Raw genomic sequence first — 72,089 nt, forward strand, 5'->3', positions numbered from 1 at the left:
TATGTTTCTGTTGGCTGATGTTTTCTTTCCACAAGTTAGCCAAGCAGCTAACATTTCAGTGCACTCGAGCGGCTGACAGTGCCTCACGCTGTTGGTGATAGCTGGTGAATTAGTTTGCGGAGGCAAACTTAATCGATGTAAATCAGTCGAGCTCAAAAGTAATTATACATGTTTTTCTTGAAATTCTGTTATCTTATTTCAATGTATCGTTCATTGTATTCCCCCTTTTATAAAAGCTATATGCAGTACACTTTCTTCAGGGAATATTGTGAGATTCAAACACGCATAAAAGCTGTCAATGTGCAGTTTCGGGACTTCCGGAGTCAAGACATGGTCAACGGAGCCGCAGGCAGCTCGACTTTGCTTTTAATGGCAACGGTTCATGCTGCCGTTCAGGGGCCTGGGCCTTTATCTAGTAGCAAAATCAATTTGAAGTAAGCAGCAGATAAACTAGTTACCTGTAGCAATGAACAAGTGCTGCAGGTAAGTGCCATATATGCGCCTTTCAGAAAGGCCGGCAGTGCACATGCAGTTGCATTCCACCATGTCGTGCTAACACCGGTGAAAAATTCTGTTTTGAATGAGATCTCGTGCGGCTCAATCTGCAAGCCAGAAGTCTACAAGCACAGGGCAACGATTTTGGTGCGATCATTACAGTTCTTCTGCCCGATCAAGATAAGGTGTTAGCCGTTATTCAACACAACCCAGAAATTCAAATAGTGTATCAAGCGAAAGGGCTGCCAAAAATTAGCAATGTATAATTACTGGCAGTGATAGCAGTGACGCCAAACAAACACTAGCAGCACCGAATCGGGCGACCATCTGGGTTTCTGCATGGACAAAGTAAACAGTGTTGCCAGACACATTATGTCATGAGGTAACTTAATAGCCGAGCCAACGTCAGTTATGGTGGAAGGATTAAAGCATTACAATTCAAATAAGATACAAGTGCTGACGAGCGATAGTTTTGACTTCATCGGGTTTAACTTCCCAAAGCGACTCAGACTATGAGATGCCGTAGTGCAGGGCTTTCGAAATTTTGACCACCTGGGGTTCTTTAACGTACACTGACATCCCACAGCACACGAGAGCCTTGTCTTCCACCTCTGGAGGCCAGATGCAGTGACAAACTTTTGCTTCCAAGACTCCTCCACCATTAATACTGTGCATCCATTTTCTTTCATTTCACAGCAGCCTTGTAAAGGCAAAAAAATGAATAAATACGTGTGAACAACAACAGCAACAGTGTCTGGGACTCAATAAAACATCTTTGGGCATAGCTAGTAGTCGAATGCCCTAACCACTGCACCACCACGGCGGGAGACGTGTGATAGGTATTCGTCACTCCATCGAAAGAGTTTTGCTATCTTCTTCATACAAGAGATATCAGCAATTAAATATTACGCTCCACCTCGCTCCCCTGAACTCACACTCTGACACAACAGAAAAAAACAAAAACAGCTCGGGGACTGCCCCCCGTCCATGAATACTTCATCGGTTGACGTTTGGTTTGCCAACTTCTGGTTGGCGCGTTCTTCTTGCCAAGCATAGGTTTGCTCACTCTCGCACATTCATCAGTCTTCGCCTTTCTTCCTTATCGCCTGCACTGTCTGCGATATCCAACACGGAGCTGTGTCAGCACTCCATGGTATATTCATCTCGAGTGGAAGCGAAAAAAACGGTGTATAACCCCGGAGCCATTGCCGGAAAGCCGCGACAGCTGTAAATCGGAACCACGCATACGAACCCAAGCAATAAATTTTGCATACAACAGATCGAGGGGCTTGTATACAACATGTGCAGACGATTTCTGCAGCTACCAAGCTGTGACATAGTGGCTGCAGCTAATGGCAGCCTCTGGTGGCCTGTCACTCATCATGACACCATGATAGTCGTGACATGTAACAGTAGAACCTCGCTGATATGAATCTCACAGGGTCACGAAAAAATTCTTATCATCCGAACATTCGTATCATCAAAACGAACGAAAATAAGTATGTTGAAGCATGGGAAAGCGGTTGCGACGTCTGCGAATTGTGGGCCACGCGCCGCTGAAAGCTTTTCACGGTGTGAGCCTGACAGAAAATCGCAACGTCGGCGAGGTGTGGACCATGCGTCACCGCAAACTGCTCGTGATGTGTACATACAGCGCGGCTGGCGATCGCGGAATCAATGATGTGCGGGCGGTGCGTAGTGCTGAAGGTTGCGGTCGCAGTTCGCGCGTTCATATCATCCGTTGTGGTGTGGGAGTGTGTTCGAACCATCCGAAATTTTGCACATTGTAAAAAATGCACTCTGGCCGGGGAATTTCGCGAATTCGTATCATCCCGAAATTTGCATCCCTGAGATTTTACGTATTTTGTTGGAGAATAGTTCCAAAAACAATTATTACATGCTGAGCATTCAGACCACGAAGAAAAAAAAAATAAAGTTTTTAATAACAATAAATCACAGGCTTCGTTTCAAGGAGTTATATAAAAAGCAAATACTCAAAAGCATTTTTTCTACACACTGTGAACACACTTGCCAGCAATCTTTTCAAGCATTTCCTGATCCCTTTAGGACATTCGAAACCCTACAGCCATGTTTTAGCAGCGCTTTCTATTAACTTCAACCGGAAGAAAGGTAACTGCATCTTCCATTGAGCAAAATAATCTCAAAATAACGGCTTGAGGGGCTAGTTGGTGCTGCATCGCATTCAGATATGTGGCGCAACCTTTCAGCATCTTCGCAGTTTCAGCTACTACTGTTTGTTCATGCGGTTTTTAAGTCTTCTAAGATTCAATACCTATTCTTTGCTTAGTACCTTGTTTTCAGTTACTGCTATTCTCTCTTTTTAGCCTTGGCATGGTCACATCATTCTAATTTTGTTGATTTTATTGGCCCTCTGCATCCCGACTCACAATGACTCTACTGGTTTAAGTTCCCTAATTACTATATAATGTGTGCACGCTTTGAAGTTAAACTAGCCAATTCTTTCGCTCTCGCTCTTGGTCATCCAGTCTTTGTGCTATTTCATTCCATTAATTGTTAGTGTAGGGTCAACACGCACAAGCCAAATCCTTCCTGCCAATGAGGAGCCTGTGATTACCAAACAGCACTCAGCATGAGATACTTTCTAGAGTATGAATTCTAACCTTGACTTTTTACTGCCTGCTCGGCTACTTTTCCCTCAGTGACCTAGTTGCCTCTTTTCATCCACCAGCAAAGCAGAAATACACACATGCAGACGAGCTGCCTGTAGAGGAACAGGTGAAGAAAACCCATACAAGGCATGGGCAGGTAGTCAATGCGCCTTACTCAAAAGTCATGAACAGCTCTGGCAGATGACAAGCTGTAATGTCATTAAAAGTTGGCTGTGGTTTAGCTCTGGTTAAATCTGTTAGAGTAGCGAGAGCTAGACACCGCTGGCTATGCTTAGGTTTCGCTTTAAAGTAAGACGCACTGTTTACATAAAGGCTTGAACGGTTTGATGAGCACACCAGCTGCGTGCTCTGATGTCACTCCACGCATGCGCACAACTGACGAGGCGGGCAGCGCCTGCTCCACCGTTGGCACGCACACCAGCTGTGGGCTATGAAATCACTCCACGCATGCTCACAGCTGGCGGAGTGGTGGTGCCACGGCTCGGGACGCAGCCGTGCTGACCTTGCGAAGCGGCTGGTGCAGTGTAGCTCTCGCTACAAAAACTACAGTGCGCTATGGGTAAAATTTGATGAAATTACCAAGGCCAAAAGCACACCATGCATATGGCTTACCAAACTGGAGCGAGCAATTCATATAAATCCAATCAAACTGGAAGTGATGCAGCAACTGACAAAGTATGAGAAGGCTGCAAATTCATAATAATACTGATGCGGCCTGGTCAGCGTTTCCTGAGAATTATCTAGTTCGCTTGCCCCTCTACCTCTTTACCTTCAAGCTGAGTACCTATTTCAATGGCTCTTCTATGAAGTATCTGTGAAAAAGAGAGCCAGCTTATTCATACTGTGTACTAAAGGAAAGTCCTTTCCCCACCACCAAAAGAGGCAAGAAGGCAACATGGAAAAGCCAAGCACAGTTGACACCTGCAGAAAGGAGCCTCTTCACAAAGCTGCGACCACCTTTGTGACGTGGTGTGCAGCGGGCTAAAACTAAAAAAAACAGACGACAATGTTTCATATAAACAAATGTAATAAACAGTATTTATTTACAACAAAAAGTAAGCTTTTCCTAACCCTCATTAGCTCTGCAAGTTTCTTTGTACATATAATTGACATTCATTCAGTTTTGAGTACACTCTCCGCCTGAGCATCAGCTACCAAACCCTCGGGAGCGGCAGGTGAGGCCTCTGTGATAATAGGCTCCACAATGCTGGCTGTCACAGGTGAGGCCTGTGCTGCCTCCTCTTCACTCCCTAGGCTGCTCTTCGACTGCAGCTCTTCTCCTAAGGCAACCTCGGGTAGTTGCTCGTTGACATCATCTGCTTCACCAAGCTCTGTGCTGGCGGGCACAGAGAAGTCTTCTTCAAAATCCGAAACCAAGTGTCCCATGGGCTGCACGATGTCCTCAGATTTCAGGTGGCCCATATTCTCCTAAAATGAGCAGGTTGTTTGCTGTGTTAGTGTTATGCACTCACTCGCTTGCATGCTCTGACTTCAGTGCTAAAATAGCAGCTTGCACAGCATCTTGCTTACTGCACACTAATTACACAATACTACTCACAATACATGATGCAGTGCTTGTAAATGTTTTGAGTAAGCGTACTGACAGAACTGACAGGCCGGTTACCATTGTGCAATGAATTTGAGTGACAGCTGCTGGTGGATGTCATTAAGGGCCCATGACAAGCTATACTAGAAAATGTGCTCGTGCAATAGCTATCCATCAATCATCACCGCAAAGCAAAAGTTTTAAGCCATCTTTATTAGCACTGAAGACATGAGTGATAAAAAATGATACTCCCCTCTCCCCTCTGCCCACGCAGGCACGCAAGAATGAAAAAAGTAAACAAGTCATGACAGCAGCCCATCGCACCTCGTGCCACCTGCGTAACTTGGAAGCATCCAATAAGCAAGTGCACCCAACAATCCCATGTGAGGTCACATGGGAGGTTTGCATAGGGATGTGTCGCCCCAATCATTAGAGAGTGGTCACCGGGAGCACCGGGAGATTGGTCACCGGGGGACGAGATAAGCAGTCAATGTCCTGGTGTAGACATCACATCCAGACTTGTATATGATATTGAAGCAGGGTTCATACAGATTCAAAACAGACAAATTCAAGGATATTCAAGAAATTTCAAGGCCCAGTTGGAGTATATTCAAGGACTCAACACAATGCTACAGGCAGCAGTTTTCAATATCAGGTACCAATTTTACTGAACAAAATCGACAAAGAAACATTTCAAGGAACAGCTTGTATTGCACTAAGCCAACATAATAAAGCCAGTATTGCACTAAGCCAAAATAATTAAAAAATGTTCAATCTTAAAAAACACCCTGCAATGCATTGCACCAATGTCGAAGAGCAATCCATTCTGCAAAACTGCTAATGGCAACTTCAGGGGAGCTCTGCTGCTTTTCCTGAATCTTCTCGTTGAGGCTACATAGTTCGTCTTGTTTCGTACAGCCTTCCTCAGGCTATTGGATCTGACAATTTACTTCAGATCATTAGCTGCCTCTGCCTTTTCACCATACATATCTGCTGAAGCCGGTGTGAAACCGGTGCAACAGCAAGCGGTGCAAGCCGGTGAAACCGGTGTGCAACAAAGTTCAGGGGAAAAGTCTCCTGACCGGTAACTGCTGAGAAGTCTTCCCTCGTAGCAGAAGAATCATTGAAAAGGGCGCTCAGACTGGAGAGCAGACAGTCAACTCCCCACTTACTTGCTATAACACCTGCCCTGTAGGCATTATGCATGGTGTGGAAGCCACAGGTTCCAATGTCCAGACATTGAACTTGGTATGCTTGATGCAGGTGCTCTTGGAAATTCTTGAGTAACTTAAGGTTAACATTGGGACCATCCATTGAAATCAGAAGAATTTTCTCAAGAGGGAAAGGCTCGAGCACATTCAGCAGCTTTCCTTGGATGTCCTCGGATGTCGAGTGCCCTATTAACACCAAGGTATAGTACCTCGTTGCTGCCTTGTGAGACGAATTCCAAAACCAGATGTGAACATCCATTTGTTTACGCTGGAGATAGTCGTTTGTGGACTCGTCGAAGAGTACCACGTAGTAATCACAATCTTTTATCTCCCGTTGCAAAGCAGATAAAAAGAAGGGCCTCAGACTATGGCACGTCACGTAGGCACATTTTTTCTCTCCGCAAGAAAATGCTTTGGCCACGTCACTGTCCGGGAACATACGCTGGAATAGCTGGCCTGCTTCCGATGATGACCGATAAGAGAAATGCGATTTGACAACCTTCAAAGTCCACAGAATCTCTGCGTTCGTCACCAGCTCATGCGCCTTGCAAGCATCATCTAGCTTTCCCAATTGCGAAAGAGGCGGGACGGTTGACTGTTGGCTTGTACTTGGAACTAAATACTTTCACACTGAGCTGTTGACTGCAATCTTCATGACACCAGCATGATTAGCACTCTTCATATGGCTCTTTAACGCCGACTCGCCCATGGTGGTTATATCGAAGGTCTTGCTACAAGGCCTGCATCTTGCGCGGTGCTCACTCGTCGTATCTGGTGCAATCAAGTATTTGTAAGCGTCGTTGTGAAGCCACGTGCCTTGAAATTTGCATTTCCCAGGCATTAGCTTTGCAGTCGGTTGCTGCAGCTGCAACAAGTCAGGCGCAGAACCAACGTAAAAATACAATGCCATCAACCCCCATAACAAAGTGCCAACATCAGATTGGATTGAATCGACTCAAGTTGGCTGCAGAGCAAGTGGCTCCAATGTGGCTAACTGTCGCGCAACGTTGGCTATATTAGCACAAACTCATTTTTTACACCTGAAACGCAGATACTGAAACACATTACTGAAAATACAAATATTTTAACCGCGTTTTTTTCTGATTAATAACCATTTGCATGCAGTACACTAGGAATTCAAGGATTTTCAAGGAGCAGAAAAAATTCCAGGATTTTCAAGGGCCTTGAAAACGAAATTTTCAAATTAAAGAGTTTTCAAGGTTTTCAAGGACCTGTGCACACCCTGTCGAAGGCGCAGGTCCAATGGCCAAAACATTCTGTGATTCCTTGAGAAAAGATAGAAAGCAAATGCCATGGTGGTCGGTATCACGACAGAGAAAGGATATCCGAAGTGGTAAGGGAAGAATTTGGAGACTGCCCAAACCAGAGCCAGCAGGCATGTTTGTGATAAAGTGATTGCGCTCGGTGGTCGAAAGAATGCAGCTGGCACATGCAATGAGGTGATCGTAGCCTCACTTTTGCTGGATTGACACAGCATCATCTCGTGTCCACTTGCGTCTGCGCAAGCTTCGGTTAGTGCCGATGGGTCAAAATGTGCTAAAAGAGGCGGTGTGCTAAGGACGTTGATGAGCACTGAAAACGTTTCCATTTGGATGGGGCCCAAGGTAAAAAGAATGCCACTCTTCAGGAGGTCTGTGAGTGGGTGGACGATAGCTGCGGAATGTTAAATAAAGTGACAGAAGCAGGAACAAAAGTGAAAAAAGGACATGGTTTAGAGACTGGGAAATAAGAGAAACTTTGTAAGCATGAATTCTATTAAGACTGGGTGTACCTCTAATGCACCGACATGATGGCCAATTGGGAATTGGTGGTGGCTGAACTGACAACTTTATGAGTTGAGCTGTAGCACAGCTTCACCAAAGAGAATCAGGATTGCCGATAGCCTTTCAAGGGGAGTGTCAACTGACAGCGAAAAGACTTACGACATTGCCACGTAACAGATGTGTTAACCATTTGAATCCTTGAAAAAGCGAGTCCAACATCCCCTCAAAAGTGGTGGTGCCAATGAGTCATGAACCAAACAGAACCTAATAGTGACCATCGAGAGTAACGAAGGCTCTCTTTCCGCGGCCCATGTCGCCCACAGCAACTTGCCAGTATAACTGCAGCAAAGGTCGATTGATGAGAAATTATTCGGTTTTGTGTAGGCACTCCAGTGCGTTACCTACACGTAGAAGTGGATAGACGTCCTTTTCTGTGATTCAGTTAGGGCTGGAATTTGAGCACTGAAAATGTATGCACTTATCTTATTACAAAACTCTGTCTGAAATTCTTGTCAATCTTAATAACTGCAAGTTATTAGGGGCTCACTGAACATGAGCAATATATGCGTGGCAGCATGTTGTTCTTAAAAAAAGACATGCAAAACAGACATCACAGAAGAAAGAGAGACATGTGCATCCCGTATGTCTCGCTTCTCTTCCTTCTCTGATGCCCCTTTTGCTCATCATATTCTTTTTTAAACTATGCACTAACTAGCCCCCTCCTCCAGAGTGTATTATTAGGTACATAAATTTTGATTTGATTTCATTTGATTTGACATGCATGTGACGAGTGGTCACATATTCTATGCAAATGTGGCCATAGTATGCTAATGTTAAACTTGTTTTCATTTTTTCTCGCGAAATCAGACAGCCGAAACTACAGAAAGGACTGCAGTGACTCTTTGAGAAGTGAACTTCAGCACTGACAATGAACTTTTACGTCTCTGAGACACCCTGGTAGAGCATTTCCGCACTTGAAATTTTTAAGGCTTCTTGAATCCCGTAAACCCCAGCCCCGTGTAAACACGGTACTAACTTAATGTCACCAACATGGGGCAATGCACATATGCAGCGACCAGAACCTCGCTGCTATCTCTTGAAAAAGCAAGCACTGAAAAACAGTAGAGACAGAAGGAGAGAATGCAACGAACCAGCTTGGCTACGTAAGTGGCTGGCACCCCCAGCAGCTTGCCAATCTCAGCCGCAGGGAACAGCAGAGACAGGCACGTGTTCAAAAATGGCACCAGCTCATTGGCAAAGGATCCACAGAAGCGTGAAAATGTTTCTGCCTCCTTCTCTGTCAACGTTGGTTCCTCTGCCCTGCAGGCACGAAGGAAAAAAAAAGAGCCCTTATGCAGGCACGTCTTCGTACAAAAGGTTGGCTGCGACTTGTCCAAAGGTCAAAGGTGATAAAATGCTGTGCAAAAAATGAAAGACGCAATTCTGTTTCAACTGGAAAGAAACTCTCTTCATAGCAGCTTCAACTCACGTTACAGCCTTAAGGACAGCCTTACGCTGGATAACTGTGCAGTATGTAAGGTGAGCAACGCTTCATATCTCACAGCCATTGTGCACCTTTTTTCTACCTTGATGACACTTGAAACAGTTTTGTGTGTGTCAAAGCAGTGAACTAACTTCCTCAAGGAAAAAGCTCGCATAATTAGGTGCGGCTTTCAAAATTCGTAATGGGTTAATGATCATTTTTCTACAATTTTATTTATACTATAGTACCTGCGGCCCATCAAGGTATGCTTTGAATAAACGTGTGACAAAATAAAGCAAAGCAGTAAGGTTAGTTAAAACAGTTATTAAAAGCAAGGAAATACCAAGGAAAAAAAGCTGCCTCCCTAGTAATCGAGAGTAGATGCGAGCATGAAATAGTTACGGGTACCACAGTGGCCTTTATCGCCCTCGTGAGCGGGAATAATCACGACACTGTCGGCAAGAGTGAGCAGTCTTCTGCCGTGGCATATAACTGGCAAAGCGATTGCTTTCCGCAAGACGCTTCCTACCTCCCATTTCACCAGGCTCCATTGCTCACATGTGCGGAGAATGAGTAAGAAAGTAAAATTTTGGGGATATTCCAACTAAATTTGGAAGGCACCACTGAGTTCGGCCATAGTGATTAGGCTAGACACTAGTTTTAGTCAAATTAGGAGCAGGTCAAATTTAGGGGGTTCAAGAGTGGTCTGCATTCAGCACTTGTCAAGGCGATTTGTCGGCATCGATGGCAACGGAGCGTTATTTTGTCGTCGGGGAGGACGATTTTGCCAAACCGTCGGGATCTGGCGGAACAAAAAAAAAAACACCCACAGCGCGCCGACGCCGGGAAAGGGCAGCAGCAGAGGGCCAATGAGAGCCGGGACAGCTGTCATGTGATTCTGGTCGAAGCCACGCCAGTTGAGAGAAACTTGCTCGTGAGCATGTTGTGCGCGAGAGCATCAGTTCAGCGGCTTCAGTTCAGGGATGCAAGAAGAAGGGGGCTTCCCACAAAACGGCATCGCGCTTTTCGGAAAGACGGGGGTTCGGCGCTTCGACTGTGCCGAGGCTTGAGTTTCGGGTTTCTCGGTCGAAACGGCCGAGCAGCGTGTTGTCTTTCGGAGTTGCTCCGTGCACGATGTGACCATAGAAAGGTCCGGGCATCGGGCACCGTGCATTTTCTTTTTTTTTTTTTAGGTTACCAAAGCAGTGTGCCCGGAGGGGGGCGCATGCATCGCACAACTTGCAGGCAAAAAAACGCCGCTCGGCTACTGACCATGCGGGAGTGAAATCGTTGACGCCGGCGCTGGTGTGCGATGCGTTTTTGCGTGCAAAAACCGCTCCATGCGGGCCACATTTCAGAGGGCCAAATTTTGGTAGTAACCCGCCTAAACTTGGGGGTCACCAGTGAATGGACCATACACGAATTAGGTTAGATACCAATTTTGGTCAAATTCAGACGAGGTCAAATTTGGTGGGTTCTTCCATAATAACAGTGGACTTCACAGCACAAACGAAAGGAGGACAAGCGTTGTCAAGTGCGCTCTAACTATGAAAATCTGAAGCCAACTTGCCCAATATATTGTAGTAGAACCTCGTTGATATGTTCCGATTCATGGTTCATATGATTTCCTGTCTGATACGTTCAAAATTGCGGGCAGTAAGCATCTCTTATATACTTACAATATTTTTCTCCCGGTTAATATGTTCCCGGATAACATACGTTCCCTGTTACTATGTTCGAAATTTCGACAAACTGTGGTTTGTCGTGAAAAACAGATCAACGATGCTTCCCCGCCATAGTTCTTTCCTGCAGTGCCTACGTGCAACAGGGCGAAGCATGAAAAAACGCCAGCGAGCCAACATATGAGGCGCCCATTCCTGCGGAAACATGACTTCATGAGGAGAACGCGGTAGCTTCTTTTGCGGTGCCTTAGGGGCATAGCGATAAAGCATTTGTTAACTACAGTGAAATCTCGTTAATTAGAACCTCTATAATTTGAACTACACTACTTGGTCTACTCAAACTCCATACAGGTCTGCGTATAAAAAAGACCTTTAATTTGAATGCGAGTCGGTTCGGCAACGAATAATTCAAACTATGTGCCGCTGCGACTGGGCGGCTTGGCGCCCAGCAATTGGCCAAGGAAATGCCTCCGCGATAGGAAGGCACAGTTAGAGACTGCGCACGTCCAAAATAGCGACGGAAGATGAAACCAGGTAAAACCACGGAAGATAAGATGAAGCCTAAATGGCGCCATGCGGCGGTCGGCGGCACCGGAACATCGGGGTTGGCGGCCGCAGCGGCAGATGCCAGCTTTTAGCACCATCCGCTTCAAAAGCCGTTTGCACTACGTATCACGCGTTCCAGTGATTGTGCGACATTTGACGGCGCCCACTCCAAATGCGACATGATAAAGTGAAAAACGAGCCCTTGGCACTCTGCCGAGACGCCCTCCCCACCGCCTTCTTTTTCCCACTACAGGTGATGTGAAAAGGTAAACACACCGCTGCACAGCATCTTTGCGCACTGCCAAGAAATGCGCAGTGAATGGGATTGTGACGGCGCAAAACAGAGGGACACGCTAACGAACACTTTTGCGTTTCCTTTTGCCAAAAGAAACAAACTAAAGAGGATAATTTGTATCTACGACAAACTACGACATGAATGACTGAAGAAGGACTGAAACTTTGAACACGTATCATCAATGCTCTTGGAAAGCCCATTCCAGTGTGTTTCCAGGTGCATGTGGAGAAAAAGAAATATGGTAGACGTCAGTTCGCCAGCGTGTTTCAAAAACTTTCAGCTTGTGATCACACTGTTTAGAGATGGGGGAAGTAGAATGTAAGAGCTTTAGACGTTTTAGAAAAAAGATGTTTTAAAAAGATGTTTTAGAAAGAAAACTTTTATAGAGGTTTAGATTTTGAGGTTACTTTAAGGTTAAATATTCAACATGTTTGCTTCACATCTACTTTTCTGAAAAATAGACCCTGAAATATTTATAATGTTGAACCTTTTCTGGAAATAGTCCATTCAGATTTATAGACTGACCCAAGTTTATATTGGGATGCTGGGGATATCCTACAAAAATGACTGTCTCTCAATAAACGTCACTCTTTTGAGCATGCTAAGAGCTGCTTGCTTACGTGTGATAGGCGACGATAGTGGCAACAACAGCTCTCAGGGAGGCATCCAGGATCAGTGTTGACTCTCGCACCAGCGACAGGCAGGCGCAAAGCCGCAGCTCGTTAAAAGCACTGAGCACTGCGTTGCAGTACTGAGACAGTGGCTCAAACTCGAGAAGCGAGAAAGGGGGCTGCACGTTCTCCTGTGCAGAAAAAAAAAAAAGCACAATGCTGTCACTCGGGGCAAAGCTGAAACACTAGTCTCTCGGTTGCCAAAAGTGGTTGGACAACACAAATAGAATGAACGTCATGTTGCCTATTAAAGACATAATTAAATGAATATTCTAATAATTAAATGAAAGCTTAAGGTTTGGTACAGCTTCAAAAACCATAAAACAGAGGTAACTGGCAGCTGACTGATCGTAAGACAATAACAATAGATCCCCGTGAGCGGCTGGCCGGACTCCTCCAAGGTACACTAGCTACTCTTATTGGATACCGCCCAACTGCAGTAGGAAATAAGGAAGGAATAAACATTCTTTGAGAGGGAGGAAGAGGGTGGTTAGAGCAAAGCAAATAGGAAGTCTTCAGTCCAAGACTCCAATGACTCTTGCCAATGCTGTGTGGATGATGATCAGCGCGCCTTGTGCTTCCAAGCTGGCATTGGTTGGCTGCACCTCACACTGCTCCGAGAAAACACAGGGCAGCTTTCAAGTAGTGTGCTTTATGCATGCATGTCTATGAGATATTACGAAAAGTATGGGCGTTGCTGCACCATGGGCATGCATTCGTATACAGTCAATCCCAGATATATCAAATTATTGCATATATCAAGCTGCCATAATATCCCCTTTAAATACCCTACGCAAAAGTACAGGAGTGGTGCTCGCGTTTCTCGAATCCTCATTCAGCAGAACATTCAATTTTGAACTGCGTGTTGTGTCCCCGCAAGGTGCAGTTCTAATGACGCCCCCCCCAATCATTTTTTGTGCGTGGAGCCAAGCCACCAGTGTTCAGTCACGTGCAGCGACATCACAAAGTGTGTTTTCATATTTAGTCCGCATCAAAAAGCACCAAGTGTCAATCAGGGACGCTCGGGTCAGCATCGAATTATTTCACAATCCTCTCGAGTTCGATATATCCGGGATCAACTATAAAGTGTTGCATGGAGGCATTGTTGATGGTGTAGGTTTGGAAAAGCGAGTCTAGATTCGGCCGAGCATGCATGCATCTGGTGATGAAAGCTGTTTGTGAGATGTGTCGACTGAGCAATAAGGTTTCAAGGTACACAAAGTAGTGTTTTGAAAGAAGGTACAGTGTAGTCCACTTATAACAATACTGAGAAAACCAGGAAATTCAATAGATACAAACGATTATCAGTATATCTTATCTGGAGCCACGAAAAAGAAAGGAAAAAAGAAAAAGCATGTACCCAAGTATTTTCCTATGCATGTAGACTTTCCTACATACCAGTGGTGAGTGAATCGGGTTTCACAACGCTAATCATCGTAAAGAGCAGTAAACACTTTATTACAGGGTACATCAATAGCCACAATATAACTTATGCATATGTACTTCAAATAGTCGGATATTCCACACTCGCTTGAACAGCAGCTGAAGCTTGACAAACACTACGAGAATCGCTTCCAGTAGCACGTACACTGGCAGCAGTCCTCTTTGCGTGCACAAACCCAATCAGCAACTGGATGAACTGCAGGACATTCCCAGCCTTGATGATTTTTAAAATTGTAGAGTGAATGTCAGCGTTTTTTCGCGAGGATTCCAACCTTGAAACCCTGCCAGAAATCCCAATGAGTCTGCTGTTTCATATCACGAGCTATCGCGACCGTCGTTGTGGTAGGCGCCATCTTCCACGAACACACAATCGGTGATGGTGATGACGACACGGCCGCACCCTTCACACAACAACAGGCAGCAATTGTGATGATGATAAAGTTCATCTTTTAATCGCATGCAATCGCCCTCGAGGATTTCTCCATGCCAGTCCATTTTCACCGCTTACGTAAAGTTTTCACGTCATTCTCTTCTTAGTATTTTATTTTTTTCATCAGACATTCAGAGAAAGTTTTGTGGTAAACATATACTAGGCGGTAATATAAAGCTATCGTTGCATCTGATATACCGCCAATAGTCGATCGTTATACTTGCGAGCTGGAAACCAGCTTTAATGATGCCTTCTACGCCTTTGAGACTGAGGGTGATGACAACCTAGCAGGGCAAGTTTGGAGACTTGGCCACTGGTTAAGTACCGGCACCCAGACTGGGCAACAGAGCATATTTGGGGCTGCACATAATTTTTTGTCTTGCACTTGATGGTAAGTGCGAAGGCAATGGCCTGAAAGGGCGCAGCGAGGTAGGGGGGGAGGAGTGATCAATTGCAACAAAAGCCCATGCATAAAGCCAGAGTAAGGAGACTTTGTCAATCTCCCAACTAACCTGCGTTGTCAGAGTGGACATCAGCATCGCAGCAGGTGCCATGGACGGCAGAGTGGTCAACGTAAACGAGTGCATCATCTCATTAAACCTGTCGGACAAAGTGAAATGTGTGACGTGAAGAAAGCACGCCACATTGGCCTACTAAAATAAGAAAGGTTTTCTATCACCATTATCGCTACACACCACAGTTTTCAAGTTAAAGTTTTGTCAACATTGATAGGTATTCCCTTTGAAACTCAACAAGTCAACAACTCAACAGTGGCTGCGCTTGGGTGGATGCAATGAGTAATTACTCCCTTATTACAAATCTACTCCACCTTGGGGGATTCCCCTAAATATTTGACCAACACCATTCCCACTTCGAGTTATAGATCAATTCGCTCTCGCCCTACCATCTGATCTGCTGACCGTCCTGGTTAGCTCAGTCGGTAGAGCGACTGCCCCGGAAAGGCGGTGGTGCCGGGTTCGATTCCCGGATCAGGACGAATTTTTCTTTAACTACGAAGTTTCTGAGAAAGCTGTATAGCTTTCCTTTGTAGCCGTATGGCTGCGCTTGGGTGGATGCAATGAGTAATTACTCCCTTATTACAAATCTACTCCACCTTGGGGGATTCCCCTAAATATTTGATCAACAAGTGAGATTGCCAGTGCAAGCCAATGTATGTCTAAGCTATGTTGAAGTGACAAATTAATGTTTCAGCTAATAGTAGTTAACCAAATAGTAAAGAACCACCCGGGGTTCTTTATTGCATGCTGATGTTGCGCAGCACAAGAACGTCGTTTGTGTTTCGTCTCAATCAAAATGCAACCTCTGCTGCTGGGACTCAACATGTGCCCTCCAACTCAACTAGCCAAGCACCCTAACCGCTGAGTCATTACTGCAGGTAGTTCACGTACGAGCTACAGTAGGCTTTGCTAACTTGAACTAGTTTAATTTAAACTTCCAAGTATTCAAACTGATGTTTTGGTGCCATCAACTCGAGTGAATCAAAAAGATTCTCTTAATTTGAAAGCCATGCACTTTGAACAATCTTTGATCCCCTTCCCAATATTATAATTTTTTTAAAGTTGCTGGGGAAACATTTAAGCTTTGCCTTTAAGCATATGACACGATAGATTTATTGGGTTCTGTTAGTGGCTCTCATTGCGAATCTTCACGCGTATGTAGTGCATTCGCTTTGCTACTCGTTTAACTTATACATACTCATTAGGATACAGTCATACACTACCCCCATTGCATGAAAGACCACCTAACGCAGATATACGAGGTGTGACACAAAAGAAACGAGACTAGTGTGTAGCTTCAAAAAAGAGTGGAATTTGTAATGATTTAGTGGGTTCTCAGTGGTCAGACTATTAAACAACACTATTACATTGAAACATTGAAGTACTAAAATGACCGTGAAAAAATTGAGAAAAAGAAAAGGTCACAGTTGTGAAGTGATGGACGGCTGTTGCACCAGGACAATGCACCCGCTCACACGGCCTTATCTGTCAAGCAGTTTCTGACCATCAAAAACATTACTGTGATGGAGCATCCTCCTTATTCACCTAATTTGGCTTCGTGTGACTTTCTTTTGTTTCCTAAAGTTAAATCTTGCTTAAAAATGAGCCATTTTACCCCAGTTGAAGAGGTTCAGGCAAAAACGGAGAATCTCCTGTAGGGCCTTCCAAAAACCTCGTTCCAGAACGGTTACCAGCAGTGGCAGCACCGAATGCAGAAGTGCGTGAATGCTGAAGGCGACTACCTTGAAGGTGATAATGTTAGAAAGAACCGATTCTGTAAGTACAATAATTAATTGGACCAGCCTCGTTTCTTTTGTGTCACACCTTGTAAAGCCTTAAACCAAGATGTATGAACATGCCTATGTGGCCTATGAGTGTCTTATTTGGGACCTAAGGACCCAGTGGACCCGATTATCATCTCACCCTTGCATCTCAGAAGAGAAGCCCGAGTTGGTAGCTCCTGCCATGGCATGCAGTGTCATGGTGTCATACAACCCACCAACCGATCATTGCCCAGTCTTGTCACCTGCCAACTACCCCCTGCCAGAGCCTTTATCGCTCGCAGTATCAACAATAGCAGATTTTTTTGCATCGCCTTAAACGCTTACTACAGTGTTAGCAACACCATGCCTGTCCATTAGATGTGGTCACAATGGTCAAAACTGTTTGGATGGACAAGTGCACCTGTCGCCGGCCCGGCCGATGGCGGAGCGGAAGCGGTTGACCGCGGCTGCCTGGAACTTGCGTGCCAGCAGGGGTCGGAAGTCAGCACCAATGCGACTGAAGGAGAGCCCAAAGTACATGCACTGCGACAGCACAGAGTCCAGCCGACCAGACAGCTCTGACGAGAGGTCACGCTCCACAATCTCCAGGAATCGGGTCACCTGGGTTCAGCAGGTGTCGATAACACATCGTCGAGAAATGCACACTTTAACAGGCACAACAAATGGCACTCCTCGAGTATGACTGTTATCTACAACAATGATTTGTTCAAGTCATTTGCATACCATTTGCATTAACAATGAAAAAATACGAGGAAATAAATCTGTGGGTGAGGAATTCTGGTGTCATAAACCTGATGGAGTGCAGTATGCAAAACCACACTGTGATTTAAGGCAAACTTATAACTGCTAAAGCTCTTTTATTAAACAAGAAAGATATTGTTGGTGACAATATCAACTCTTTCATGTTTAGGTCAAACCCTTGCCCTAGTCACACATCTCCCCAACTTCTTCATTTATGGCCAACGTCCCGAAAATGGCTCCTTGACTGACTGTGCCAAGCTACACAAGGAACGAAATGGTACCATCTGTTGTTGATAATGATCAAACTTTTCATGTAGCGGCAGCCTTACCTATATACCGTATAAACGTGTGTAAGGGCCACACCCGTGTATGGGCCGCACCCCTATTTCCTGAAACAAATATATATATAAAAAAAAGAAAAAAACGTGAGGGCCGAACCCAAACTTCTACGACCCATGCGGGAATAGTCTTCACAATGCACGTACACAGGAGCTTCCAGATGCCGCCCAAGCTTGGCACCCGAAGCGCGGGTCATCATCATCATCATACTTTCCCTCTGGCACGAGCTTCCGCAATCCATATCGGCATTGATATTGCCAGCCCTGGCCACCTCGACTGTCAAAGGCATGTGAGTAGTGGTAGCGTGGTTGGCGTGGTCGCACACCGTAGTTGCAGCTCTTGTGTGCTCTCTGCTTTATTTTTTGTGAATTGCCGTTCATGAATTGTCTTGTGCTCGGCTGGGTTTTGTCCACGTAGAACTCCCGTGTCTACGGATAATGTATCCCGTAGTTTCAAAGTGACCGAGATTTCAAACAGTTCAGACGGGATTGAAGACGACGACTTGTGGGGCGAACGTGCACCAGAGCACAGCACCAGCTTGGAGTCTGAAGACTTCGTGATTAGCGACTGAATGGTAAACAAACGCCGCACATTCACTAATTGGTCTGCTTTTACTTGAAAAAATTTTTTTTTCGTATGTTGCATATATGGGCCGCACCCCGAAAATGGGCCCTCAAATCTGGAAAAAAAAGGTGCAGCCCTTACATTCATTTATACGGTATAAAGGTTACTGTGAAAAAAACTTATACTGCATACTCAAAGGTGTTTCTGCAGAAAGGAACTGAATGAAAAGACAAGGAAAGACATAGAACACCTTTCTTATACTTAGAATGTAATTCCTTATTCTTGCATTCAGTAAAAGAACACTAGCCTGGCAGAGTTGGTGTCAAACTTTCTTCTCTCCCTGTCAGCTTGCACACGACTGACCGTGAAGCTTCAATTCAGTCATCGTTTTGCAAGCATCTTTTGAGTGTGAGAGTACTGTGGCTGAGGCAAGCACATTTTCCTGACATGAAAAATACTCGTAATGAGAAAGGTCAAGACATTCACACCGCAGAAATCAACATAGTGGCTCACATCCCCAAAGTGCGAGTTCCAGTGTCCGTTTGCGACGCGGAGTGAGGGTCCTCGGCCCTCATTTATTCGATCTGCGAAAGTCGTGGGATTATTTTTCCACAGCCATTTCACCACAGTGGTCTACATATTACCTGGCTGGTGATCCAGCTGTAGAAGATGGCGGCATCGAGAGTGTCAGGGTCCTTGCTGCCCAGACCAGCCAAGGGGTCATCGTCCGAGAAGATGGCTCTGTACTGGGTCACAATGTCAAACAGGTGCACGCGGCAGGCCTCCACAACTCGGGTCAGGTGCGTGTAAGCTGTGACCACAATGGGAGGAAGAATTCTGATAAGCACCCGCGCATATCACCACAGAAAATGCAAAGCACAAAACTCTTTGAAGATTAATTTCCAGGTGGTGTCACCTGATGCCATTTAACGAAACCTATTTGTAAGGCTAAGCTTTCTGACTGTCTTTACTTCCAATGTACATCATTACAATCAGTTAGAATATACCCATAGCAGGGCGAAGTCCTCCAAATAACCCGATCGTGTGCTAGTTGCATCCACCTGACCTCTGGGAACTAGTACTGAACCCCATCCGCCCACCTAACCTTCTGCCACCCCCTGCATTCTGGAATGCCAATGCACACTTCAGAATGTAAAGCTTCAGCAACATGTTTAGCATGCAAGGTAGATGATAAGTCAACTGCTTCACAAACGATTGGCCTAATGCATTGAGTTTTGTATAGCGCAGCATTACTTGAAGCATCCTTTGCGACAGCTCTGTCAGACCCTCAGGTAAACAGGTTTGCATCCAGAGATATGAATAAAAGGGAACACCTGCCCAGAGTAAAGGCAAGCTGCTTTAAAACACCCAAATATATGAGAAAATATAAACCGTAAAAATATGATTCATGTGCCTGTGTGGAAATTCTAAAGAGACAGACATGTTCTGCTCACTCAAATGCTAAGCCTTCCATTTAGGTGTGCAGTCACAATCCAGACTTCGTGAGGCCCTGTGTTTTAAAAAAAACATCAAAAACATGCCACATGCCCAGCGGATGTCAGTAATAACGGTGGAAGCACTGACGGCACAAAGCAAAGTAGTATAGTGTGTGGTCTTGCAGGTAAAAGCACTACAGGATCACTACTACAGCACTTGTTCTCATAGAAATAAACCTGAAAATATATAATCCTTAGATACCTTTTTCATGCCATATTTTACTGAGCTATGACATAGAGAGAGCTAGGCAGTGAAGTGGGGCATGAGTACACAGGAGGTCGAATAAAAAAGTGGGATCGGTGGTTGATACGCCCGTCCAACACACCAGGTGCTGTTGAGCCCAATTACAATGCAAATATAGAAGTGTGAAGAACAAAAACTCTCACACTTCATGCCCTTCTCTGAGACAAAAAAATGGCAGTGATAAATCTACTGTATCCTTGAAAGCTGTTGAGAAGGCTGCTTAGCTGAAAAATATTGGCAGCTACTCTCGAAAATGCCCTTTCCATACACTGCTTGGATAACATTTTTGTGAGCTCTGATGTGAATGCAGGCCCCCTTAGATACAAGATACTGTGATTACAGCAACGGTTTATTAATGTCACCTTCTCCTGAGGAGTCCCATCATTATCGTCATCAATCTGACTGCACTCACTTCAGGGCAAAGGCTTCTCCCACACCCCTCCATTTATATTTGATATGTCCAATGCCAGCTGCATCCACTTCATAACTGCCCACTTCCTAATCCAGTCCAGCCACCTAACTTTCTGCTGCCTTTTGGTACTATGTAGGCTTGCCTTCCCATGAAATGTGACCTGTGGCTATCTTGCCTTCACATTACATGTCCTACTCAAGTCTCAGATACAGAGCTATGGCAATAAAACATTATGCCAGTTACCGTCTTTTGTGGGAATGCTGTTCAGGACACTGTCGAACCAAGAACCTCTGGCCTGCAAGGAAAGGGGGAGAACAGAACGAATAAGAATCCATATGTCAGTTTTGCCCATTGTACCTTTTCAAAGCATCAAAGCCACGGGTTCCACTGCTGAAGGCTTTGCCTGAGCAACTTATCGCACAACATTAAAGAGCTTTCCTTGCCACACATGAGTGTTTCAAGGGAAAACCAAAGCGCATGCAGGGCATGCGTTCAAGTGCATGTCGAGCAAACAGTAGAGCTGAACACCTTGCTAGATGCTCACAGATCAAAAAAAAAAAAAGCAAGAAGATGGTTCTTCGTAAACCTAGAGTGAAATATGGTAAAGTGTTATTGATACATTTCTCTAAACAAGCGGGGAAAAAAACCTACTACCCGGGAAAATGTATGATCCGAACCGCCTGATTTCAAAAAATTTAACTGTTGAATGAGATACAGAGGCATTTAGAAATGAGACTTTCACTGCATAAAAGTGCAGATTAGGCTTAACAGACATCCAGTAAGCACAGCTTCTGTTTTAGCTCTCGCAGAATTCAGTCCATACTTGCACTACTTGTCCTAAGAGTGGGAGAGGTTTAGTAACAAATCCAGTTTGTGGAAGGCAATGACGAAATAGAATTGCTTCTTTGGTTGCTTCTGGATGCTTTGCCCCCTTACTCCAGTGACGCATGGAGAAGCCATCGCGATGGCTTACAGTCGCCGCATTATTGCTCATACTGCGTCTCGAAGACACGGCCCGCTCGTATGCAAGCGAATAGTTGTAGCTATCAAATCGTTCACCCCTGCACCCCTAAGGCGACGCAAAGAAGCCACCATGTTTCTCCTAATGAAGTCATATTTCCGCAGGAACAAGTGCCTCGTATGTTGGCTCGTCAGCTTTCTTTGATACTTCGCCCCTTTGCACCTAGGCATTGCAGGAATGTAAATTCGGCGGGTAAGCGCCATTGAGCAGTTTCTCGTGTCGCGAGCGCTCATTTGCACATGTTTGGTCGGTCGCAAAGCATATTATACGACCATAATTTGTCGAAATTTCGGACGTAGTAACCAGGAAATCGTGTTATCCGGGAACGTATTGTCACGCAGCCATTTGGGCTCGTACAAAAAGGCTTTAATGGATGTTGGCCCGGACGGCACCGGACAGAGACGGTCAGCCCGAAACTTCAGCTTCTTTGTGCCGAACGTCATGAGGGCACTTCCACTTTTTCATACTGGTGCATGAGACTGAAAAATGAAAAAGAGCAACCACCCAGCGGCTGCTGTAGCACAAGTGGCATTACCCTCTCCCTAAAGAAAAATCATCAGCCCGATATATTTGCAAGAAAGGATCACTCAAGAGAAGCATGTAGTAAGGTGGCGTGTTAAACTTCTAGCAGATTTCTCACGAAAACGAGAGTTTTATGTGCATGACGTGAACCACTTTGGGTTTCAGCCTAAGATTAGTAGTATAGTAAGAAACTTGGGGACGGCTGCAGTTCTCACGGAATCGTGCTGAGCATCTCGATGGCTGATGACGTGGCCCAAGAATAGGAAGACTTGATAATCAAAGTGACACTTTTCAGGCTTTAAGGTGAGGCCAGCAGATCTGATAGCCCATAGCACAGTGGAAAGACGTTGGACGTGCTTGTCAAATGTTGGCAAAAACACAATTAACGTATTAACGGGGAGAAAAAATAGTGTACCTCTATGGGAGATGTTTTCCTGACCGCGAATTTGAGTGTATGAACCGGGAACATATCAATGAGTTTTTACTGTAGCACCTAAACAATGAAACAGTGCGCTTACAAAAGTGCCTTCTCTGCTGTACATGTTGAAATAAAGACATTTTAAAAACCTCTTACTATGTAAAACAACTGGCCAAATCTTGCAATAACTGGAGCCATAAATCACACCCCATCAGTAAGTGCCTGCTCTGTCGAGGTTATAGGGTTATAAGTTTGACTACCACCTAGGCTGATTTAACAGAGTTTGAAGCATGCTTTAAGATAAAAAGGAGCACCAGCACAGCTGTAGCCTGTGTGGCTATTCTTGCTGCAGCTTCGCCACTCAATCCAAGGCACCTGCCAGAAACTTTTTTTTTTTTTCATGCCTCTCGCATTCATTTGTCTTCTTTGCAAGCCCAACTAACTGCTCACACAGCTCCTGCAAAACAGCTGCCAGTGCACAGACTGCCCTCAAAGAGATGGCCAGCAGGACGAGACAGGGCAGCACTATCTAGGAAAGCTTTTTAAAATCACTGTTATTGAGACTACTTTTTTTTTTTTTTTAACTTATAATGAATATTTACAGCACACCATGTTCCAAGAAAATTAACTGCAAGCACGGACTGCATTCCATTGCATAAGAAGAGGAGGTGCGTTCCGACTCCACAGCTTCAGCATCATTACCAGAAAAAAAAATGTTGCAGAGCATGTTAGAGAATTTGTCTCTCTGCGGTACAGAGTTATTAGCCCTCAACAGGTGATGAACTATCTTCTGTGTGCAACTTAGCCACTGCGAAGGAGCACTCTAGTTCAGAAAGCCTGCATGAAACAAACTACAGAAGCATTTTGCACATATAGTATAATCAATTTGGTTCAGATGGCAGCTCTTTCTCCAGGGTGAGTGAACCTTAGCGCTCACCTGCAGGAAGCGGACACGCAGCCTTGCCTCCGAGTACACATCCATACGGCGCAGGTAGCCGATGACCTTGAGGCATGCCGGGAGCTGAATGTTAGAGCGCAGCTGCCCCACCAGTTGGCTCAGCATCAGCTGCTGGGATTCGCGAACCTCGGCACCAAGGCTCTGTAGTGACAAACATTCCCCCATCAAAGTCATCTTCTTTATCAATCACACTCATCATTCCAGGCCAGATCACGTTCCTGCAAGGCAAATGCAAGGTAGTTGGTCTTTGGCAAGTACTTGTCTTGACAAAAGGGCACCAAAGAACTTCCGAGAATGAAGCCCTTCAATGAAAGCTCGCATTTTCAGGTGCCACACCGTGCAGATAGAGAGCTACGTGACCTTTGTCTCGAAGGGCCTTGGACATAAAGGCTGCAATAAGGAACCCTGGTGCCCTCATGAGCAGCCATTTTTAAAAGATGCTGATCTCTGAATCGTGCCTGGTGTTTGTTGAGAAAAGTTTTGAAAACTTCTTGCCTTCATTCAATCCCCTGTGCTGACCTCAATAATTCAATCACTTTGGTGGCCAGTCACTGAAGTAAACGATAGCACCATATGGTATGTAAGGTGTAATGTCACGAGGCAGCCCATTGAATATGAGGGGACCCACAGCAGAGAGGACTTTGGATAAATTTCCATCACCTGGTGTTCTTAAACATGGACTGACAAAACAAAGCACATGGATGTTTTTCACTTCATATCCATTGAAAGTCAGCCACCGTGGTCGGAATCGGTCACAGTGTGCCAGAACAACATGAAAAGAACGACCTCTGCCTAGCAATGACACTAACCGCAATAAGAGGAATGGCAGCGGCATGCTTCTTCTCAAGTCGTCGCACATAGGCTGACAGTTCGAGGGCTTCGTCGTAACAGCCATTGCGTACGCATGTTTCCATCAACTGTGACAGCTCTAGCACCTCCAGCAGCTGTGGGTGCTTGGAGAGCATTTGCGACATCTGCCGCCACCTGCAAGAAAAAAAAATGAGGATGAGAACACAGAATACGGGGGACACTTAAGCTTCACGTTTAAGGGTATGATGCAATAGCATAGGTGACCATCAGACATATAAAGTCCCACTTTAACTAAGCCGTATGAATGTGCCTGTGTAGCCTATAGGTGTAGTGTGCCCGACTCCTCATCCAAGAGCATTGGAGGATTTTCTTATTCCACCTTGCCACCTCAAATCAGCAACCCGAGTTGGCAGCTCCTCACAATTTTTTAATTTTCAGCACAGTAACAAAGGGTTGCAGCATCTTTGCTCAAACCCCCTCCAAGCATCTACCTTACAAATTTAAGTCCTCAGGCCTACGAGCCTAACAAAATACAGCAAGAAGTCATCCCAGAGGGTATTGTCATCGACGAGTTCAACAAGTCAACCCAGTGGACAATCACCATATTACCATCACAAAACCTCCGCATCATTTCACAACGACACATGTATATCTCTAATATCTGCGTACTTCAGCCAGGAGGGCTCAGAAAACAGGGAGTGGGAACGCATTGCTTTCCCAAATGTGTGATTATTAACAACAGATACGATTTCCACCATTTTATAAATTCAATGCTCAATGTGCAATGATGCCGTGCAACAAAATTTCAAGCTCATAACAGCGAAAACCATGATTTTACAGAAAAGCCTTGCTAAAATTAGAGTTTAGTCAGAAACTGAACACCTCACTTCATTATTCACAGCAGTCTTCCAAAAATTTCAAGCAAGAAAAAAAAATATATGACAGCTTAAATTCTAGTGCCGAGTTCCTCTGGGCTATTCAAGACATGCCACTGAGTGACAGTGCCAGCAAGAGAACAAAATAGTAACAACAAATGTTACCATTTGTTGTTACCAATGCCCACCTTGTAGTAATCAGCTGCGACTGCTGGCTAAACTGTTGGCACTTCTTGGCGAATTCCGGCAGCTTCTCTTGAAGAGCATCAAGCCTCCCCTCCACAACGCTGAACTACATAGAAAGTTGGAGACAAAATAAATAAATAAGAACAGTAGTAATAAAATCACCAATGTCAGCTGAGCTTTTAAGCAAGCATTGTGTAAGTTTTCAAAGCACTAATGTCAATATGGAGAACAACCAAAAACTTTTCCACACTCAAATTGAGTATAGAACTGCTACATCGAAAAGACCCACAGTGTCCGCCTTAACTCGAGAACTAAATTGGAAAGCTAAATATAGAGGTGGCTAGCGAAGGTCTTTACAACTACCACATTTCATTACATACTGATGTATGAAATTCTAAGTTAAGACAGCCTTGGTGCTTCTCAGTATCAAAAGAGCAAATCTAGGTGAAACCCAAGAAAGCTTTGAAGGAAAATTAAAAAAAAATCCATATCCAAGGCTGCCAAATTTGTAAAAGGCAAGATCAAGAGCCATCCTGTTAAACTAGTGGCATATGAATACAGACACTGGGCACAATAAATTGTTGAACCTCGGGAAAATGCCGCTACAAACACTCTAATAGCAGCAATGCGATACAAAAGGTGATTGAATTTAATCTGAACCTGAGCACATCACTACAAATCTAACACCAACTCACCTCCTTGAAGATGTCCTTGGAGCACTGTGCTGTCTTTATAAAGGTTTTGTAGTTCTCAAAAGCCAACTTCTGCGTCTGCTCCAGGACAAGTGCTCTCTCTTCAGCTAATCTCTCTGGTTCCTGCGCTGCTCAAAGCAAAATAGTTTTGAAAGAAGAAATTTAGCAATGCAATGAAAACAGGAAGGAGCAATATTTATGACGCACTTGCAATTGAGATGCTCCTAATCTCTGACACCAAGGAGAGCAAACGAAAAAGAACAGCCAATATGTGATAAGGAAGTAACTTTTTCTGATTTCGTTACAGGACTGAATAAAAGTGGAAGCAAACACAAAGCACAACTGGTGAAAAGTGAACCGATAGCATTAGCATGACATGTGCACATACTGTTCTCCTAAGTGGGCTACACTTGTGGCTGTTGTACAGACTATAACTATGTCGGCTGGTTTATAGGGTTTAACGTGCCAAAGTGACTCTGGGTATGAAGGGCACCAGAGTGTAGGGCTCCGGAAATTTTGACTGCCTGGGTTGCAACCCACACTCTTGGGTTTAGCAGCTGACAGCCCTAACCACCAAGCCAATGGTTGGTTTATGGGGTTTAACGTCCCAAAGTGACTCAGGGTACGAAGGGCACCAGAGTGAAGGGCTCCGGAAATTTTGACCGCCCAGGATGCTATAGTGTACACCGACACTGCCTAGTACATTGGTGCCTTGGAGCCATTGCAGATGGGACCAAGCCCACACCCTTGGGTTCAGCAGTTGAGAGCCCAAACTACCGAGCCAACGCTGCGGGGCCAACAATGACTATGTGCAATGAGGTGAATGTATGTAACAGCCTGGCTGTGAGAGTACCAAGAACTTTCATTTCTGCACGTGATGATGAACACGGAGGTGAAACCTACTCAATCTTTTTCTGGTGCTCGTAAATATTCTCCTCTACTGTTCACTTGCATGAGCTTTTAGGGGATGCAGAACAAACAATGTGGGACTTTGAGTAAAAAAAAATCTTGAATTTTGACATTGTGAGGTACAAAACCTACTAAAAAACCTGCCTTTCAAGTTTGGCGCAATAAAGTGCAGTAGATAAGAAAAAGCAATTTTTTTCCACGAAGGTGGCACATGAGGGGACGATGAGTGCGCCCCAAAATGTCTTCAGTGGATAGCACAATGGACGGTAGGCGTCCAACTGCTTCCTTTCGTTCTTTTGAGCCTGTTCAAGAGCCCTGTGAAGACTCCAGCATCAACACATAAAACTTGCACTTTCGTAGGCTGCAGCCATGTTAGACTACTGAATGAAGCAATACAGAAAGAAACCAGACAAAGTAGAAAGGTAGAGTTATGGAAGACAGGGAAAAATTTCGAGAAAGCGGTTGAAAGCAGCGGAATGGAATGTTTTTGTGCTCTCACCCTCACCTTCATACTATAGATCTTCGTTTAGTCGTCCCATGTTTTAGAATTGGCTGCATCCCAGACAACTGAATGAAAGGCCAGGGTAGGTACAAATTTTGTGATATAGCCAAACCTTCAATCTTATGCATGTGCCAATACTCCATTACCCTCACCTCCCTGCGTGAATTGGTCATGAGATGAGGATGAGAAAGACCTCATAAGGGTGATCATGTCTGGTGGATACTGAATGACGGAGCAGTTACTGTCAGAGAATATGATTACTGAATGAAAAAAATTGTGCAGTGCACGAAACCTGGAGTAATAACAGCTGCGTTTCAAGGAAGAATAAAGGTGAGAAAACTCATGCATCCATACTCAGCCTTGAGATGTCGTAAGAGCTCAGCTCTTGCACGTACGAGGTGATGTCCGCATTCTCCCTCCATGCGTCAGCTGACAGTAAAACAATAAGATGTTGACAATTAAATCACACTGGTTTCAGTTGCAGAAACCAACCAGCGAAGCATTGACATCGGCTGTAAGAGCGCAAGGTCACAAATTAAATTTTAGTGCGCACATTTCGTTTTTTCTTTTTTTCCAGATCGTAAGGAAGCACAGCAAGCTCAACAAATTCAGACACTTCACTACCCTGTTCGAATAACTGGCTGTATCCGATCATTCAGCAAAAGGAAATAGTTCGGCAAGCAAATAAAAAAAGAAAAACTTTTTTTTTTTTTTTCTTCTTCCCGATGCGAGCAAGAGTAACTCTTTCAGTTAACCAGGGTATGTTTTCGGCCCGATGTTTTCTGCATTCGCTCAAACTGACAGGTCTACGTGGAATAAAAAGAGCGACCACGCTGAAAATGACACCGCTTTCTCATCTTAAGAACAAAGCGTAAAAGAACGATCATCCATCAAAAGCTTCGCCTTTTTACCTTCGCCAGGCGGGGCTATAACAGAAAAGAGGTCTCGATTACAGTAGTCACTGTCACCGAAGTCAACTTCTGGATTCGCACAGGCTGCCATTTTCGCAACGGCACAGTTTGGCTTGGAATGGATTGAAGCGACCCGACGCCGGCCATGCCAACGACCATCGAGTAATCCATAGAGAAAGAAAAAAAAAAAAAGATTTTTTTTTTTTTTTAATGGGGTTATTTGGTTGAGAAAAAGAGAGGAGGGTACCGTGGTTGGTATGCTTCTTGCATAGAGTTAATTAATACAGCTGCTTATACTTCATGATCACCATATGACCATATCATGCGTATCATACTAGAGCACTGTAACTGGGAGCCAGGCATGAAGGAAGAAAAAAAATTTTTTCTGCCCTGGCCTTGATTTCTGCCAACGTTATTAGAACAAACTTCGGCTTCTCCGAGAGTCGTGGAATGGAATAGAAACACTATGAAGACGCAAACATATGTTTATTGTCGATATGTGCAAGAGAATGGAGCTGAAATTCTCATTTTGTAGCTGCAGTAGGGCGCGGTGCGATGGGCCAAGTTTGCCGCTTTTGCATCATCACATCCTCTTAGTTTCCGGAATCGAGATTAATAAAACAAGTGTGTCGAGCGTTAATCTTAATTTTGTACAATATATTATGACTGAACCGTGGACTGAACTGAACCACTGCTGGACAGATCACTTTTTTTTGCGTGTGTACAGAACAGCTAAAAAGACGGGGTCCTCGGAAAAAGTGGTGAACGTTAGTGGTTGTGTGGTGCAGAGAGGTGCACGGGCCGAAATTTTGAGCCCGAGCCCCGCCCTATGCTCAAACTTAGAGACACCAAATTTTGGTGGCATTTTTCTTCTCGGCAATAATGCGCAATAGTCATTTCATTCATATGGATCATCACGCAGTGTTCGCCTGCGACCGCTATAGTTTCGGTTTCTATTTCAACTGCCTGGAATTGGCTGTGACGTCGCATTCAAAATTAGAAAGGCTAAATTCATACTATGCGATAGCAAAAATGCGGTCAGAAATTTTGGGAAGGGAAGAATATCAGAAGAAGCTAAACGAGTCCTCGAATCGAGGCCGCTTGAGCGCAACGTGGAAATTATATGGATACCAGCACATGAATCCATCGCAGGGAATGAGGCTGCTCACGAGTTTGCCCGAGCTCTCTATCACCGGGCGGCTGCTGAGCAGCCCTCTTGCATGGATATAAAAGATAGCCTAATCTCGTATAAAGAGGTTACAGAGCACTATAAACTAAGCAGAAGGGTCTATCCGCCGCCAGACCAATCCCTCGGAAACGGGGAGGCAATTGCGTGGAGGAGACTACAAGGGGGCAATCATATTAGTCCCTTTTGGGTATATGCAACAATTTCAAAAGGTGAAAAGGATCTACATTGCATAACATGTGGGAGATGGGGCACTCTAGATCATATTATTTGGGAATGTAACAACAGCCCAGGAGCTAAAGAAAATATAGACAGACGCCTGGGAGACCCTGCTGCAAAGCGAGGACCCCGCTCAGCAGCAGCAAGCCATCCGCCTGGCGGCTGAGGCCATGAAGCAACAATGCATATTCACTAGACCTTAGTTTGCGAGGCTCCTGAGTAAGGCTCCATCAGGCCTGCGTGCCGGGGAGTCCAAAACGGAGCTTCTTCTCGGTGGAAATAAAGATTTTCAACAACAACCCCGCATGACATGAAAAAACACCGATATAATTATAGATATAATAGCAGACTCTTCACTTGTTGTGATTCCTGTTCTTTAGGTAGGCTAGCATTAGCGTTGTAGTGAATTCTAACAACACATGTACGTTTATTACATTGCTGTTTTTTCTATACAGTTAATACACACAAAAATACCTCACGTGACCAAGACTTGACTTTGACGTTGCATCCATCGAGCGGCTGTTGAAATCAAAACAGGTGAGAAAAGAAATTTGATTATAAATTATTCAGTGATCGTTGGCAAATATGACTTCGAGATCCGTGTATAGCGATGTCTTACGCATCATTACAAATTATAAAATACGTACCACAAAATTGGGTGTCTATATTTGAGGCGCGAGCCCGGCTCGATACAGAAAGAAATATGTCAGCACGAGTTTACCCAAGATCTCGAAATGTTGACGTCACACTGCTAAGGTGACACATTCACAGAATATATACATGCACTGCTCACACATAGAATTATCGTTGTAACTTAATATGCAAAAATCAAGTTATGTCAAGTTATGTGTTAATGAAGCGGCTTCTTTGCTCCTCCAAAAGTGTGCTAGCTCAAGCTGTTGATTCTGTGGCTAAGTACTCGACGAGCTCTTCTTGCTCACGTGTTCCTTTCACAATCGCATGCTTTTCACGGCGCCGCCAGATCACTACCAGCACCGAGAAACAAGAGGAAACACAAACACCGCAGATGGTTTGAGATATATATGTCTCCTTCAGTTGGCCATATCGAGGCCAGGAGCAAGCCACAACAGAGACATGTGGTAGGTGACAGCGTGGCAGAAATCTCTAATCGGGCACATAAACATCTGCACAGGTGTTAGAGAAGCGGAGAGGCGCTGACATCGGGAGAGAATTCGGAAGCTCTCGCGTGAGGAAAACGCGTCAAAATGCTGTGCATTCTCGAAGCTTATCACACCATGGCCATATTCACGTTGTTGCAAAGTTGTGTGCACTCGGGATCGAGCTGTCCAGGCCAATCCGGCCGAGACAAGCATACACTGGCCCGAGACTTGCCTGTGTCATTTACAGCTCTAGCGTGGTGTTCGACAAGTCAAGAAAAAGGGGCTGCAACAACAACAGTGGGGAGATACTAACTGCTATGTAAAAACTGTGCATTTGTTTTAAATTACAAATATCCTCAAAAAGGCATACGTGACTTTCATCCCTTACCCTACCAAAGCTTTCTGGGAATAGCAGCTGACAAGCACCACCCTCAATGTCTTCACCTCAGTTTAAGAACAAAACCAAAAGTAGCAAACATAATCGAGCTAGCAACTAGCTTAACAAAACGAATTCCTAAGCATGCAAAAATGCAAGGCCAACAGGAAAATGGAAGTATGCCAAGAAGCCCCTCCAAAATAAGCTTTTTTATTTATTCTGCCACATTTAGTAACACATCTGGATTGACACTGCCAAGAAAACAACAAAAGAAAAAAAAAAGGAAGGAATGAGGAAGACTTGTCCTCTTGTACGTGGTGCCAAGATTTGCACTGTGGGTATGCATGGCCCCTGCTAGTACACATTTCGCTCAACGTTGCCTTATGGTGACCAAAGTTCTGCATCGTTCAGATGACCTCATACTTGTCCACTATGAGGTACGTGTTGAGAGAATGCTTCACGGGCGTCTCATCATCCACAGACACAACGTTGACAACCTGCAAAGAATGCATACAGTAAAAAGTGTTGGGGTGATTGGTTATTGTTACTACTGACCAGGACCCTTTCCCCTAAAGATTGTTTTCTGCAAAAGTGCACCAACTGTATGCTGTAATGGAACTGCATCCAGCAAAGAAAATTTGTGAGCGGACATACTTCTAGCCGCCACTGATGCAATTTTTAATTTGAGAGTGCCGATGGGGTCCAAAAAATGAAACTATTAGTGCATGTTAAAGATATCCAGGTGGTCAAAATTACTCCGGAGCCCTCCACTATGGCATTCTTTTTTCTCATTCCGCTTTTACTCCCACCTTCCTCCCATCCCTTATGGCGCAGTTAAGGTGTCCACAGACAAGTGTGACAAATAGTGAACCTTTCCTTTCCTGTAAAACAGTTATTATTATCATTATCACACATGCTAGCACTCAGATTTGCTTAAACACTTATCGATCTGAACACTGCATAAATATTTTTTGTATAACCACGCCATGTTCCTATAAACTGTGGATGCTGCTATACCACACAAGTAAATGAAAAAGCAAATATTAACCCTTTTTTTGTGCACATTGAGAAGTGCTTTATAGACATTTCCAGTACTTAAAATAGAACAAGTACATTTTTCACCCAAATTTCATATACACCAGAACCCAAATGGTGATTCCTCCCCTTTGAGCAAACAGCAGCATTTGATGATGAATTAGTGCGGGCCTGTCAAGTTCCTTTAGAGGTAATGCATTAAATGGCTAGAGACATCAAATTTTTCTTGCTGCATCTCTACTTTGGAATGATGAGCATCACGTTAGTAAACATGTTTGACCGCATGAAATTCAACTGCACTTAGTAAATAATTCAATTGCACATCCTCTGCCACATTCTTGAAGTTTCACAGTTTCAGCTTGCTGAATAAAGGTTCCACTGTTACAAGCTAGTATGATATTACGTGGTGCATATAAAAGCTGCAATATATTCGCTATTTTTCAGCTTTCATTCATGCACACTCTTATTCATGCTAAGCTGCTCCAGAAGCAGGAATCACAGTGACTGTACAAAGAGCTATTACTGCAGTTTTTGTGGGCTTTGTGTAATCTCATCCTAGCTTGTGACACTGAAACCTTTGTTGAGAAGCTTGAAACTGAAACTGTGTGACAGAAAAAATGCAATCATACATTATTTACTAAGCATAGGCAAACTCTGCGTGGTGATGCATGTTTAATAGCAGAGATTTAGTACAGTATTAGCGTGAGAGCATAAACAAGGAAAATTGTGTTAGTGTGCCAAAAGCAAATCATGCTAAAAGAGAGCTTAGTACTATAGCGTTCTGAAACCATTAAACACAGTCTCATTTGCATGAAGGTGGAGGGCCCTTCATCAGCAGTTGCCACTGCTGCCAAACTGCAAAAATTATATATCAAGAGTCTCTCAGAACCAGCTACTACAGTAACACTCATTTCCACCATCAAATGTCTAAAGCAATGATTTGGCAACTAAAATTGAGCAATAAGAAACGTAAATCCAGTGGCGCATTCTAGCTAAAGGAATTCAAAGCTCAAACTGCTAGAATAAGTAGTTCTCGAAAGATCACATATAATGACAGAAATATTCTTGTGAATTTCATATATACCGCCGCAATAAATTCCTGAAGTAGATAAAACAACATAATCTCACACAGTTTGTGTTACGTTCCTACGAGTTGTGCACCAATCTGAGCAGTTACAGACGGTAGCACAGCAGACGGACGTCCCATTAGGCTTTGGGAGGCCAGAATCGAGAGCGCACTTCTAAAACTGTGCTGAATTACAGCCTCAACTTGGTAGCCGAAGCAAGGTCAGCCATAGTGAAAGGCAGCTACATCAGAGAGTGCCTGTAAAAGTATCAAACAGGACCTCAACAATGACTTCTTACTGAGCAGAAGTGAGTGGCTCTTGCATGAAATGTGCCACCATGTTTACACACTAAGTAAGCAAAAGCTGCAATGCTAACTTACGAAAACTGCATGCACATGCTAACACTACTGTCACATTAGCGATCTGTGCACGTGCACTTTAGACTCATTATTCGCTAAGCAAGCAACCAAGTAAAGTCCGCTATACTAAATCTCTTTAATGTCCTGCACATAATTCTAAAGAAGGTACATATTAAAAAAAATTTGATGTGCCTACCCCATTAAAAATCAGTATTATATTATTAAAAAAAATGCGAGATTACACATGCACAATGACCAGCGGCCACTATCCTGAATAGGCTCGTGGAGCGCTTTATCGGGAGATACTGTGTCATCTGACAAAAAAATGCCAATTAAAGCACAGACATGTGCACATAACTATGCAATGCCACAAATTTGGCCCACAGTTCAGACCAACAGTTCGCAACATGTGCTCTGCGGTTGTCTGTGTGAGCCGAGATGTTAGTTCATGATGCAAGCTTATATATACAGTAGAACTCCGCTATAGTAAACTCAGATATAGTAAAAACTCCGATATAGTAAAGTGAAACTGAAGTCCTAGATCATCTTCCATAGACAACTGTACATCCCCCCCCCCCCTTTAAAGACATTTTTGGTAAAAACTGGTTATAGTAAAGTGCGCCTGGCCGCGGCGACGATTCCCACGATATGACATCGCCGCCCACGAACTACCTAGAATCGTGAGGCAAAGATGTTTTGTATTTGAAAACAGAACAATAACACTGAGCGTTTTTTTTTAGGTGGCTTTACCACCAGACTTAGCAGCACGCAGGAGAAGCCTACTTTACGGAGGCCTCGGAGCCGTGAGGGAAAGTACGCAGCGCGTAAGAAAAAAAAAAAAAGAAAGAAAGTAAAGCTGTCTACGAACACAGAAAGGAGGCGGCGCGGACCGTAGTAAAGTGCAGCAATGAATAGGGAAGGGAAAGAAACGGGCAAACATTCACAGCACTGTGCAGCATGAAGCATTAGGTAGCGGAGGTGCAGCGTGTGTGGTCTTGCAGCCCTTGATTGCCCCGCGCGCGCATTTATCATTTATTGCCTTTTAAAAGACAGAAACAGCAAAGAGTGACTGAGTGTTCATGCAAGGCTTTGGTTTTCACATGAAATCAAACTTGGTTGTATTCGTAGCCACGTTGTGCTCATGCTAAAGAGGTACTTCCACAAGACGTAAAAAATTTTTGTAATTGAAAAAAATTGCACTAAGAGATGACAACTGAGAGGTGGAAGGTATTTCATAGCATTTGTTTTCATTAAGCAACAATATGTGTTCCATAAGTGTCCATTTAAGGGGGGATGAGGGTCTTAAAAACTTTTTTTTTATTTCTTAACCTATCTTGCTGAAAATTGCCATGGTGATATATCTTTGAATGGTGATTCCAAATATGTATTTAGATTTGAAATACCTCATCTAGACATGAAAATATGGCAAGATAATGTACCGCACATAGTGTCTTTTCTTACGGGCCATTACGGCAATTTCTTAATTAAAAAAACTGGTTTTAAAAATATGCTGTCATTTCCAAGAGCCTACTGCACATCCTAAAGCTAAGAAAGTTTTTAAGAAGTCATTATATAGGTAATGAATGAATAACAAAGTTGGGAGAAAAAAAACAATGTGGGAGTAATTAGTTTACATCTGATCTAATTGCTAGTCTATCAGACTTTATCGAAAACGGAAAGCTTTAGGATGTAGCTGAGATTTTACTGAAAAAAATGATACCAAGTTCAATAAAATCCGTGCATGCAAACATTATGAAAAGTTCCGTAAGGCAAGGCTTTTTACCAAATAAACAAAGCTGAGAAAACTGCATTCAAAGTTTTAGTCACTGTGCCACTTTTGTTTTCCAATCACATGGAAAGATTTAATGCTTTAGCATGCAGCCCAGTTATTGGTGAACAAAATGACACCAAATTTACATAAATCTGTTCATGTAATGGCTGTGAAAATCTATGTATGGCATTGGCACTTGACAAAAAAAGATGCTCAGGAAGTCACTTGCTACAGTCTCTGAATCTTAAAGGGGGAGGCTACCTTTAAATACCAACTTTGTTGTTTCTTGAGATAATTGAATGAAATTTTCAGGGTAGAGTCATGGCACAGCCATTTGAATAACTGCAAAGTTTCATGGAGCTGTGCACATTGGTACTCAAATTAGAGAAGTATATCAGAATGGTTCACATGGGTTCCTTGTTCCATGCCTGGTGAACTTGCAAAATGTGTTGGCACTATGAAATTCATTATGAAGGTTCCTGAATAGGTACCACAGGGCAAGACAGGGCCCTTTTTTTTAATTTCCCTGCCGAAAACTTTTAGCAGTGCATTGAAGTTAGTGCCACTAATTGTACTTGCATTAGCCTAATTTTGATTGTTTATTATAAATTCCAGACTCAATAATTTGAAAAAAAAAAAAATGAGCTTGTCTTGCCCTCGGAAATTTATTCAGGCACACAATAAAAAAAACCAGGTGGGAATCCGATTAGCGGTTCCAGAAATATTGCGGGAATAAGCAACCATACCATGAAAAAAATTCATTCTGAGAAAATGGCCCTTGAAGTTTAAAACAGCATTTTCAAGTCTAAAGTTTGTTTTTCACTGCAGCACGTTATGCCTCCACTTCCCCGATTCCCTCGGAAAGTGCATTTTCATGCGAACAGCGGACGACGCCGACGACGCGTTATCGCTTGCGATGACAGACGCGATACGGGAGGCCGAGATCGCCGAGGTTGATAAGGTCGGTACAGCAGGCACGCTTCAAACGCCGGCTCCTTACGTTGACGCGAAAGATACGCAGTTGGAAGTGGCAGCGCAGTCGGTCTAGTAGTGATGTAGCAGAAGCAGCACTAATAGAAGCGTCTCTGCGCCCGTTGACAACGCTTTTCGCTAACTTCGCGATTCGGACGGCATTCACAGAACGACGACGTATGCAGTGTTTTGAACTTCTTAGCGCGCATCGTGGCCGACCGTGCAATAATCCACAAAGTGCACATAACCGTTCAAAACACGCCACCAGAATTCGTAACGAGCGATGATCACGGCGATATCAAAATGGTGAAACGTGGAGCGATTCAGCGAGCGTACAAAAAACGCCAGCTCAGTAGCAAGCCGGAGCAGACGACGCGTCGGGGAGGGGCCACCGCGTCAGCGCGCGCAGCAGCCAATAGCAGTCGCGCGATCCCCCGCGTTCTCACGGAGCGCGCGCTTTGTCCAATCACAGCCCGAATTCGAGACGCGGGAAGCTCAACAATCCCTGTGAGGCCCCCAATCACAAGCGAGCCATGCTTCTGCTACGCCGCGGACGCCGCCGGCGAAGGCAATATGGAAAAGGGCAAGCATTCACAAACAAAACAAGACCAAGATGGCGGCGCTCGGTTCAGCGGCAGAGAAATGGCGCGCGCGCGAAGTTTGGGTACTTTTGCCGTTCGCTCGCGACTCTGGGGCTGCCGCGCCCAGTTGTATATTTAATTTAAAGCAGTTCCACGATGAATTAGGCGTTTATAATTATATGAAAGGTAGTTTATAACATATACAGCCGAGATATGTACTTTTTGAAAAGCCGACTTTTTCGCGATTTTTAGCCGTTCTAAGACCCGCGTCCCCCCTTAACTACCAGTAAGCAAATCAGGACCATGTCATCACCAACAACTGATATAGTAAAGACCCTGATATAGTAAAGAGTTTTGCTGGTTCCTGTGACTTTACTATAAAAGGGTTGTACAGTATGTCAGCCTGTTTGACAATAGTAGTGATATAGATTGCTTTAAAGAATCTTTTTCCATTCTATGCCGCAACTGCTATTTGTTTTCTTTTCCTATTTTCATGCTCTCCCTTCGGCTTTAAGCCCTTCAAAGGATCCCTTTTTCCTTTGCATAAAAGGTTTAAAGAAAATCAATCAAATGCTGTCACAACATTTGTCAAATCCCAGAATTTGTCTTAGCCATGTTTATCTTAGAAGGGAGGGCTACTGCTGCACATGCTCGTTTAGTTGCACAAAATGATGCAACTTTGAACAAAAACAAAGAAAGGTAATAATGAGCAGCGACAAGAGACTCCTGATACGCAGCACTTATGAGGGCAACAAAAATACTTCTATCGGAGTAACTCATAAAACTTTCAAAGTTTCTTTGTATACTGCTACGCACTGCAGAAAGCAGCGAACAAATGAGACAACACAGCAGCCTAGAGTATGACGACGACGTGGAAGCGCGGGAGAAGAAGAAGGATAAAAAGGCACGCACCCTCATGTCACAGTAGAGCGTCTTTGAGACAAACTGGACCTGCACCGGGTAGAAGTCGTTAGGGCGGCCAGGCGCTGAGAACTCCATGCTGCCTGACTTGTTGGAGGCGTCAATTAGCGGCAATTGCCACTCAAGGACGCCCCGCCGGCTATCGTGGTGGTAGTCACCATCACACTCGTTCACTACCACCGATCCGCTCCCGTGGCTGCTGCTTGAAAAGTCCGAGAGAAAAAGAGAAAATACACTTTACTCTGGTTGGCCCAGAGACTGCACTGAAGAAAGCACCAGGAAAAAAGATGGCACTGAAAGAAACGAAAGAAAGAATTTCTAAATGTTTTTTGCCAGCATACTCAACTGTCCAGAGAGTTCTTTTTGAGAACCGAAAAGAATGGTCCTGGTGTGGGCCTCAACTTTGAACCCTTATTCTCTCCACAACTAAATACAGTGCAGGCTTTTGACGCATACTGGTAGTACCTTTTTTGGGGAAAAAGCAGGCTTGGCTGTGCAACAAGTGAGAGATACTGCCGCCCCGCCGGGGTGGTGCAGTGGTAAGACACCCGATTACTGTGCCGGAGTACCCGGGTTCGAACCCGACCTCGGCAGCTGCGTTTCGATGGAGGCGAAACGAAGAGGCGTCCGTGTGCTGTGCGATGTCAGCGCACGTTCCCCAGGTGGTCGAAATTACTCCGTAGCCCTCCACTACGGCTCCTCTTTCTCTCTTTCCACTTTCACTCCCCCCTTCCGCCCTTCCCTTACGGCGCGGTTGAGGTGTCCACAGAAAACAAGTGAGACAGTTACCACGCCTTTCTCTTCCTATAAATCTTTCAGTCTTTTTTTTTTAATCAATCAGAAATATTGATATGTTTTGTTGCCAGTTTGGATCAACTATAGATCTGCAAGTTTTGTACACTGAGGAGGTTTGTAAAACGCGGTTTTACTATTCAAATTGTTCATAAATATAGTTGAACAGCATGAAGTGAATAGCAAATACTATTAAAAAACTATTATAAATTTCAAACATTTTCCCTCCCCTAGTTTTGAGGTGTCAACACATATCTGTCTACAGCCCAAGCTGCTGCCGCAGAAAAAAATTATGGGGGACGCTTAAGCTCCATCTTTACGGGTGTGACGTGATAGCATAAGCTACCAGCCCAAATGTCAAGCCCTGCTTTAACCAAGCCGTATGAATGCGCCTGCATGGCCTAGGGATAATGTTAATTGTCCTGCAGGCTGATTCTGATACTATCACCCTCCCAAATAAAGGAGAGGCCAGAGTTGGCAGCTCCTGCAAAATGTAACATCAGGCCACCCTATGTGCAGTTAGTGTGTGGCCATGTGAGCTGCCAGCTACCACCTACCAGCGCCATGCTTGTGAGTGTTTGCTCACGTCAGCGCTGGCACCGATGCCAGATTTTCGATGACTGAGGACATTAACGGTATCTCGTTAAAGCAAACAGGATGAAGAGTTACCTGAGTGGAATGCTGATGACCACATTGTTCAGCTCCAACTGCTCCTGCTCCAGCTCGTACTCAATGTTGACGTCACAGTTGTTTCCACCAGCCTCGGACACCCAGCAGTTAACTGCACAACCATGCACGAAATGACAGAAAAGATAAGCTCACTTGGGCAACTTCTAGATGCTAGACTCTGCTTCTGAACTCATTAAAGTTGCTTGTCTACAACCCTAAAACTAGTGGAACATTCTATAGCATAGGTGTAAACGAGAACGCTACACACCTGGATAAGCAGAACGGTGAAGAACCACTTTTTGTTTTTTTTTCTCTCTCTCTCTCTCTCTCTCTCTCTCTTTTTTTTTGCAGTTTTTTAGCCGCCTAGGAAATAACAGCTGCAACCCCATGTTACATGCCTCATTCTTAACTAATTAAAATAAATTCTCAACAAAAAAGTACTGAAACATAACAATACACTGCATACACTTGGAAGCTCTTTGTCTACAATTATAGGAAATAAAGAAACTGTGAAACGAGCGAAACCTAAAATAACGACGGATGCAGCTGTTAAAGACTGAGCTGATACAAATAAAATGTAGGCCACCGAAAAAGGTGGCGACACGCACTGGAAAGGGGGACCATTTTCTCATCTTGTGTCTGGAAACGCCACTTCAGCACGCCCACGTCGGAGTTGATAGGGAAAGGCTTGGAAGGGTTCTTCAGGGCGACCTGCTGGGCGCTCTTGAACAGCTCCTTGTCGATGTTTGGGTGGGTCTGCGCATTGGGTGCAACATGGATGGGGACAATAATAAGGCCCCTGGTCCTTCTAGATCAACACTGGGCAACTTATCTCAGAGTGAGACACCATCTTTTGCATCAATAATAGAGTCTGCTGCAAACCACAAATATACTTTATTTTTACTATTTATCGACGCTTCTCCTACCCAAGAAACTGCCTCCCCAAATAACTTTATGAGCTGGAAGGGGTTAAGCCCAGGACATGGACATTTACGTTAACAGAATTGGGGTGCACCTGAGCTCCGCCTTCAATGGTACTGTGTGACAGTGTTAATGGCTCTCATCAGTGGATCACCTAGCAAATCCTTGTTTCGTACATGTACTTTGCTATTTGCTTAATAAAAGATGCTTTAATTTGTGCCTCTATCATTAGACTTTAGAATATTCGGCAATGTTCGAACATTTCAAAACTCTCGGTGTATTTGGTAATTTTCAAATCGAATACAAACTGAATGATCAACATGCTCAATTCATATTTGAAATGATGAATACTCACACAACCCTAGTAATCAGATGTGCCAGTAACCTAACTTTTACCCACGGTGTACCACTCGAAGAAAAGCCACGGTTCGGCGTTGCGTGTAGTTACTCAGCCTGTTGTGGGTATGGAGCAAAAATGGCCGCATTGCCGCGTCACTGGCGAGCACTGATGCTACTGAAGCATCCAAAATTCTATAATTGACCGGGATGGTGCTTGGCGTCATTCCGAATGAGCTGGACAAATTGACATTAGAAAATACGAGACAAAAGAAATTTTTCTAATTATTCGAGATTCTGAATTAAAAGTTTGCGTTATCAACCTCATTACTGTATTCTGCTTACATAGGTTTTGGTTCACTGGGATTGAGATAGCCCACGTTGTTTACCTGGATCTGGACACCCTTGTCATCATGGTTCTCAAAGATGAGCTTGATGCGTCCAAACTGCTCATCAGTAATGCGAAGCGTCACCAGTCCGTGTACTTCCAAGTTCTGGAGGCCACCATCACGAAGTGCCGTCAGTGTTACCTTCTCCTCCACATTGAGACTCACGCTGGAAGAGGAATACACAAAAATTAATGATTGATGTTAGCACTAGGACCAGGATTAGCCTTTTGTGGTCTCAATCAAGCACCTAACAGAACCAAGACTATGGCTGTTCCTGTTCTATGATTTCACTCCGAACACTTTCATGACATTATTGCTGGATGTACAGTGCCATGTTATGAAGGCATTCCTAAAATTAGTTCTCCAGTTTTACATTCCTTTTCTGCCCTTAGGATGAAGCACTGTTGAACTTTTAACGATGCTGAGAAGAGCCACGAATTATTTCGTTAAAGCGGGAACTTCATTATATATAGAGTGAGGCATGTCTCGGTCACCAAATTCAAAAACTTCGATTATATGGTGTAGCGGCCTCCAGAAAGCCACCGCGGCATCATTTTGGAAAAGCATAATTGGGCCATTAGTGCGTGCAAAACAACACAAAAAAGTTACCTCAATATGAACAGTCCAAGCGTGCTACAAATTTATCTCCGTGCAATGAAATCGGCGACCTTTGGTTGCATGTGCTTTGTAAACAACGACCGCATGTACAGATTCCTTTCAGACCCTCATGTATTCCAGCAAACTGATGCAGCACACAAAAGGCATCCACATCTCACAGGTGAATCCAACTTAAAATTAGGAATTTCGTTTTTCCTGGAGCAATTTGGTAAAAGCGGGACGAAGCTGCTCCGTGATGTTACTATTTGCTCGCAATCAATAGATTTTTGTGCTTTCTCTACAAAACAGACCAAGAATTAACACTTTTCACCATAATTTTTCGTAAAAGGTTCGTCAAATTGGGACATATCGCAAAATTGGTTTTGTTATTTCGAGCTAAATCAAAGCACTGGACCCTAAGGCAGCTGAGGGGGGAATCAAGATATCTTCATTAAATCGAGTTTTCACTGCATTATAGGGCTTGCATTTCAACTGAAAAGGATCAATTCAATGACAGGAAAGATGCCTTGTGCAGAAGATCATATCTGAAGGCAAAGTAAGGCAACCTGATGAACACTGTGAAAATGAAAGAGAAAAAAAAAAAAAAAAAAGAAAGAAGAAAGAAAGAAAGACTGTATTCCACTGTTCGCAACGCAGCAAACCTGCCTTCTGCCATCAAACCTTTCTTCGTCCATCCAAGAACAGGCTTTCAGTGCGTCTGGTTTCAGGGTATGGACAAAGAACTACATAATCAGGAATGTGGAGGCAGTTTACAGTGGCTTTCCAGAAAAATGATGTCCACCGAAGCTAATGGCAACAGGGCCACTCTCTCAGAGACAGTTCAGCAGTTCAGCGTGCAGTGCCGCGGACATCATCAGCTGTTCGCATGCAGCCTTTCAAGAAATGCTGCGTAAGCAACACGCTTGATGGAACTAGATGACACACACTGGGAGGTGGGTGAGCAGCAAAGAGTTGTCTTCCGACGCTGCTGCTAAATGTTTGGAGTGAGAGCGTAGCTCCAGTGATACAAGGACAAAGCTGATATAAATGTGCACGCTTCTCCACTTTTTTTTTCCCGTTTTAGTTTTTTTTTTTTTTTTTGCTTCAAGGTAAGGGTGTCAACCTATATTTCCACTCGACCTATAATACCAGTTATACGGTACTTTTTGACAAAGCAGTTTTCCGACTCAGCAACTGTGAGTTGATAAAGCTCTACTACTGAAAATGGTTAAGCATAAATTGCACGCCAAAGTGTGCAGCCTGATACAAGCCAAGTGAACTAGAAATGTGTATGTTGGGTGACATGCACTGCAATGTTTGCCCCAATTCACTTTGTGATGCCTTCATATAGCCAGTTATAGGGAATTCACTTACCTCACGTGCGACAATGAATACAATGACCACTGTAACTAAGGTCCCTGAGCTTTATATGGCAGAAAATTTAAAATTCAGAGGACTGAGAATAAAGAAGCCAGAATATTTTGCAAAAGACGTCAAGAAATGCTGCCCAATACACATCGAATTGCCTTCAAAGGCACATTCAAGCCAGGCTTGTAAGCTGCTAGGAGAAACCAGCTTTTCAATGAGTTTGGGGTAAGGAGTGCGACAATCAAGTGCATTGAAGGTGGCTATGAATATGGAAAGAAGATGGTGTGGCCCCTGACAAGGAGAGAACCCCGAGAGAGTTGTGTGGAGCAGTGATATCAAAAACAGGCATTCAGGCGTAGTATTAGGCAGATGAAAACACTAAATAGCGGAGGCAGGACGATGGTGGAGACTGCTGTTTCGTGGAAAAGACGCATGAAAGTTGGTCAAATGTGCTGAGCAACAGATGGCGCGGCTGAAAAGGCAAGGACGAGGTGATGACACACACACACACAAGCACCAACTTACAACGTTACTGTATGGCTATGAAACTGCTGAATTTATGCGAGGCAGGCGTGGATATGCTGCTTTGCACAAACTCAGTGGTTTTACAGTGTGTATCATCCTTTCGTTCTAATTTTTTCGGAATTGCCATGCTTAGCTCGTCTTTGTGGAACACTGCCTGCATTAAAACATTGAAGGCTTTGCTTTGCTGGATTGTGGTATAGACATTGTAGCATTGCTTTTTAATTAATGCTGACGTACTGATTAATTACGTATTTATAGCGTGCTGTGTTTCATTTTCCTCTGTTGGGGGGCCTCAGCTATGGCTGTCCTCAACAGTCGAACCTAGATATAACGAACTTCATTGCAACAAAATTCGCGAAGTAACAAATTTCTTTTATTTCTCAATCTCTGTCCCATTGAAAACCACGTATTCGTTTCACGATTTAATGAAGTAGTGCACTTTTGGTTTAATGAAGTTCTCGCACATTGCATACATGTACCAGCAACCACCTTGACAACCGGATGAGAACTAAAACTTCAGCCCTGACACTCTGCATTTTACATCTGCCCTTTTTTGCCGGCAGTCAAGAATCTGCGAGCGAAACAAAACGATGACAGGGGCGTACCACTGCGTCCGCCACTAGAGCTAATGCCAAGAGACACTGTGATGTTCTCGGTGCGCAGCAACTTTGCGCATTGCCAAGAAATACACTGAACTGCAATGGCGCGAAACAGACAGACACAATAATGACTAGCGTTCTTTTTTTTCGAGTTCTCAGTGACAAAAGTGGGAAGTAGGCTCTTATGCAAGTAAACATGGTACGTGTACGTAAAGCCTAAGCAAAAGATTGCTGCGCCCAAGGTAGGCGCGCCGGTATGGGTGATTGAAGATGTACCACTAATCTAGTTCACTAAGATATGACAGCGTTCTCGTTAAATCCCTAGATTAGCTGACCTAGACACTCGTATTAACTCTATTGGCTCTTGTCTTCATTTGCAAACGTTGGATGATGATACCAGTGGCGACATCTGGCGGCAGTTTTGAGTACTAGGCACTGCGCTCGCTCTTTGAGCACGCGGGGAAAAATTATGCGTTCGCGTCCATTTGCTAGAACTCATTATGTGCTCCTGATATACAAAGTAACATCCGGTGTTCTTGTTAGCATTATTATTGCTAGAATTTCTTGCTTATTTCCTGAACTCGTCATTCACAAGTTCTCAGCAGTGTTGCACGAACCTGTTACTTCATTTGGGCAGCTAAAGCACAACAACAAAATTTGCGATTCAACGAAATTTTTGGCTGCAAGTAGGACTTCGTTACATAGAGGTTCAACTGTAATCAAAATAATATTTCTTTCAAAACTCCACTGAGGTGTCAGCCTCTCAAACATGTTAATGCAAATAAGGTGCATTAGTCATTTTTCCACCATTCTAACATTCCTGCTGTGTACATAACAGTAGTAACAAAAAATGAGAATATGAATGCTATCATACAGTTCTGCAAAATCATAAGAAGCTGAGAAGTTAGGGGCCTTAACAGAACACTGACCAATATATGTAACCGGATTATGGTGGAAATGAAAAGATCCTGCCTTGTATGATATAGATCGAGCTTAACAATATCCAAGAGACAAGGGTTTATAATTTTAATTTGGCACTGAAATCACATGAGAACGGCTGGTGTCACCTATTGCCGCGAAACGCTGTAATCATCACTGTAGTGACTCATGTGACAGCACCTTGGGAAAATGTCACTGGTTTTTGCAAGTGCACAGTGTTCTCTATTCTTTTAAAAGTGCTCAAATTGTTTTATTATATTTTGCACACTCTCCGCTGTAGCTGTCAGCAAAAACCAGCCTCCTTTCGCATCGCCTATTATGTGCTTTTAGTGTCTATTACTAGATGGCACCACAGTGTCCTGAATTTTCTTGAATGCAGTGACCATGGCCGACTAAAACTGTTGATGATGTGTACGGTCCTGTGCCATAGCACCCTTAGGTGTAAAAACTAAACTTGACACTACTGTGCACTACAGAATGTACAATTACTGTCTGGCGAGTGAAACTATACGAGTTTTCGGTACGCCACTTTTGCCGATGCGCAATCGTCATTGCAATCGCTACTCATTGTGTCCAACGTCAGGCTACATAAAGATGGACGCATGCACTGATAAAAAAATTCTCGGTAAAATTTTTCTACACCATTTGTAGCAAAACCGTTATGGAATTAACCACTCTAAACAGGAAGCATTACATTGCGAAGAAAAAAATTGAGCAGTTAAACTGCAGTGTTCTCTCTGTCCCTTTAACTGTGCTGTTCTAGAAAAAGCACGTATATGCAATAACTACGCAGCTTTTGTCCCACAACTTTTACCAATTCCTAGTGCTGAAACAGCATGAGATTTTCCACATAAAGCGTATAACATTTCTTTTACCACATAAGCTCCACCGCCCAAGCTCACTGTTCACCATCATCCAAACTGAAGGACAAAGGTCTGTTTGCGGTTGACTTATTGCTCCGGGAATTCCCGTCTCGGCAGCGGCTGTGTGAACCTTGAACCACACGTGAGCGTCCCGTCCCGTGAGTGTGCCTTAGAACGTGTAAACCGGCAACTTCCCTGCAGCGTGCCTCCGACGAGTCGGCACCACGGTGGCTGGCGCCGTGCCGTCCGTGTTTGCATTATTTTGGTTGTGGTGTTTTCTTTTGGAATGGGCCTAGTGCGCAGCGAATACAGCATCCATGTTTTGGTGCGAGAGAGTGCGATCACGGGACACTGAGCAGGAGTGCGCGGGGCGTCAACAACGAGAGCGGGCGCGTGAAGGAATGTGCGAAGGAGTGAGCGGTGAGTCAGCACGGAGAACGGATGCTTGAAAACTGAGTGCGAATGTGTGTGTGCGAAACAAAGAAGTGTATTTGTAATCGAATTGTTAATTGTTAATATACCCATTGTGCTTTTTCGTATTTTGTTTGTGTATCCAATGTTTTCTTTGACATTTTTTTTTGTTTGTTCTAATGCTAACAGGTCTTCCTCGGCAATAATTTCGGACCAACTTTGATCTGAGTAAGCTGCTCCCATTCAATGACAACAAAATTCCAAGCAAAGGCTGCTGGCAAATGTTCTGCTTAAAAGCCACCTGAGCCAACAAAGTGAGCGCCAGGAGCAGAAAAGAAAGGCACTTTCAAAATGCCTCTTTCTTACTACGCCTAAAAAGCAAAACTGACGTTGAGATGAGGCAGGAAGGGCAGACGTCTGGCAGCAGCTTACAATCTATGTGCTCTTACCATCAGCCAGCCCCAACCAGCTGAGCCACGACGGTACCAGGAAAAAGGCATATAAACAACAACAGAATCTCGATGACACGAATTTCACGGGGTGGCAAGAATATTTTGTGTTACTCAAAACCAACAAAATCCATACCCAGAAGAATGCGAAATGCTAGTTAGTTAGTTATATGGGGGTTTATGGCGCATAAGCAACTATGGCTACGATTTGCCAAACACAAAGTTGTATGATTTGTAATATAAATTACCTAGAGTTACAATACTCATATTTGATTCAAAACATTTTGTTTTTATGAAATGTAAAAACAAGAGAAAAATCTGCAAGTGCTTGTTTGCCTAAAAGCAATGCTGTATGAAATGGAATGTGCTCTTTGTAAAATACAGTAAAATACCTTTTCCTGAGCCCTTCAGGATGTGAACATGAGATTAAAAAGTGAATAATTGTGGGCTGATCCCCGCACATTTCCCGCACAGGTGTGCTTTTCTTTGTTAGCCGGAAATTATGGGTGATGTATGACCTATTCGTAGACGACCTAAAATTACTTCAATAAAACTTTCCTGATGACAGCATGGTTCCCATTCTTCTAAAAACGGTTATACAGAATGAAGTTTACTGTTTAATTCTTCTCTCCAATCCGTCTACAACTTGCTTCTCAGTTTCGAGTGCTCTACCTTAATGCAGTCTCAGTGTGGCACATGCGAAATGCGTCTAAGCATGTCCGTTTACGGCCGCGCAGTCACAGCTTGCTACTTGCACGTGAATAGTGCAACCAGAGATCGAGATACCGGTACTCTGTGCTCGAAAGAGCAGTTCACGTGCTCCTTTCATTCACAGTGGCCCAAGGCAGAGTTTGAAACATCAGACGTTCTGAAAAACTGCAAGCAATGCACTTTGGGGAGGGCATTTTACAAGTTTGTGTTAACCGTGTTCGTATCAACAAAATCTTACTGTACACTGCCATGGATAGCAATATGTTGCGGCAGGTTTAAGATAGGGGTAACCAGAGATTAATGGAAGACAGAGTCTCTGCCTTGTTGCGGGTATTAAACTAAGTGACAATGATCACAAGAAAATTTCACTGCATATTATCTTAAAGTATTTTCCCTTAATATTTGCAGAATGGCACTTCTGGGTAGCTCAAGATTTAAAATGCAACTAGCATTTCGCTTTACTCTATACCAATTTGCAAGAATGAGTGCTTACGCTTCGACAGCGGCTGGCTGTGGAATGTTTCGGGCAGCTGCAGATGAAGATGCTGACTTAGCTGATGTCGAGCTCGCAATGGCTGCAAAGAAAAGAAACAAAAGAAACTAAGATTACATTGGCATCCGCTTGGGGGGGGGGGGACATGCATGAAGGAAAATGGTAATTGATCAGCATCAGAAACATGAAAACATAAGCAGAGCAGACAATTTACAAACATATTGAAAATAAAAATGCTCGTATCATTACAGAATTGATTACATGGTGGGTGAAAACGGTAAACATGAATAAATCATGAAGCAATCAATTTAGGAAACAGCTGATCAAAAACAGACTCAGTCAATGGACGACTTAATCGATCAGCTAATGTTGCCTATCATAAACCAATTAGTGAATTGAGTAGATAATCAGACATTCCAATCACTCACTCTCTCCCTCCTGCTTCAGCTGATCAGCAAAGGTGTCCCACTCGCGATGTTTGCTGCCTAATTTGAGTGCCTTGGTAGGTCCACCACTGCCAGCCGATCGGGTGGCTGGCATATAGGTGCTTGGCTGCTTGGGAGACGACGGCTCACTCAGAGCGTCCGGCGACACGGCTGTTGGCGTAAAGCCTCCGAAGCCCGCAGATCCCGAGCCAAAGCCAGAGCCAAAGCCACCAGGCCGCACACTGCCTCCCTTCCGTGCTTCCTGTCGGGCCCGCTGCAGCTCCTTGGCTTTCTCTTTCATCTTCTGCTTGGCTTCACGCTCTTGTGTCTGCGTGACATTTGGCACATCTTAAGCTGTAGGAGTAGCTTGATTAAAGTCGATATAAATGAGAACTAGGTACATTTCTTATTAAAGAGGAATGCAAAGCAGTAGATCAGACATGTGAAGCTGTATCAAGGACATGTGAACAATACTATGGAATTTAAATGATTATAGAGCCCGTGATTCAAATGGTTAGTTGCTAAGAATCCCACCATTCATCACTTCATTCAAGTGAAAAACAGCCTCTGTGTCACTGTCTCCACCCATCAGCTGCCCGCCATTTCAAGTTTATGGGATGTATGCTTGAAATCCCATAGAATGTACAGGAAATATTCATTAAACACTGCCGCCATCATTGCACTACAAAACTATAGTCAGCTGTCAGTAATTTGAATTTCAATGAGATCAAAGCTGCATTCAAATTAAGGTGAGCCATTTTGATAAATCCAAAGTTGTCAGAACCAAAGCTTCAGTTATAATTTTCTTAGTTACAATTTTGCAGAGTCCACTGCATGACAACTATGCTTGCAGGGGTGACTACGCAACAAAGCCACAATGGAATCTGTTCCACTGAGAAGCGTCCTTGCCTCTCACCCACCTGGCGCACAGCTTGGTACACCTTCTCCTCGTGCGAGTCCATCTCCACAAATGTGCGGATCTGGGCCAGGTTCACGCTCTCCCTGTAGCCGAGGGCGATGATTTCGTCAAAGGCGAAGATGAGGTTGAACGCCTGGTCCGCCACCTCCTGCTCGTCCAGGCCCCGGCAGTACTCGGGCAGCACACGCGAGAACAGTCGCAGGGTCTCCAGGTCCTGGTGTTGCCAACCGCACCACAGTTATCATACTACACATATTGACTACAGCCAATACAGCTATATGCACATCCACCCGCCAGGAACCTCACCGCCTCTCATATCCGCGCAAGCAAGTAGCCTTAAACCACTCGCCCACGAATCCCCCACGAATCTAGGAGGATAAAATAGATACATAATGGGATGACGTCCACGTTGGCCAATAGAGCTCGTGACGTCACGAGCTCTATTGTGCACTCTCTACAAATGTAAAAAAAATGACACTGTTCGCGACAAGCCACGACAACAAGTGTTCTGTGTAGCGGTTGCAGGGTTAACAGCTTCTGAGTCAAAGCATTAAGTTTGCCAAAATTCCACATGATTGTAACTGAGTCCCTCACATGAGTGACATAGAAGGCCAGATTCAACGAAATTTATTAACCCCTGGATTCTTTTTGACTTGTACGATCCCAAAGCAGTCTAGTTAACACTCACAAGCAAGCCAGTTTACCTACAATTACATGCGATGTGTTTATGAATCACATTGGTCACAGTCAATAATGATACTAAGGAAAGCTTTCAACTACTGCAGTGTGGAATATACCACCGAACAAGTTTTTCTGGCTATGGAGCCAAGGCTACGGGGGTGGAGCTTTCGTCATGGTGTTACTACACCATGTAGTTCTGGCATATCTGGCCTCAGGTACGGTTTCGGTTTCAGTTCCACCTTTGCTTGAAATAATGACTTTCGAGCCTCCAACGACGCAGAAATGTCTTTCTTTAGACTACTTAAGGCTTAAGCGAACATATATTCGCAGTTAATGAATATCACACGCTACCTACGTTGCTGAAACAAGCGTATTACGCAAGCGCACAGAAATCGATGGGTAGACGCAGCAGCAGTAGCCGACGTATGCTTCGGGAGATTCCCGGATGATAGCATGGCCATTCTGTTTGCACAGAATCATGTACCGATTGTAAAATGCACTACACTAACGTTGTACTGGCCTATATTGTAGTACAATCTTGATTTATTACCAACATAGGCATTTCTGTAATTATATGATATTCCAGAGTATGATTCGCGTAATTTATCAAGGGACTATATTCTGCTGCGCAGTGAGCTGATGCGTTTTGGCTCTGTAGCTTTGGCGACATAGCCACAAAAACTTGTCCGGGAGTACAGTGCAAGAAATGTGGGTGCTCACTACATTTCAACAGCACACACGGTTTCAGTCAGGGCAGAAAAAAAAAAGATTTGAAATACAAATTATGAAGGCTTACAATGTAACGAAAAGCTAACAGGAGGTCATAAGTGTGCATTATATCCCTTGAACTAACAAGGTAGTTGCATTCCTAATAGACAAATATCAAAAGCTTTCGTTGGCTTCCCAGCTTCTCATGTTTATCAGTTTCTGGCATGTAATATAAAAAGGCTATAAAATGCAAATATACAATATACAGCGCGAATATATACATATGCAAAAAAAGTTAATCTAAAATCGTAATCAGCTGGTGGCTCAATGCTTGTCTACTTGTTCCTTCCTCCCAAGCATAGAATCCCCATTTCTAATAGTACTCTTTATTCCACTTATGAATCGACCAGCCAAAACAAAACCTCGATGCCACAGCTATTGCAGATGCATGTGTTTGTCATAAGATGAAGCTGAGGAAACAAAATGGATCTGTCAATTTCCCCAAAATTTTTATTACTGTGGATCTTTTGAAAACGAAAAACAAGGGTTGATCATTGCCGCAGAAATCCTGATTCACTCACGCACTTTTTCTTGGACTGCAATGCTGCTATACATGGCAAAGAAGCTCTTAAATCACGCCAGTTGTGAAATAACACCTCGAAAATCGGCCATTTCAGAAGTTAACAGATATACTGCTCACTGTCTTCATGAAGGGCTATAGTAAAATCCCAACACACGGCCAGTGAAATGACTATGCAAAAGCAGCTAGACAAATCTGTCAAGAAATGTTAACCATGTCCGAGCATGTGAAAATGGTTTATAGGTTTATATGATTTAACGTCGCAAAACGACTCGGGCTATGAGAGACATTGTAGCGGAGGACTTCGAAAATTTTGACCACCTGGGGTTTTTTAACATGCACTGACGTCCCATAGCACACGGGCATCATGCAGAAAAGTAGCTGCCGCGGCTGGGATTTGATCCTGTGTCCGACGGGTACACAGGCTCAGTGGTCGAGCACCTTAAACACTGAACCACCGCGGCAGGTACAGCATGTAAAAATGCATGCATTGAGTGCGCAGAAATTATATTTACGAATACGCATGACAAGGTTCCAATTATAAAATCACGCCAAAACTGAAAAGAAAACTACATTCATTGCCACCTGTGCTGATTCAGACAAAAGCACGAGACGAGCTACAAGTGCAGCATCACCGCTGCAGTCATTCCCTCTTGATGCTCCACCACTGCAGCATATTCCACGGTCCTCTAAAAATAACTCTAAAAACTCTTAAAAGAAACTAGTGTTTTATAGGTTACCTCGAGGATATTGCTGGCACGAGTGGTGAGCAGCAGCACGTAGAGCTTGTCGTGTGGCTGGTAGACATAGCGCACGCTCTCAGTCTCCACAAACGTGTGCTGGCGGCCAGCCCCCAGCAGCTTGGGGAAGGCTAGCAGGAGGCCTTCCACCCGTGCGCGGCTCATCTCCACAAACTGCCGGGACACGATCACTGTGCACAACGCGGCAATGATGGGAAGCAGCAACTAAAGCATTCTCAGTGCACATGTTCACTGGTCGACCACACCTGTTCCTCCTCTGCACTGACTGACAGTAGAATGTCTAGAGGACATCTTTCAACATTATGTTCGATAGAATTTTAATGGGACATCAATCAACTTTTATCATTAATAAAACTTAAATCATTTGTCTTTTCACGGTTCTGTCAACGTTTACTTGGCATATGTATTTATTGTCAAGAAATCCAGTTTTGGAAATGGAATAAATTTTTTTCCCACCATTTGATTGAAAGTCATGACAACGGTGATGTAGTGAAGAACTACTTGTATAGGGACTCCCGTGATCATGGCTGGAAGTGTATGGTGATGCAACTATAGATCAGAAACCCGATACGAATACTTAAAGGTATCAGTTTGCTGTCAAAATGAGCTGTAGCAAAGACATGTGCACTTTATATTCTGGCCTTTTTTCGATTATAGTGACAGTAACCTCTTTGTTGTTAGTACGGAGTGGTCATCCAATATAAGCCAACTTCAATTCAATTTGTCCTCAGTGTCCATTTAAAGCTTCCAATTAAGCTGCGTGTTTAACCAAGTGCCTGAAACCAAAAGTGTGGTGAAAATCAGCATTTTTCAAAGCGTGTATCTGCCCCCGCAGTGACCTGCACTGAGGATAATATGCCGGTGTTGCACCATGGTACCTGTCACGCCATATGCAAACATGTTATCAAGGTTCTGTCACCCACATGAGTCACACTGAGCCTACTCTTTCCCCTACACAATGCATGGAGCCAAATAGGTAGCCAATTGTAGCATATTTTTGTGAGGTTGCAAAAGCCTCGGCGTTAAAATGGACAGTGACAGCTGCTATGTAGGGACTGTAAGAAAAGCCTTCTAAACTCTTCTGGCGCGCAGTACAAACCTATATGAAGTAAAACTTACTGCTCGGCTATTTGGTTCATTATTGTACAGGACAAAAGTTGGCGCAAAACAGACGAACACAAAAAGAAGGCACGTAGACAGGACCTATATAACTTCGATTCAGCGTATATTGGACATGATGAAGATGTAACCGATCTAAAGTGTTAAACAGTATGCTTTGCAGTTAGAGGTTCAGATTCGCAGCTTACCCTTCCCAGCTTTTGTCATCACGGCGGCTGCCAAGAGGACCTGAAATCGCAAGCGACACAATGAAAAACGATGTCTACCGCAAGACACTATCCAGTGACAAGGAAACTGGTATGCTCGTTTTGCTGTAACGAAAGCGACTGTTGCAGGTGCATTACAATATTACTAATAATCGCAACATTTAGCTCTTACCGCTCTCTCCTCCATTGGCTGACAGCTAATGCAGGTTTACGCTTTCAGCTGCACAGAGATTTAGTATGAACGTGCTGAGTACGCTACCAAAAACGTGTATAATACAATGACTACAAAGATTTACATGTTAGCATTTCATAATTAGTAAGAGATAACAAATATCTGCTTCGTTGGAAACATGGTGAACCAAAACTGCACGCAACTTTCGAAACCCCATACACACTCATCATAACGAACAGCAGAGATCACAGCCATTACTTAATAGCCTTTGACAACTGACGATAACGCATCCTGCAAACGAGTTACCAATTAAACTCACCATTTTGCTTCCTTTCTTGCTAGTGTTCAGTAGAGGATTACTGACACCGGACTTTTCAGCGGAAGCTTCGCAGTATATCTACTTCAGAGCTCCCTTCCGCGGGCACGCTGCGAAGGCGAGAACAAGTCAGCAGCGTATATATCCACTTCGACAACTCGCTCGTTTTACAGCGAATGCCATTTAAAAGCTGCTACAACGATACTTGGACAGATACAGCACCTGCATTTGCGGCCAGCCCCAAATATTACACGTTTGCAGACCGAACGATCGGTTCCGGAACCGGAAAGCGAAACGAGCCAGTTGCCAGATGATAGCCATTTGATGTTTCTAAATGTGATGTTTCTACGGGTGAGCAAATGAGAGCCAGTTTTTTGGCTAACAAAAAAAAAAAAACAAAATTATTTAGCGCTGTGTTAATAATTATAATTTTTATGACAAAGATTATGAGTGCTGAAAAATGTCCTTTTCTTTTTTTATTCTTATTACGCGCGAAATTTGATGGACCATGACATGTGAAATGTTCGCCAATCACTGATGGTACGGGAAATCATCACTAAAGTACGCAATATAAAAGAATAACCGCAAACTAGGTAAGAGTTTCATGTCCCTTTCCTTGTTTCTTGTTTTGTGCATGCGCACACAGTTGTGTAGGTCACACACCTGTTTATTAATGTGTTCATGATCTGCCCTCCTACACAAGGGACTCTGAAACCATTTACTGAGCACCAGCTCTTAAAACGAACGTTGGAGACAAATGCATGTTGTTGTCTTCATAGCAACAAAGCGTCCGCAGGGAACAGCAGAAAAAGCGACGCCGCCACAGAGCCGCAGGCAGGAGCGAAAGACAGCTAGCGGTCCGCGCTCGTACGCTTTATTCGCATTTGACACCGGCATCCTGAGCGGCCTGGAAAATGTCAACTGCGGTGTCAATACCTAGAACTATATCAATAATAATTAACCTCACATCGAGACAGGCCGTCCCCAACCTGGGATATCCTTCCGATCTGAGCCCATCACACATATATGGTCCCAGCTTCTATTCAACCTGGCAATGAAGAACTTACTATCTCAGCTTCAGAAAATCGGAGGCGTACCACGCAATCTACGCAGATGATCACGATCTGGTGCAGCACAGGAATGAAGCAGATGTGGAAAAACGTACCCAAAACGCAACCGACGTGGTCCACCAATACGCAGAAACCCGAAGCCTACAGTACGTGCGCACCAGAGAAGTTGAAACTGCTCATACTCAAGAATCCGAGACAACCTCTAGGCTAACTAGGAGCCCGTTGCGTTGTACAAAGGCCAATTTCTTTTTCTTACTGATGTAATCTTGTTTCTTCCATGATGTAATAGGAAAGCTGATGATGATGATGCTGATGCGGCCATTCTCCTTTGTATCGGGGGATCACAAAGTTCTGGATCAGAGAATTGCAATGACGATAAGGCTGCAGAAGCGCAGAACTTTTCACATGAGCCCTTTTGGTCTCTCAGGTCTGTTCGCTATCGGAAACGAAACGAGCGCGTTGCATGCTGTTTCCGTCGCATCCATTGTTCGCTGCGGTGCATCGAATCCTGCCAGCCTGTTAGAGTTGTAGTGGTCGAGCGTGGACTACCTATTTCGCCTGTATGCATGTATCTCGAAACGTGCCAGAGTGGCGCCATTTTTTTTATTTTATTTTTTTTTTCGTTTTCGAACACTACTCTGTCTGCTTCCGCACGTGCGGCATTTTCGGGTGGCATCATGTGTCTGTTGGCAAGTCAGGCCGGTTGCAGACCCGTTGCAAGTTCGGTTAGCTCGAGTTTATCGCATTTTTTTTCTGCACTTCGACCAGCGCGTTCACCGTAACCTGTCTTCCGGTTCTGAGGCGTGCGGGACGGCATTGTTTGCCGTCCTCATGCACGGGATGCCAGAAAGGTTCACGACAAATGTCTTTACCCGCCACATACGTTGCTAAACTCTGCGGCTAGTTTGGAACGAAGAAGCTGACTTCTTGACAGTGGTCGACTTTCTGGACCGCAGTGTACTTTCGTCCTTTCTTTCGGTCTAGACGTACGTTTTCTGTCACACGTTACAACTTTATTTCCTTTGCTATGATATATGCATCCCCGAACGATGTGCCTAGCTCTGCCCCGAGAGTATAAGGGACCAGCCTATTGTCCGAACCCTCCTTTTATCGTGTGATTATTGTGCCATATGTTTACTGCTGCGACAAGTTCTGTAAGTCCCCGTCTGAAAAACTCCCGGCGTTTCCTTTCACCGATTCCCATGTGACGGAGAACTCTGTTGCAAATAATTTAGCCACCGCCGCCGCTCGAAACCGGCCATGCATGTGAGTACCCTAGCAAACTGTTAGTATTTTAGTTAACCATGGAGAGAATTAGTTAGCATCATTGTCATGCTTTCTGTCAGCCAAAAATTGTATCCAAATGCTGATAAAGCCATCTGGATAGCTAAAAAATCCTGCATTTTAAAATTCATGTTCCCCTTTTCTGAAACATAGGAGAGAGAGGGGGGGGGGGGGGGGGTGAACAGTTCGTGTATGACATCGCCTGTATGCTTTCTTTCCCGCGTGAACAGCGACACACTTAAAAAGTATGCAAAACAGCTAACCGTGCAGTACACGATACAGAAAGCTTCATTGATGGCTACGCGTAACATGAGATAAGTTTAAGCTTTGCGCTGCCGCTGCCTTTTTACCCCATGCATGTCATGTACTGTGCCGTTGCATGATGCCATTTTGGCGCATCGAAACGTGCTTTATTATGCGACTGCATTAAATTTGCAATATGCAAACGTCATCCGGGTCCCGCTTGCACAGAATTCCCTACACAATAGGCGGGCGGCCCTGCCCATGATGCCTGGCGCGGCTCTGTAACCCTGAAAAAAGTCTATCGATGCACGAAAACTCATTCTTTCGATTGAAGATGGCAAATAATAATATCTAAATGTAGTTTTCTCTTTGTGCATGCTTTTTCTGTGCCCGGTACGTCTTACCTTTCTCCTGGTTCAGTGGTGGGGGAGGAGTGGTATATGAGATTTTGCATCTTGAAACTGTACTTGGGCTATAAGAATGCCGTATTGGAAGGGTCCCGATAAATTCGAACATCCGAATTTATTTAGCGTGCGCTTATGTGGCACAAGAAATGCTTTTGCACCTCCTTGCCATCGAAAAGAGGTCGTCTTATAGAAGGATATCTCACAACAATGCACTGAGCAACCAAACTTCAAAGTCAGTTGTAGCCACCGTGCCGGATTATATTATGCGGAAGCGGTGGCAGTCCTTAACGACTATATATCGGTAATTTAATTTGGAAGATGGCGTGAACTGCCGATCCTTACAAATTCAGGCCGCTTCTGGACGAGTAATATCATTCAGTATTCAGTAAAGCAAAATATCGGCGCTGAAGTTTCGGAATCAGTTTTTTTTTTTTTTTTTTTTTTTTGCCAGCAGCATGACGTAGCTTTCTTTACAATTCGCGCGAATTCAGTCGACGCGCAGCAGTGGAGGCAAGCATGGCGCCGAAGGATGATGATGATAAACTCTTTATTTACCCCCAAAGAAGGGGAACCAGAAGGGGAAAGACTAGTTGCACTGCTTAGAGAAGGTCAGCAGGGATCCCTTGGGACTCTGCGGCCTCCAATGCGCGCAAAATGAGCTGGTGCTGTTGGGCGAGCTCGGTGGTACGCAGGAGGGACTCCCACGCATCCACTGTAGCTGTATTATCTGCGTTGTGTCGTATACATATCCACACCATGTAAATGAATGTGGCCCGTTGTGAGCAGTGTTTGCAAATAGGTGCAATGAGGCCTCCTCATTTGAAAGTCATCTTACGCATCAATGACTGTTTTCGTGACTTGGCAGCGCCGAGCTTCGACATTTATGTGTCGATGTAGGTCAAGAGTCGTCTTATTTTAGTTCGGACGGCCCTGCGGGGCAGGAACGGTAGGTCAACGCCGCTTGCAGCGGGGGCTAGCCAGCTACCGAATTTGTATCTGTTGTGGGCCGTCATTGCACCCGCCACCGCTTATGTGGTGGACGAAGGCTGTTGCGGCGCGCGTCTTTCTCTCCCTCTTCTTTTTATTTCTCCTCTACTTCCTCTCTTCTGTCCGCACGAAGCAGCGGAGGTGGCTCAGCTACAGAGCCAGTAGCAGGCCCGTGCGTTTTCTTTTCCTTCTTCCTACAGCCACAACAACAACAACAACAGCGTAGTGAAGCTTTCACATAAAAATTGACCTACCGTCACGCATGGCCAATGGTTGTCCTGTAACATTTTCTGGTTGGAAGCGTGGAAAGCTCACTAGACTGGCTTTGAAACGTGACGTATACAATGGGAGTAGAAAACGGAGCCGTTAAATGCATTCCTGTATTAAAAATCGCCGTACTATCACGCGTGGCATTATATAATTGCATTCAAGAACCCATTATCGTCTAAGTTGCTACAGGCTGTAAGACCTCTCCCTGTTTGCAAACAATGTGGCGTCAGGGAGGCACGTGGCGATGGGGGCGCGCCGAAGGAAACCCGTCTTTTGGTGGGCAAGAGCGTAAGTGAGAAGAGGGGCGGCGAGAAAGACTGCCACAAACGCGAAGGAGACCCAAGCGTACCGCTTCCTGGGGAGAACCCGGAAAAAATAATGAGAAAAGAAGATAATGGCTGTGAGACAGTATTTTAACTGAAATTCGTTGTCTTAAGGGGTCGATGGCGTACAGACACGAAGGGGTTAAAATAAGACGATTGCCTGCTGAGCGAAGGAAACGGTATAAACTTCTGATTCGGGGCGGCCCACGCGGCCCACGGCCTACGCCCTCCGCGCTGTAAAATTTGGCGTGTACTGGTATATGCTGTGCAGGATTGAGTGGCATTGTCTTTCTACTGAAGGACGTAATGTTCAGAAAAGAAACAAAGTCGCGCAGCCGCAGCATTTAATTCCAGTCGCATTTTATCGGAGGGGAAATAAAAAGAAATTTGCTCTTGGGTTATCTGAACCGGACGTCTAATACGGTGTCTATTCGGGACCTTAAAAGCCAAAATACGTTCAAAACTTCCAATTACAGATTTTGATAAGCATAATTATCTGTAAATTAGTTCTTAAGGTGCTGAAAAATTCGAACTGGCGGTGTGTGGAGGCCCGTGCTACCGTGTACGCCGAACAGGAACTTCTTTCTGTAGTTCTTTCTTGTACTACAGAAACATTTCTTGTACCGACTGCTCAAGCTGCTCAAAAGTTTCTTGACCCAGACGATAGACCGTTCCATCATTAGTAGCACGTCATCTTATGGAAGCTTTGTCGTTTAGTGCCAGCATAATCCTTCGGCTTTCCCCACGCTTGAGGTATGGAGGTCCAAATTACATGCCCGTTTTCGTTTATGACACACGCTACAACCGCACAGTGCTTGCAATCGCCACGACATCTGTAGCGGGAACCGCACCCGCCTTCCTGCGCACCACGAACAAAAGTGTTCGTCATGGTATTAAACTGTAAAGCGAAACCGGGAGGAAAATATTATGCTGCTGTAATCAAACTGTAAGAACAAAAAAAACAAAAACAAAAAACAAAACAGGCGATCAATCTCTTCTCAGGTTCTTTCTGCACTTTCAATGTTTGGGTATTAGGTGTGAACGTAATAGGCAAATGAAAAGCTCCGTTTACATCAGCCAACATTTTCAATTCATTTAATCATTTCTTTATTCATCACATATCCCACTGGTGCCCTGAGGCAATAAATATCGTTAAAGAAAAGCGCTCCGTTTACTCATGCGAAATTCAACGTCATGCGCGCGGTTTCGTCGCGAGCGGCGCACACTTCGCGGTGACGTCGGCACCGTTCACGTTCTAAACATGACCACTCTCGAACAGGCGATGTCCTTTCGAGAGTATTGGCGTTCGGAAGTAGCTCTCAAGACATTCGATTGCCTTAAAACCGCAGAAAGTGACAGCCGACATGCTTCCCGCCATACTACGCGTGTGCAACCCGACCACGCCGGCCGCCTCAAATAACTCGGCGCCGCCGTTGGCGGCGCTGAACGCTGCGCTCAACTACATTACATCGGTTATAGCCGAGTCATTTAAGAGCGACGACAGGGTAATCTCCGCAAATCAGGAAGCAACGCAAGGTAGCAGAATACAAAGCAGCTTAGAACTGACCAATCTAAACTGGAAAAAGGCAGAAAAAAATATTCCTAAAAACACATCTACAGGAATAGATGGAATTCCGATCAAGCTTATTAATGAACTCGGTCCAAAAAGTAAGGAAATGTTGTTAAAAGCTCTGAAAACAGTCATAACGAATAAGCAAATTCCGGACAGCTGGCGGCAGAGTAAAATGAATTTGATTTATAAAGGGAAAGGAGACAGGATGCAAATAAAATCCTACAGGCCGATTACCATAACATCTGTTATGTACAGGTTAGCCATGCAGGCGGTGAAATTAAAGGTTCAAGCATGGGTAGAAAGTAACAAGATACTCGGAGAACTTCAGAACGGATTTCGAAATGGTAGGCGCTTAGATGATAGCCTGTTCGTGCTTACCCAATGCATCGAAATATCTAGAGTGGAAAATAGACCTTTGTATTTGGACTTCCTGGACATAAACGGGGCGTACGACAACGTAAGCAGGGAACTCCTGTGGAACATATTAAAAGAAGAAGATATCGGTTATGAGATAATAGAGTTCCTACAGGAAATATACCGGGATAACAAAGTAGAAATTACGTGGGAAGGGATAAAAAGTACGGAGGATGTCAAAGTATGCAAAGGATTAAGACAAGGCTGTCCTCTATCACCGGTGCTGTTCATGCTTTATATGATAAACCTGGAACGGAGGATACAAGACAGTAACCTAGGTTTTAACCTGTCATATAGATTAGGTGGAAAGGCGGTAGAGCAGCGCCTCCCCGGTTTGATGTATGCAGACGATATTGTGAGCTGAGAGTCTGGAAGAATTGCAAACTCTAGTAAAGTATTGCGGAGACGAAGGGGATGCTCTAGGCTTCTGTTTTAGCGCCGTTAAGTCGGGTCTGATGATTTTCAAAGGTTCAACTGATCAGGGTCTTAAAATACAAGGCCAAGAAATACCCAGAGTAGCAGAATATAAATATCTGGGGGTATGGGTAAACGAAGGGTTGGCATACATTGGAATGCATGAACAATCTAAGGCCAAAGGGCGCAGGAATGCCGGGATAATGAAGCATAGGGCATTGTGGGGATACAACAGGTATGAGGTTTTGAGGGGTATTTGGAAATGAATTATGGTGCCCGGACTTACTTTCGGAAATGCGGTTTTGTGCCTAAACTCAGAGGTACAGTCGACATTAGAAATAAATCAGAGATCCGTTGGACGATTAGCACTAGGTGCCCACGGCAAAACTACAAATGAGGCGGTACAGGGAGATATGGGCTGGGCATCTTTCGAAGTACGGGAAGCTCAAAGTAAAATATTATATGAGGAACGCCTGAGGAAATTGGACAGTAACAAATGGGCAGCTAAAGTATTTAAATACCTGTACTTAAAAAGCGTTGACTCACAATGGAGGAAAAGAACTAGGAAACTAACTAGTAAGTATGCTAGTCACAAGGACGGAGAAATAAAGAGCATTAAGCAACAGGTGAAAAACACAGAAGGTAAAAATTAGATAAATTCGATGGAAAAGAAACAGAGTGTGGAATTCTACCGAAAGTGGAAAATGCAGATCAGGAAGGAAGATTTCTTTGATAACTCAAGAGGCAGCATGCCCTACTTTTTGAAGCTAGATCAGGGTGCCTTAGAACACGCAGCTACAAAAAGAAATTTAACAATGGAGATGACGCATGTGCTGTATGTGGAAACTCCAGTGAAGCAATTGATCATATTATACTCGAATGTAATGGTATCCATCCGGAAGTTGATGCAGGCGCAATCACTGTTCCTGAAGCTCTGGGGTTTAGAGATAACAGTGCCCAGGTGAATAAACCGGCGGTGGAAACTAGCAAAAAACAACTGGAAGATTAGTGGCTTAAAAGCAGAGAAGCGACATAATGTTAGTATTGTAGGAAAAAAAGTTTAATAAATAGAATGATGGTTTAGCTAACCATTATAAATCAATAATTAAGATATAGGGAGGAAAATGAGCATGATAGCTACTGCTACCACCCCGTTTCAAAGGGGACGCTCCTATATTCCATCCATCCATCCACTAGCGCCGCCTGGCCATTGCAGGTTGCCGGTTCCGTCAAGGGATGCTGTTGTACTTCTGCGATCATGCCGCTGGCGTGACCTTCGGAGCCGTTTGGAGAGAGAGCTAGCTCCTTAAACATGGCCTACTGAACTGGATTAAATTCAATGCCGAGCAAGAATCTCTAAAAGCGCTGCAATTGATCGCGTGCCGCCAGGGCGGGGGAGGGGGGGGGGGGGGCTTTTAGAGCTCGATTGGCCAGCATTCAGCACGATTCGTTGGGAAGGGCAGTGAAGCAAACTAGTAAGTGCTTTCATCATCATCATCATCATTCCACAACGGGGCGGCCGCCTACTGCGTCCCTCCTCCGATACGTCATTCGTGACATAGGCCGGGAGAGGTTCTTTTTTTTTTGTTCAGCACCAATAGCAGACAGCCCACGCTGGGCTCCGCTGGCCACACGCACGTGCGAAGAGCCTTCGAGGAAGCAGAAGAAGAGAATGGATCCTGCGTCTTCGACCAATTTTATGCCATTATCTAAGGAGTCAACAACTTCGACCAACGTCTCAGATCCCCAAGGGCATGATACCACCATAATCGTTCCAGAAGTTGAAGAGCGCTCCAAGAGTAGGCGAAAATCGGCGTCGAAGCGCAAGGAAAAGTCCAAGCGTTGCAGGGGCACCAAGACTCGCGGCTCACGAAGGCGTCTTTCCGAAGCCTCTGGAGAAGAGAATGCCCGGTTGGAGGTCATGACGCCGGCAGAGCGCCAGCCCTCCACGCAGACCCACACGCTCACGCAATCCGACGATGAGGGGACGCAGCTCTTTCTGGCTACCAGCGAGCACAAGCCAGTAGCAGCGCTGCCTACCTTTACGTCACCAAGCGGAGCTGGCAGTAATGCAGGTAAGTACAACACATGATCGAGTAGCTGTGAAAAAAAGCATTGCAGAATCTGCATTGGAGTAATGCGAAGGCACGGATGCTGCTATTGGTTGCTTCCGGTTGCTTCTAGTTGCTTCTAGTTGCTTAATTCAATTCTTTTTTGCTCATTTTAGTCTTTGGTACTTCCTATGCCATTTTTTGGCTCTACTTCCGGTTGCTAGACGTCACGTCGTCTACCTCACATTAATTCACTTCTTGTCTACCCATTTTAGTCCTTGCTACTTTCAAATTGCGCGCAAATCCCTTCCTATGCCCTTTTTTTCGGCTCTACGTCCGGTTGCGTGACGTTAATCCTTAACGTCATATCCACTACGGCACCCCTTTCTCTCCGCTTTTACTCCCACTTCCCTCCTTTCCCTTAGGGCGCGGTTCAGGTGCCCACAGAACAAGTGTGACAGATACGTACGGCGCCTTTCTTTTTTTGTGAACTAGTTATTCTAATTATCTAATTAACTTATTGGCCTAATTATTTGTTCGGACACATCACGTTACCCTCTGTAGATTGACATCACTCATTAACCTCTACCACTTCTCAATTACTCACAACTGCTGAGGACACGATTTTGCGGACACGGCCTGCGGACAGAAATCTGTGAACATAGCGAAGTAATGCTTTCGCATTAATGAAAGCGTACTACCACGGAGGGTGGTACGCTTATCACACTTCGCAGTGGCGTTGTTAAAGAGCCACGGTCGAAAATCGTTTCACGCACAGTGACTAAGGCTTCACCAACCAACCAACCAACCAACCAACCAACCAACCAACCAACCAACCAACCAACCAACCAACCAACCAACCAACCAACCAACCAACCAACCAACCAACCAACCAACCAACCAACCAACCAACCAACCAACCAACCAACCAACCAACCAACCAACCAACCAACCAACCAACCAACCAACCAACCAACCAACCAACCAACCAACCAACCAACCAACCAACCAACCAACCAACCAACCAACCAACCAACCAACCAACCAACCAACCAACCAACCAACCAACCAACCAACCAACCAACCAACCAACCAACCAACCAACCAACCAACCAACCAACCAACCAACCAACCAACCAACCAACCAACCAACCAACCAACCAACCAACCAACCAACCAACCAACCAACCAACCAACCAACCAACCAACCAACCAACCAACCAACCAACCAACCAACCAACCAACCAACCAACCAACCAACCAACCAACCAACCAACCAACCAACCAACCAACCAACCAACCAACCAACCAACCAACCAACCAACCAACCAACCAACCAACCAACCAACCAACCAACCAACCAACCAACCAACCAACCAACCAACCAACCAACCAACCAACCAACCAACCAACCAACCAACCAACCAACCAACCAACCAACCAACCAACCAACCAACCAACCAACCAACCAACCAACCAACCAACCAACCAACCAACCAACCAACCAACCAACCAACCAACCAACCAACCAACCAACCAACCAACCAACCAACCAACCAACCAACCAACCAACCAACCAACCAACCAACCAACCAACCAACCAACCAACCAACCAACCAACCAACCAACCAACCAACCAACCAACCAACCAACCAACCAACCAACCAACCAACCAACCAACCAACCAACCAACCAACCAACCAACCAACCAACCAACCAACCAACCAACCAACCAACCAACCAACCAACCAACCAACCAACCAACCAACCAACCAACCAACCAACCAACCAACCAACCAACCAACCAACCAACCAACCAACCAACCAACCAACCAACCAACCAACCAACCAACCAACCAACCAACCAACCAACCAACCAACCAACCAACCAACCAACCAACCAACCAACCAACCAACCAACCAACCAACCAACCAACCAACCAACCAACCAACCAACCAACCAACCAACCAACCAACCAACCAACCAACCAACCAACCAACCAACCAACCAACCAACCAACCAACCAACCAACCAACCAACCAACCAACCAACCAACCAACCAACCAACCAACCAACCAACCAACCAACCAACCAACCAACCAACCAACCAACCAACCAACCAACCAACCAACCAACCAACCAACCAACCAACCAACCAACCAACCAACCAACCAACCAACCAACCAACCAACCAACCAACCAACCAACCAACCAACCAACCAACCAACCAACCAACCAACCAACCAACCAACCAACCAACCAACCAACCAACCAACCAACCAACCAACCAACCAACCAACCAACCAACCAACCAACCAACCAACCAACCAACCAACCAACCAACCAACCAACCAACCAACCAACCAACCAACCAACCAACCAACCAACCAACCAACCAACCAACCAACCAACCAACCAACCAACCAACCAACCAACCAACCAACCAACCAACCAACCAACCAACCAACCAACCAACCAACCAACCAACCAACCAACCAACCAACCAACCAACCAACCAACCAACCAACCAACCAACCAACCAACCAACCAACCAACCAACCAACCAACCAACCAACCAACCAACCAACCAACCAACCAACCAACCAACCAACCAACCAACCAACCAACCAACCAACCAACCAACCAACCAACCAACCAACCAACCAACCAACCAACCAACCAACCAACCAACCAACCAACCAACCAACCAACCAACCAACCAACCAACCAACCAACCAACCAACCAACCAACCAACCAACCAACCAACCAACCAACCAACCAACCAACCAACCAACCAACCAACCAACCAACCAACCAACCAACCAACCAACCAACCAACCAACCAACCAACCAACCAACCAACCAACCAACCAACCAACCAACCAACCAACCAACCAACCAACCAACCAACCAACCAACCAACCAACCAACCAACCAACCAACCAACCAACCAACCAACCAACCAACCAACCAACCAACCAACCAACCAACCAACGCATATACAAAACTGACTCCACCGGGCATTCCATCCAGGCGTCCGTGCGGCGCCTTCCGTTTGGCGCTTCTTCGAACGCCGCACCACACAGCATACAGAAGCAGACGCAGTACAGGATGTAAGTTGTTTTTGTTGTTGTGGCTGTAGGAAGAAGGAAAAGAAAATGCACGGGCCTGCTACTGGCTCTGTAGCTGGGCCACCTCCGCTGCCACTGATTGATTGATTAATTTATAGAAAGGGAAAGGCGAGGTAACTGTCTCACTTGTTTTCTGTGGACGCCTCAACCGCGCCGTAAGGGAAGAGAGGAAGGTGGGAGTGAAAGTGGAAAGAGAGAAAGAGGAGCCGTAGTGGAGGGCTACGGAGTAACTTAGACCAACACAACACAACAAACGGACGCCTCTTCGTTTCGCCTCAATCACTGATTGCTTTAAGGGAAGGGAAAGGCGCGGTAACTGTCTCACTTGTTTTCTGTGGACACCGCAATCGCGCCGTAAGGGAAGGGAGGAAGGTGGGAGTGAAAGTGGAAAGAGAGAAAGAGCAGCCGTAGTGGAGGGCTACGGAGTAATTTCGACCACCTGGGGATCTTTAACGTGCGCTGACATCGCTCAGCACGCGGACGCCTCTTCGTTTCGCCTCCATCGAAACGCAGCCGCCGAGGTCGGGTTCGAACCCGGGTACTCCGGCACAGTAGTCGGGCGTCTTACCACTGCACCACCCCGGCGGGGCTCGTCTCAATCACGTGCGGACAGAAGAGAGAAAGTAGAGAAGGAAAAATAAGAGGGAGAGAAAGGCGCGCGCCGCAACAGCCGTCTTCTACCACCTAAGTGGTGGCGGGTGCAGTGACGGCCTACAACACAAATATTCAGTGGCTGGTTAGCCCCGCCGCAAGCGGCGATGACCCAGCCCCGTAGGGCCAGGAACAGGTACCCTTCACCAGAATGTAAGTTGGAGTTCAAAGAAAGACTCCTCCTGCACCAGCAGGCATCAGGGGCATTTCGAATTGGTTTACAGGAAATAAAAGACGCTGCATCCGTCACTAGCCAGTAGCCAACATTAGTTAGTAGCCAAGTCACTAGTACCCAGTAGTCACAACTGCGGTAGTCTCGCACTGCGCTTGCCAGGCGGCGCCTTTCATTTGACACTTCTCGAACGCCGCCGCACCACACATCACACAGAAGCAGATGCAGTACAAGGCATCAGCGGCGTTTCAAATTGGTTTACAGGAAAGCAAATTCGCAGTAAAGAGAAAACTAGTAACACTGATTAATTGATTGAACACCTCAACCGCGCCGTAAGGGAAGGGAGGAAGGTGGGAGTTAAAGTGGAAGGAGAGAAAGAGGAGCCGTAGTGGAGGGCTACGGAGTAATTTCGACCACCTGGGGATCTTTAACGTGCGCTGACATCGCACTGCACACGGACGCCTCTTCGTTTCGCCTCCATCGAAACGCAGCCGCCGAGGTCGGGTTCGAACCCGGGTACTCCGGCACAGTAGACTGACCTTAACCGAGCCGTAAGGAAAAGGAGGAAGGTGGGAGTGTAAAAAGAGAGAAAGAGGTGCCGTAGTGGAGGGCTTCGGACTACCACGGAGGGTGGGAGTGTAAAAAGAGAGAAAGAGGTACCGGTAGTGGAGGGTTTCGGACCACCACGCAATAGTGGCTTTCCGCTCTTAGTTTAGTGGTCCAGAGTGCCACCTAGAGTTTTGTTTGGCTATATATAATTCCGTGCCGCTGAGACGCGGCTTTATCATTTTTCGCGCAAGATGCGCTGATATTTATCTTGAAGGATTCTAGCCGCTCACACCAGTTTCCACAATGTTCCAGATTGTTCTGGTCATCTTTTGCGTGTTTACCTGATGAATCTTCTTCGCCGAGTTTAACTTGAACTCTGATGAGTCCAATGGGCATTCGTAGATTGACGACCTTTGATAACGACGGTTGGTATCGCTGACGCCGAATTGCTTAGCTCTTTTGCGGGCGCAAGTCAGCCTCAATAAAGACCTAATTTAGGGTAACGCCAATCTCCTCCTTTGATGCCTTCGGCCTTCAGCAAGTCCAATCACGGCTCGACGGCCGCACTAAGATACTGACGAATGTTTCTGCAATTTCAACTGGCTTGATTGATGTAATTGTTCAGAATTAACCAGCACTAGTCTGTGTAGCATTCCTTCTATTACCTGTACAGAACTGCTTTGCCTTTTTTTACCTGCATTAGGACATAACGCACGGCCCTTTTTCTGCAAAAACATGCGCGCACCGCTCCTCGTTAATCTGTGCGCGCATGACATTTTCTTCTGCACATTGCGTGATGACTGTTTCTAATGGAAAAATGGCAACACTATCCCCAAATTTAGAAAAAAATCTCATAAGGTGATTTCGATGCCAGAAAATCTATTAGAGCTTTCCGGTGTTGATGATTTGTATAAATAAATACTTCTGCACTTTCATGACAACTGGAGTTTTAAAGACATTTAATTCATGAACACAATGCACATATATACTTCCTCTTTCAGTTTCTTATGCTTTGAATGTTTTGATCCTTTGAGGATTGTTGTTTAGAGAGAGGAGGGGCGCTTAATTTTCTGTGAAATGAACGCTTTTGTGCTCTGTCTTACAATGCGCGTATTTTGGAGTATGGGGCCTATGTAATTTTGTTGTTGTGGCTGTAGGAAGAAAGAAAAAAAATGCATGGGCCTGCTAGTGGCTCTGTAGCTGAGCCACCTCCGCTGCCTGATTTATTTATTTATAGGAAGGGAAAGGCGCGGTAACTGTCTCACTTGTTTTCTGTGGATACCGCAACCGCGCCGTAAGGGAAAGGAGGAAGGTGGGAGTGAAAGTGGAAAGAGAGAAAGAGGAGCCGTAGTGGAGGGCTACGGAGTAATTTCGACCACCTGGGGATCTTTAACGTGCGCTGACATCGCACAGCACACGGACGCCTCTTCGTTTAGCCTCCTTTGAGACGCAGCCGCCGAGGTAGGGTTCGAACCCGGGTACTCCGGCACAGTAGTCGGGCGTCTTACCACTGCACCACCCCGGCGGGCACCTCCGCTGCCTCGTGCAGACAGAAAAGAAAATAGAGAAGGAAAGGAAAGGAAGAGGGGGAGAAAGACGCGCGTCGCTACAACAGCCGTCGTCCACCACCAAAGTGGTTGTTGGTGCAATGATGGCCAACAACAGATAAAAATTCGGTGGCAGGCTAGCCCCCACCGCAAGCGGCGGTGACCTACCTGTCCCCGCCCCATCAGGGGAGTACAGTCTCGAAGCAGAGACTGCATTTTAGAACGCCTGGTTCCGGTCTCCGTATGACAACAACGAAAGCCGTCTTAAATACCCTTGGTGGTAATGACACGAATATGGAGGCAAGGAGGAGGAGGAAGAACATTTATTGCCGCCGAATATGGTGTGGCAGCCACCTCCGGGTCCGCACGCAGGCGTCTAGGGAGGCAGTCTGTTGCACCGCGGCCAGAGGACACCCGGCCCCGTCTAGGAGAAGAGATCTTCAGCCTCGGCCGCCAGGCGGACGGCGAATCGCTGAGTTTTTTCGTCGGAGCTTCTTAGCGTGGTCTCCCATTCATCGCTAGTTTTAATCGCGTTGCGCCCTGGGGCACATACGCATCTCCATATTATGTGATCTAATGTTGCCACTTGGCCGCAAAATTTACAAATTTCGGTTTCTGCACCGTCCCTCTTCCGCCCTCTGGCACCCGTCCAACTCCTCCACAGGGGCGAAAAAAACATTTCGAGCTTGGAGTCTTCTCCAGCAGTATGATTCCTTTTTACTCAGGGATCTATCCGGTGGCGTATATATCCTCCGGTCTTTCTTCAGGTTGTCGGTTACATCCCTAAACATACCAATACATTCTTTGCTCTTAGATGTTGTTGTGGAGGCATCCGCAGCACCCCGAGGTAGCGAGGAGTGGGCGAGCATGTGGGCAGCCTCGTTGCCGGCGAGACCGGCGCGTGCTGGGGTACAGATTATGGTCACGCTTTCAGCGAGAGACGACTCGTTCAGAATTTTTGCAGCATGATTGCTGACTCTACTCTTGCTAAAATTCCTAACCGCCGCTTTGCTATCGCTGATGACTTGTTTCACGCCTGGTCGTGCAATGGCAATGACTATTGCAATCTCCTGTCGGTTTCTTTCGATTCCTATGGCGATTCCGGTGTCTCATAGGGCGACCGAGGTAACGTCGCCTTCTTTCCCGATCGCTGCATCGGTGTAGGCGACCGATCCCGGTGGGAGTTTGTCCAATTTGTTAGCGAGGTGCTTAGCTCTGCCTTTACTCCTGCCCTCGTCGTGTACGGGGTGCATGTTCTTCGGTATGGGCGAGACGTATAGATGCTTTCTGATTTCTCGATCTGTGCTTTCTTTCGCCTTCTTTCGCCTTCCCCGGGCGCTAGTAGGTTTACCCAGTCGAGGATTTGCCTACCCGCCGCCGTTCCTGCGAGTCGCTCTCTCTGGGACAGCCTGACCGCCGCAGCTAGCTCTTTCCACTCATTATGCAACCCCATTTTCTCTAGAATGTCGTTAGAAGTAGTTATGGGGAGTCTTAGAGCGCACTTCGTGCATCTCTTAATTATGGTGTTTAATTCGCGTTCTTCGGTCTTGTTGATATTTAGGAATGGAGTCGCGTACAAAATTTCAACCATCAGAAAGGTTGTTGTTGTTATGAACTTTATTTTTCCACTGATGTAGGAGGCCCCCTACTCCCCGCCCCCGGCACGCAGGCCTATGGGACGGAGGCCGGGGCCTCCGCGACTAAAGACAGGCGAAGCGACAGTGTTTCTTCGCGGCTTTAGCCACCAGGCGGATAGCTTGCTGCTGGTTGGCGGGGGACTTGCTCTGCAGTAGCAGTTCCCAGGCTTCTCTACTATTTATGTTTTCCTTGGCGCCAGAGGAATCAAGGCATTGCCAGATTATGTGATCCAGAGTACCCCTTTCTCCGCAGGTTTCGCATTTATCGTCCGGCTGTTCTTCCACTTGCGTGTGGAAAAGCCAGACGGGACTTGGGAAATTCCCAGCTTGCAGGCGCCGCCAAGGGACGGCCTCCTTGTTAGTTAGCGTTCGGTCCGGTGGTGGCAGGGACCTTCTGCTAAGTCTGTAGTGTTCTAAAATTTCCTTATAAGTTTGCAGCCTCTCGTCCATCCCATCGCAATCAGGCGGCTCTACGGCTGCCCGGAAGTAGAGAGCTCGGGCTAGCTCGTGCGCCGCCTCGTTGCCGGGGACGGACTCGCGCGCGGGGGTCCAAATAATTCGAATCCTTCTTTCAAGTTTTCCTTTCTCTAAAATTTTGGCTGCCTCCTTCGAGACCCTCCCTTTTCCAAAGTTCCAGACAGGTATTTTGCTGTCACTAATAACTATGCTGGCTTCCGTTCCAAAGCAAGCAAGCGCTATTGCAACTTCTTCAGCCGTGTCTACATTTTGGCTTCTAACGGACGCGGCAGCGGCGGGTACGCCGCGGCCGTTGACGGCCGCAGCCACCGCCGCCCCCGACCTCCCGCTAGTCGCGTCCACGTAGGAGACCTCCCCCAGCTTCATTTTCCCCGCTTTCTTTGCGAGAGTCTCGGCCCTCTTTTGTCTCCTTTCCTTGTTGTACGTAGAGCGCATGTTTTTAGGTAGGGGGGGGGGGGGGGGGGGCACTATTATATATTTACGACACTTAAATTTCGTGGAATGTGTACTTTGTGGCTTGTTCCTCTATCTGACTGCAGTCCCACCCAGCCGAGGATGGTTCCGCCTGTGGTGGTTCTGCTCAATCTTTCTAGTTGCGCCATGCGCACAGCCTCCGCTAGTTCCGTCCAATTGTTGTGCACCCCCATTTTTCGAGGAGGCGTTCAGTCGAGGTCGAGATGGGCAGAGCCCTCTTCGCGCATCGTGTGATGAGTGCGTCTATTCTCTGCTTTTCGTCTGATCTGATGTTTAGGAATGGTGTGGCGTAACATTAGTTTCAGCCTGCATTAGTTTCAGGGGGCTTCGTTCCTTAAGGCCCCGACCTTTAAGTGCGATTCTCCTGAACAGACCCGTGACTTGCGTGGCGTACGCGTTCAGTTTCTTTACCGTTGTATCGTTGTACCCATCTGCTTGTAGAAACAGCCCCAGGATCCTAATTTGTTCGACTTTTGGCACTGTTTGGCCGTCTACTGTTACGCTGATGTTTATCTGGCGTTTGCACCTGAGCGCCTTCGGGTTGTAGATAAACAGTTCCGATTTTTGTGGAGAGCACGAGAGGCCCCTTTTGGCCGCGTAGGACACCATGGTGTCCGCCGCCGCTTGCAAGCGCTCCTCGATGCTCGCGTCACTCCTCTGGGTGGCCCACAGTTTTCCACTTTCATCAGTTCTGCCGAGAGGTTTCGCATGACAACA

The 72,089-nt window shown here is 45.2% G+C and overlaps 2 protein-coding genes across 6 annotated transcripts; both read right to left on the reverse strand.

Moving 5' to 3' along the window:
• Positions 1–4,155: 4,155 nt before the first annotated feature.
• Cog8 (conserved oligomeric Golgi complex subunit 8) lies at positions 4,156–28,287 on the reverse strand. Of its 3 annotated transcripts, none has more exons than XM_084606935.1 (13): positions 28,140–28,287; positions 27,583–27,657; positions 25,821–25,945; positions 25,128–25,231; positions 24,064–24,238; positions 23,234–23,395; positions 20,579–20,630; positions 18,828–18,994; positions 16,940–17,139; positions 14,750–14,837; positions 12,314–12,483; positions 8,839–9,007; positions 4,156–4,574 (listed from the first exon to the last, which is right to left on the reverse strand). In XM_084606935.1, the coding sequence occupies exons 1-13, from the start codon at positions 28,228–28,230 to the stop codon at positions 4,260–4,262; spliced, it is 1,893 nt and encodes a 630-aa protein (XP_084463061.1). In that variant the 5' UTR covers positions 28,231–28,287; the 3' UTR covers positions 4,156–4,259. The 3 variants fall into 3 exon arrangements, with proteins under 3 accessions (XP_084463061.1, XP_084463060.1, XP_084463063.1); XM_084606934.1 differs by having other exon boundaries at positions 12,314–12,495; XM_084606937.1 differs by lacking the exon at positions 8,839–9,007 and having other exon boundaries at positions 4,413–4,574; positions 12,314–12,495.
• Positions 28,288–31,235: 2,948 nt separating this feature from the next.
• deltaCOP (coatomer subunit delta) lies at positions 31,236–54,009 on the reverse strand. 3 transcript variants are annotated; one of them, XM_084606939.1, is made up of 12 exons: positions 53,919–54,009; positions 53,700–53,806; positions 53,191–53,230; positions 51,863–52,053; positions 49,155–49,367; positions 48,238–48,562; positions 47,810–47,891; positions 40,855–41,020; positions 39,817–39,964; positions 39,209–39,320; positions 37,739–37,949; positions 31,236–31,538 (listed from the first exon to the last, which is right to left on the reverse strand). In XM_084606939.1, the coding sequence occupies exons 2-12, from the start codon at positions 53,700–53,702 to the stop codon at positions 31,449–31,451; spliced, it is 1,581 nt and encodes a 526-aa protein (XP_084463065.1). In that variant the 5' UTR covers positions 53,703–53,806; positions 53,919–54,009; the 3' UTR covers positions 31,236–31,448. The 3 variants fall into 3 exon arrangements, with proteins under 3 accessions (XP_084463065.1, XP_084463064.1, XP_084463066.1); XM_084606938.1 differs by having other exon boundaries at positions 53,700–53,972; XM_084606940.1 differs by having other exon boundaries at positions 37,739–37,946; positions 53,700–53,971.
• Between the last annotated feature and the right edge of the window lie 18,080 nt (positions 54,010–72,089).

This window comes from Amblyomma maculatum, chromosome 6 (genome assembly GCF_055883805.1).
Source record: "Amblyomma maculatum isolate TAMU_Amacu chromosome 6, ASM5588380v1, whole genome shotgun sequence".
Classification (NCBI taxonomy): Eukaryota; Metazoa; Arthropoda; class Arachnida; order Ixodida; family Ixodidae; genus Amblyomma; species Amblyomma maculatum.

Bases quoted from the DNA above. Each gene is read 5' to 3' on its own strand.
- Cog8 (XM_084606934.1), bottom strand. From the start codon at position 28,230: ATGGCAGCCTGTGCGAATCCAGAAGTTGACTTCGGTGACAGTGACTAC. The intron at 25,946-27,582 runs GTATGGATGCAT...TGCTTTGAGCAG, and splicing joins TTACGACATCTCAAGGCTGA to CGCAGGAACCAGAGAGATTA. The intron at 14,838-16,939 runs GTGCACTTGTCC...TTTGTCCGACAG, and splicing joins ATCGGCCGGGCCGGCGACAG to GTTTAATGAGATGATGCACT.
- deltaCOP (XM_084606939.1), bottom strand. The intron at 39,965-40,854 runs GTAAACAACGTG...CCCAATGCGCAG, and splicing joins ACAAGGGTGTCCAGATCCAG to ACCCACCCAAACATCGACAA. The intron at 37,950-39,208 runs GTAACTCTTCAT...GGACTTTTCAAG, and splicing joins GTCATCAGCATTCCACTCAG to CAGCAGCCACGGGAGCGGAT.